We start from the raw sequence: 72,089 nt of genomic DNA, 5'->3' as shown, positions 1-72,089 counted from the left end.
CCGACAGCAATAAGAACTGACAAGCCTTCTAATCCCTCTCTACTCTATGCAAAACTAAAAAAAAGAAATAAACTCCTGTGTGTATGAGGTTTTAGACTTGCGATGAGTATCTCATGACTATGGAATGAGTCAATAAACTGCCAGAGACTTCACCTGTTCCCTCTGAAGTTGAAAAACCTGATCTGCTCATATTTTTTTCCTCTGGGGTATGTGACTTTGGTAGTATCTGTCTGTATCTCTCTTTTGCCTCCGTGAAAGCCATTTAGTGTCTATGGCACCTAAGCTAGTGTTAGTGCTGCTGTCAGTCTTCACTTTTGTGTTGACAATCCCATGTACATAAATGACTGCATGCTATGAATATGAATATGTTTAGGGTCTCACAGTGCAAGCAGATGTCTTTTTTTAAACACAAGTGAACAAACTCAAACACTTGTAAATATATAAAATACCTTCTACCCTATCCACCTTTAAAGGGTGATCCTTTAAAACTACGTTATTCAGAGAAGCCTACCCCACCTTCACCTAAAAAGTGTACTTTGGCCAACACCATCAGATCATCCCCCGCAGCTATAACATTTTGTACCACCTCCCCCATCCCTTTAGATTTTAGGCTCCATGAGCAGGGCCCTTCTGTTCCTTCTGTATTGAAATGTATTGTAATTGTACGGTCTCCCTTTATATATACAGGCTCTCCTCACGTAACGACCAGGTTCCGTTCCAGCAACCAGGTTGTTAAACTAATTGGTTGTTAAACAAGGAGCCACAAGTAATCAATATTTTAATATTTTAAGAATTCTTAATTACTGTACTTTACTGTATTGTGAAAAAAAAAGTCTAAACACAAAACTCCAACTAAGGCCCCTTTCACACTAGTGCGACTTGTCCCGCTATTTTGGACCGCAAAATCGCATGACAAGTAATTTTCCATTATTTTCAATGAGCCCCATTCATATCAGTGCGACTTCAAAGTAGTTCCTGCACTACTTTGCCACAATTTGACTGCGTTTTGAGCCATAGCCATAGCCATTGCTTTCAAAATCGCAGCAAAGTCGCGTCAAAATCGTGGTAAAATAGCGTCGCATAAGTGTGAAAGGGGCCTTAATAACATTGTTTTAATTTGGGTAAGTACAGAAAACAAAAATATAAACAACTAAAATCCTGTACTGTACTGTACAATACAATGATGTACAGTGCCCAAAAAGCTGGTCTTAAGTCTGAGTGGTCATTAAACAGGTAAGTCTTAAACGATGAGTGTCTGTATTGTAAAGTGCTGCGCTAACTGTTGGTGCTATCCTGTAATCCTGTATAATAATAGTAATATTGAATCTAATATGAATGATTTTAATTTTGTTTGGACTGTACCTAAAGTCATATTAGAAATATACCCTATATGCAATGCAATCAATATTTATTCATGCAAAAATAGTGGCTATAGGACGATGGACATTGTATGACAACTTTGATTCCAGTTAGCATTTTTGACTTGATTTAAGATGCGTGTTATAAGAGTATTTTGCCCTAAAAAGTGTAATGTAATCTATGTGCAGCATACAAAGTGCTGTTGCAAAGATCTGAATGCAGTAGCAACATTTTCCCATCTAATTCATAGTTTCTATATCCATATCTCCATATCAAAGATTTTGACCTTGTCATTTCTCAGTACTCCTTTTCATTTTAACTGATTAAAATATCTGAAATAATGAAAATCAATACCATTTGTTATTCAGCAAATGGTGCACGCAGTACAGAGTGGTCTTCTAGACTTAAGCCCTATCTTCATACTACTCGGTTATATTTTTTGCATTAAATTATAATAATTAAAAAAATAATAATAATCATAATTCAATAACAAATATCCAATAATCATACAATATACTATACTGATTTAGCTATCAAAAAAATTAAATTGTAAGCATACCATAAAATTTAGACTAAATGTAGAAAAGAAACCCTGTTCTTCTACCAGTGGTAAACTCTAAGTAAGGATGGCAAAAGGCCAAAAGGCCATTAGGTTCAACTTATCCAAATTTAAATATGGTTCTAATACTCTTACTTTTGATCCACAAGAAAGCAAAAAGCAAAAAAACATCAGTGTGGTAGCTGAAAATGTATTATCATGTTCTTAAATTCTGTTCATGGCAAATTCATTCATTGCAATGATCCCAAGTAGGTATGGGCTGTGTGTTCAAATCGAACGTAAGTTGTACTCAAACATCAGCTGTTTGTGTGTTCGCTAAACACACAAACAAATAGTGTGCTTGGTGGGAAGTTCGCCGACTGATGAGTGCCCCATAATGCATTGCACACTTTCAGTGCATTGATTGCTGATAATTGGCCAAAGCATGCACATGACCTGTATGCTTTGACCAATCACAGCACAATGTTCTACCACAGCCATGATTGGCCAAAGACAGAGTGCCTTTGGCCAATCATGGCTCAGGGGCTAAGTCCACACCCCACACTATATAAGGCTGCTGCAGAGTGCCTTTGGCCAATTTTGGCTCAGGGGCTAAGTCCATGCCCCACAGTATATAAGGCTGCTGCTAGAAAGGGCAGCCATGTATAGTGTGAGACAATAGAGATTAGGCAGTTAGTGGATATTGTCTTCAGTCAGTTTAGTGCAGTCAGTGTAGTGTACAGGCATACTCCACTTTTAAAATGTATTGATATGTTGTAGTCCTGGGTCCCTTCTCAGTGCTCCCCAAGTTTGTTGTCCCTGTCACTTATAGTTCGTGGGCAGTGCCATGTCTAGCTGCCCAAGATTTCTCATAGATGCCAATGATAAAGACAGGGAACAGTGCCATATTAAGCTGACCAACATTTCCCAAAGATGTCAATGTTAAAGACCAGGAGCAGTGCCATGTTAAGCTGACCAAAATTTCCCATAGACTTCCATGAGCACTGAAAGCAGAAAATTGGTCTGGGCAGGAAGGGGGTGAAAGTGCCCTGTATTTAAGTAGGTAAACCCTATGACAGAATTTTTAAAAAAATGACGCTTTGGGTCTGGTATGGTTTTTAAGGGGAACTCCAGGCCAAAATTAAGAAAAAAAAAAAAGGCATGGGGTCCCCCCCTAAAATCCATACCAGGGCCTTTGGGTTCCTTTAAGAGGAACTCCACGCCACATTTTTTTAAAAAAAATGGTGTGGGGTCCCCCAAAATCCATACCAGACCCTTATCCAAGCATGCAGCTGGGCAGGCCAGGAAAGGGGGGTGACAAGCGAGCGTCCCCCCCGAACCATACCAGGCTGCTTGCCCTCAACATGGGGAGGGTGCTTTGGGGACAAGGGCCTCTTCCCGACAACCCTTGGCTGTGGTTGTGGGGGTCTGTGGGTGGGGGGCTTATCGGAATCTAAAAACGCCCCCTTTAACAAGGGGGCCCCCAGATCCCACCTCACCTCCATGTAAATGGATATCGGGTACATCATACTCATACCCATTTACCAAAAAAGTTTAAAAAAGTAAAAACCCCAGGAAAGTTCTTGACAAGTCCTTTCTTAAAAAGAATAAAAAAAACAGTGTCCCTTGATATAAATCTCTCGTCAATCACAACGGCCGCCAACCCGAAAAATTGAAAAAATTTCAAAAAACACTTTGCCTCTTAAGAGGCTACCCGCCATATGCCCTATATTCGGCTTTGACAGTTCTTTTATAGGCAAGGGGCAGGGCCAACTGGCTACATCACCCGGTGGCACTGCCCCTTCTGACGTCACATGATGACACGTGACATCAGAAGGGGGCGGTGCCACCAGGTGACATAGCCGGGTGGCCCCGGTCCCTTGCCTATAAAAGAACTGTCAAAGCCAAAGATCGGGCATATGGCGGGTAGCCTCTTAGGAGGCTAAGCTTTTTTTTCAATTTTTCTATTTTTCGGATTTGCGGGCTTTGTGATTGATGATAAATTTACATCGAAGGACACTTCTTTTAATAAAGCACTTATCAAAAACTGTTGCGTGTTGTTTTTACTTTTTTACACTTTTTTTGGTGAATGGGTACGGGTACAATGTACCCAATACCCATTCACATAGGGAGGGCCCCCTTGTTAAAGGGGGCTTCCAGGTTCTGATAAGCCCCCACCTGCAGACTCTGACAACCACAACCCAGGGTTATTGGGAAGAAGCCCTTGTCCCCATCAAAATAGGGACAAGGTGCTTTTGAGTGGGGGGGGCAGAGCCCCCCGTCCAAAAGCACCTACCCCCATGTTGAGGGTATGTGGCCTGATATGGTTCAAGAGGGGGACGTTCGCTCATCCTACCCCTTTCCTGACCTGCCAGGCTGCATGCCCGGATAAGGGTCTGGTATGGGTTTTTGGGGGCCCCATGCCATTTTTTTTTTTAAACACTTTTTTTTTTTTATCTGTATTGCAGGGAGCTGACAATACATTACAGCCATGAGCAAGTTTAAATTACATTTTTTTCTTTAGAAATGTTAGTATTGCTGCAGCAGGCTCCATACATTTTACAGATGGGCCACTTTACAGGCACATAAGGGGACCCCCCAGGCACGATATTTAAAGGAATTTTTCATTTTTTTTTTTGTTTCACTTTAAGCATCATTAAAATCACTGCTCCTTTAAAAACAATCAGTAGCAGTACCCAGGTTCCCATACACGTTTTATGGTAATAACTTGCATATAAGCCTTTAAAATGAGGACATTTGATTTTTCATATTCATGTCCCATAGACTTTATTAGAGTTTGCAGAACTCTCGAGATGTTCGAGATGTTCTGGTGCAAACCGAACAGGGGGATGTTCGGCCAATCCCTAGTCCCAAGTGTTTCAATCAACTGACTGTAAATACTACTAAATACAACCTAAAGCTTTAGGTTTGGATTAGTAGTTTTAATATACAAGGACAGTTTGTGCCAGGAACTTTTTGTACTGTAACTAGGGGACGAAGATAGTACTTATTTTGCTTCATTATACATCACAGGAAACTTATACATAAGAAATAACTTTATTACAGTATTGAAAATCATATAAGGGTGTAGTACAGGTGTTTGACTTATCTACTTAAAACCTAAAACTTTAATCACCACACCTAATCCTGTTTAGCATCCATCCAAAATGATTGTGTAAACCCTCACTTTGTAAAACAACCCATTCAGATAATAGAAATAAAAGGCAAAGCATTTGTGTATAGATATAAAAAAAAAAGATTATAAATACCTTTTTTCCCTTTTTTATAAGTTAGCGCATTCTCTCTGTTGTCAGCTGCATAAGAGCTGAGGGGAGGAGAATCTTCAGCCCACTGAACTTCCCAGTGAAAGGCTATGCGGGCGGGGGTTGTTAGGACAAGTCTGATCATTGGAGGAGAGCAGGCTGAGTTCCCAGCATACAGTAGCTGTGTTCTCCTGCTTAGTGTGTTAAGTTTTTTATTAGTAAAGCAAATGGACTGGCAGAATCACTAGGAATTTCACATAAAGAAAGCAATACAAAGAGATCATGATTCTTTTCGTACAAGTACATGTTACGGCAGGCACATATCAGGAATCTAAAATGTTGGGTTTACAAATGCTTTAACCACTTGAAGACCAGGCCTATTTCTGACATTTGTTGCTTACAAGTTACAATCAGTATTTCTGCTAGAAAATTACTTAGAAACCCCCAAACATATTTTCAGTATCTCACAAAAGTGAGTACACCCCTCACATTTTTGTAAATATTTTATTATTTCTTTCATTTGACAATACTGAAGAAATGACACTTTGCTACAATGTAAAGTGGTGAGTGTACAGCTTGTATAACAGTGGAAATTTACTGTGCCCTCAAAATAACTCAACACACAGCCATTAATGTCTAAACAGCTGGCAACAAAAGTGAGTACACCCCGAACTGAAAATGTCAAAACTGGGGCCAAAGTGTCAATATTTTGTGTGGCCACCATTTTTTTCCAGCACTGCCTTAACCCTCTTGGGCATGGAGTTCACCAGAGCTTCACAGGTTGCCACTGGAGTCCTCTTCCACTCCTCCATGACGAAATTGCAGATCTGGTGGATGTTAGAGACCTTGCGCTCTTCCACCTTCCTTTGAGGATGCCCCACAGATGCTCAATAGGGTTTAGCTCTGGAGACATGCTTGGCCAGTCCATCACCTTTACCCTCAGCTTTTTTAACAAGGCAGTGGTCATCTTGGAGGTGTGTTTCAGGTCGTTATTATGTTGGAATACTGCCTTGCAGCCCAGTCTCTGAAGGGAGGGGATCATGCTCTGCTTCAGTATGTCACAGTACATGTTGGCATTCATGGTTCCCTCAATGAACTGTAGCTCCCCATGTGTCGGTAGCACTGGTTGCCTCGACACATGCTTGACACCATCTGAACCAAAAAAGTTTATCTTGGTCTCATCAGACCACGGGACATGGTTCCAGTAATCCCTGTCCTTAGTCTACTTGTCTTCAGCAAACTGTTTGCGAGCTTTCTTGTTCATCATCTTTAGAAGAGGCTTCTTTCTGGAATGACAGTCATGCAGACCAAATTAATGCAGTGTGCGGCATATGGTCTGAGCACTGACAGGCTGACCCCCCACCCCTTCAACCTCTGCAGCAATGCTGGCAGCACTCATACATCTATTTCCCAAGAAATCCCAAGATAACCTCTGGATATGACGCTGAGCATGTGCACTTAACTTCTTTGTTCGACCATGGAAAGGCTTGTTCTGAGTGGAACCTGTCCTGTTAAACCGCTGTATGGTCTTGACCACTGTGCTGCAGCTCAGTTTCAGGGTCTTGGCAATCTTCTTATAGCCTAGGCCATCTTTATGTAGTGTGAGGGATTAGCTCGGTGGCGGGTGTGGATGACCCCTTTTTGGGGTTCGTTACACAGGGAGATAGCCGAGAATTGGTTGCAAACAACAGTGTAGGAGTTTTATTCTAGCAATTTTCTTCACACAAGTGCAAGCATCAAAAATATCAAAAAATAAAATAAAACACAAAATAAATCCTTGCCACTGTGGGCGGCTACCTTCTCACACACAGGAACCTACCTAAGGAGTCTGTCTCCAACCTACTGTTGGGCAGACTTTGCTGATCCTACATCATACCATCAATAGTCCATTTTATGTGTCTTCACATAGGAAATGTTCATTGACCTCTTCCCATAGGAAAACATTCCTTTGTTTTTCCCTTCACATGAATATGTTCATTGACCTCTTCACATAGGAAACATTCCTTTGTTTTTCCCTTCACATGAAAAAACAGTCCATGTCCTCACCTTGAGAAGTCTTCAGCCTTTTTTACCCTCCTCAGGCGCACATCGCTCCAGGAGGTATATTCCTCTCCTATGCCCACACAGCGTCAGGAGGTATACATCTGACTGCTCTCCTGTCCCCAGCTCACACAGCTTCAGGAGACAGCTTCTGGAGGCAGCCCTCCATAGACTTTCTCTGGACAAATTATAGAGGCCTTGATTTCCCCATTCTGACAAGCTGAAGGTTTTTCAACTTCCTTAAACCTTCCTGCTGGCTTTGCAGCCGATGCCCTATAGTAATTGGTGAATTGTATCTCCCATCTGTGACAACACTCACAGATTTACCAGACTTCCTGTCACATTTACCTGACGTCCTGTCACAGTAGAGAAACAATTCTTTTTTCAGATCCTCAGAGTTCTTTGCCATTAGGTGCCATGTTGAACTTCTAGTGACCAGTATGAAAGAGTGAAAGTGATAACACCAAATTTAACACACCTGCTCCCCATTCACACCTCAGACCTTGTACCACTAACCAGTCACATGACACCGGGGAGGGAAAATGGCTAATTGGGCCCAATTTGGACATTTTCACTTAGAGGTGTACTGACTTTTGTTGCCAGCGGTTTAGACATTAATGGCTGTGTGTTAAGTTATTTTGAGGGGAAAGCAAATTTACACTGTTATACAAGCTGTACACTCACTAATTTACATTGTAACAAGTGTAATTTCTTCAGTGTTGTCACATGAAAAGAAATGATAAAATATTTACAGAAATGTGCGGAGTGTACTCCCTTTTGTGAGATACTGTGTATACTGTATATATATTTTTTTGCAGAGACTCCAGAGAATAAAATGGCGGCGGCCGTTGTAATCTTTTATGTCCCACTGTATTTGCGCAGCGGTCTTTCAAACTTTTTCAAAAAAATTTCGTCAAAGAAACACATTAATGATTAATAAAAAACAAAACAGTAAAGTTAGACAAATATTTTTGCATAATGTGAAAGATGATGTTGTGCCGAGTAAATAGATACCTAACATGTCATGCTTTAAAACTGTGAAAACTCGTAGAATCGCAACAAACTACAGTACTTAAAAATCTTCCAAGGCGACGCTTAAAAATGTTTATTGGGTATTTTGTGGAATTTCATCAGTTTCACTCTTTAGCCACAGAAAATGTCCTATGAGCTGTTCTCACAATATTGTTTGTTTTTTTGCTGAAATGTACTGAAATTCTTCTTTTTGCATTATTGCTTAACTGTCTGTACACTTTGACTTGTCTTTCTTATAAAACCCAATAAAAATTATTTCGAAAAAAAAAATGTTTATTGGGTACCTGTTTAGAGTTACAGTGGAGGTCTAGGGATAGAATTATTGCTCTTGCTTTAACAATGGCAGTGATACCTCACATGTGTGGTTTAAAAACTGTTTACATTTGCGAGCGTGACTTCCGCGTTCGCTTTGGCGCGTGAGCATGAAGAGTTGGTGACGCTTTACCATTTTTTTTATTTATTTTATTTTTTTTACACTGTCCTCTTAATTTTTTTTTATTATTACTTTTATTGCTGGCACAAGGAATGTACACATCTCTTGTGACAGTATTAGGCAGTGACAAGTACTCTTTATGGATGAATTTGGGGTCTATATAACTCCAAACCCCTCCTCGGCATTTAAAAGTATTCAAAACACTGAGATCAGTGTTTTTGAATACTTTAGATTTTTGAAAACTGGTGCTTTTGGCTCCAGAATAAACCAGAAGTTACAATGTGATGTCACTTCCTGGTTACTACATCCAAGACCCGATCAAAGCCAATTCCGGCTTTGTTCAGGTGTCTGGCCAGCCAGCGGACATGCCAGCTGGTTGCTCGGGTCTGCCGGTGGGACATGAGAGCCCGAGCCAGAGAAAGGTTATGACTAAGCAGATCCTATCCGTGAAACGCGTTAACCATGGTCCTGTCTCTGAATTTATTTGTCTGTTATAGTGACCAATAAATTGCTTATAATTTCAAGTCGGAGTGCAGTCTCCATCGTCTATAAAGACATCATTACCAGGGTTATGGATTTGACGTGCACCCGGCCGCTGATTACTAGACCTCACACACCTGAGCGCCTTTCCTCCTCTGTGAACTTTGAGCAGAGAAAAGCGGCAGAAGAGGGGGGGGGCATTCCCAGCAGAACGCTGCTTGTAATAACAGCCGAGCGGCTGCTTAGCTGCATAGCTTGTTATTACTAGAAAGCCGACCGTCAGCTCTAAAAAACGGTACTGGGGTTATGCCTGCAGCTGCAGTTACAACCACTTGAACCCAATGATGCAGAGGTACATGATTTGACGGCAAGTGGTTAAAGTCCAAACCTTGAGCAGAGTGGGAAAAGCAGGAAGATTTTCCTTCACTTCCTGTACGGTCAATAAGAGTGCTTTTGTGTGGGAATAGGTTAAAATCGTTGTACATTTTTTAGGTCCCTGTTGAGCAGACTTCTCTCATTTCCGTGTGATCACCAAGACAGTAAAAAAGTGTAGATATCACCAATGGGCACATAGACAGTAAAAACCTGACAAAAGTCATACCAGTTTTCCACCCTATTCAAAATTGAAAAAAAAAAAAAAATGCCTGGAGTTGGGCTTTAAACACATAGTGGCATATTAAGGAAGCTGTAAAAACAGTACAATATAAGATTAGCTTCAAACGCTTCTTTATTTTGTTTTACCAGTCCATCATTTTGCAGGAAATGGCTTGTTTCTAAACCATGACACTAGCACACCATGAGTGCACTTCAGTTTTGAACGCCTTGTTCTACAATTCACAAAGCCTTTGAACTTCAGTTTTTAAATGCACTTGCTGAATTGATGAATAATTTTGCCAGGTGTTTGAAACCATGAAAGGTCTACCAGGTCCAGGGCAGATTTATTCTGTATGCATTTCTGTGTTTCAACAATGCTAGATATTTATTAGTATAAGATAAAAGGTCTGGCATGTTCCCATACCTTTAATTTGAACTTGAAAGGAAACAAGTGTTGTAGTCAATAGCTTGGGTATAATGAATAAACATTCTTTTTCATGGTGATTACAAAACTCTATTGAATCACATTTTCAATTTAAATAAATAGCTGCCTTTAGAATTTTATTAAATTCTGAGCAGCTAACTATAAATCTTTATAGAAAAGGAAGCTAAAAATAAACATTTTCCATGTTTACTTGTTAAAAATGTAAACTAGTAGAAGGGAATTTAGGTAATGGTGTCACTTGTGTTTCCTTTTTTTTATTTATCAATTTTAAACGATTAAAATTGACATCAGTGACCATGTCCGAATTCATTAACAATGGTGAAAGGGCAATATCAGGTCCACAGTTTTAGCACATTTATTTAGTAGCTAAGAAATCTTTCAAGTACATTATAAGCATGAGCTCCATATTCCAGCTTTCAAATGACATTAATAGCTCAACTTTTTCACAATTATTAGAAAGGCTCTTCCATTACATTGCTATAGAGCATAATCTGCCAGCACATTTGTTTGACAACATAAAGATGCAATTCATTGCTTAAAAAAAAAAAAAAAAGTAAAAAGAAACAGTTACTGTATATCTTTTTAATGCATTCATTAAAAGCATTAAAGTGATTGTAAAGTCTTTTTTTTTTCTTTTTTAAATACTAAACATGTTATACTTACCTTTTCCATGCAGTTGATTTTGCACAGAGCAGAACAATGGATCCCCCTCTTCTCGGGTCCCTCATTGCTGCTCCTAACCCCTCCCTCCTATCGAGTGCTCCCACAGCAAGCAGTTTTCTATGGGGGCACCTGAGCTGAGCTGCAGCTCCATGTGTCCTGATAGGCTAACTGACTTTGATTGACAGCAGCGGGAGCCAGTGGCGCTACGGCTTTGTCTTAGCCAAACAGGAGGGAGAGTCCCGGACGACTGAGGGGCTCATGGACATCGCTGGATAGAGATGGGGCTCAGGTAAGTATTAGGGGATGCTGGTACACACAGAATGTTTTTTATCTTAATGCATAGAATAAATACATAAAAAACTTCTGCCTTAACAACTCACTTTAATTTATTTTTACATTCAACTAGCATAAATGATTGAATTTGTCTTGATAATCCTTGTACAGTCAGGGTGGAATTTGTTGATAAGTTTAGAGTGCCATAACAAACACTTATAGGCTCACAGAACCAGGCAGGCAAACCTCCCCTCTCCTTTTCCTCCTGAACATTTTTATTTGCATATGCAGAACCCTTATGGCTGCCCTCCCAGAATGCCACACTGTTTTCCATTACTCCCGCTTCCACAATGCCCCACTCCTTACCTGCTATAGAAAGGGGCAGAACCAATGACCTGTACAGGTAGTAATATTGTGTCTCTGAGGATAAGTTTCTGTTTATGTCAGTACAATACTGCTTGTGTCCCTTTGAACACCTTTTTAATTTCAGTCTGGTACTGACTTAAGCCCCGTACACACATACTGATCGTCGGGCCGAACGATCGGCCGTCTTTTGTCCATGGCTGTCGTGTCTGTTGAAAACTGCAAAAGACTGCACACGAATTTTGTCGGCCAACAACAGCCGACTGCAGAAGTGATGTCATGTGATGGTTAACTTTCCTTGTCTTTTTTCTTTTCTGAGCATGCCCAGTCTTGCTAATCTGCTGTCTGTCGGCCGAAATCTGTACTGACTGGCGAACAATCGGCCGTTCTGGTGTTGGCCAACAAAAATTTTAATGCCTGCACGACAGATTCTGTTCGGCCGAAAATGCGCTGTTGGCTGTCGGAAGCACCATACTAACAAGCCTACAATCGGCCAATCGGTCGTCGGCCGAATATTTACGGCCGACAATCGGTACGTGTGTACGGGGCTTTAGTCTTTGAAAACACATTTCTGACTGTATCATTATAGGGCTAATCATGTCTTTATAGATGCATTTCGAGCTGTGTCAGTATTACACTGATTGAATCTTTGTGGACAGGTTTCTGGTTAAGTCAATGTGGTACCAATTGTGCCTCTCTGAACACATTTACTTATAATTATTGATATATTGAAACATTTTCCTATGTGTTTATGTGTCCCTCTATTTGGCCAATTCTATTTCAACATGATTCAGAAATATTCAGTCCAGTGTGTGTATGATTGTAGTCATGTTTATGTGAACAGTGCATGCGCACTGATTCAGCCCTGTATACAGCAGTGCTTCCTGGAAGGGGCAGTAGAGTAGACCAGTAAGAGCTTTAGTGCTTTGCACATTGCTTTCAGTTAGAAGTGAACTTTCATTTGAAGAAAGAACAAAAACGAATTAACCACTTCGGGACCGCCCACCGCATCTATACTGCGGCAGGGCGACCGGCTGGGCAAAATCAGGTACATGTTTATGTGCAGGGGTTTTCAATGTGCACGCCGCTGGAGCTCTGCTTCTGCTGTGATTGGACACAGGGAGAACCAGTCAGTGGGTTCGGCGGTCGTGATGGGCGCTGGGACCCGCCAATCGTTCAGCAGGATGACAGAACGGCGGTCTGACAAGTAAACAAGGCAGACTGCTGTTCTGTCACAAAGGAAGAGAGAGATCTGGGTTTCAGCTAAGCTGAAACCCAGATCTCTCATTTCCTCTAGTAAATCCAGTCCCCCTACAGTTAGCTCCCTAGGAGCACACCTAACCCCCTGATCCCCCCTAGTGTTAACCCCTTCCCTGCCAGTGTCATTTATAAAGTAACACTGCATATTTTTAGCACTGATCACTGTATTGGTGTCACTGGTCCCCAGAAAGTGTCAATTAGTGTCAGATTTGTCCGCCACAATGTCGCAGTCCTGCTAAAAATTGCTGATTGCCACCATTACTAGAAAAAACAATAAAAAAAATAAAAAAGTCCCTAAATGTATTCCTTAGTTTGTAGACGCTATAACTTTTGAGCAAACCGATCAATATACGCTTATTAGGATTTTTTTTTTTTTACCAAAAATATGTAGCAGAATACATATTGCCTAAATTTATGAAAAAAATTGGATTTTTTTAAAAAATGTTTTATAGCAGAAAGTAAAAAATATTGTTTTTTTTTTTTTTTTTTCAAAATTGTGGTTCTTTGTTTATAGCGTAAAAAAAAAAAAAAGAAAAGCGCAAAGGTGATAAAATACCACCAAAAGAAAGCTCAATTTGTGGTGAAAAAAGAATTCAATTTTATTTGGGTAAAGCATCGCACAACCCCGCAATTGTCAGTTAAAGAAACGCAGTGCTGTATCGCAAAAAATGGCCTAGTCTTTAAGGGGATAAAACCTTCTGGAGCTGAAGTGGTTAATCAAAGTGATGTTGATCTTTGAATGCTCCTACAGTATGTTGGAGAAGGTAGAGAACTAAACTGTATTTTTTTATTGCAGTGGATAAACAGGAGGTCACACTCTGGCGTGTCAAAGAGTAGAACTGTGCCACATGTATTTAAACTATGTGGTTAGGTGTTTTCAATTAAAGGCGACCATAGATTGATCAAATCTTGTTCAGTTCAGCAGAAACTGGCGGAGATTCCATCCATCTATGGGCAAGCTGGTTGTACTGAAGTCGATGCATTGTGGATGCGATCACTGCCAGTGGCTATAGCCGCTAACAGTGATTATTGTGCTCTTCCCGCCAGAAAGGCTCCCCACCGGAAAAACACAATAGCGCAGCGGGAGGCATTCACCCATAAACACTGACTGTGTTGATGGGGGAATTCAGCGATTTTGCTTCCTTCCATTCATGGTGGAAGAAAGAAAATTGTATTATCTCTTGCTTGCCCAAGTCATAACTGGAGCAAACCACTATTATTCCTTCATTAATATCATTATTATGATAGATAGATAGATAGATAGATAGATAGATAGATAGATAGATAGATAGATAGATAGATAGATAGATAGATAGATAGATAGATAGATAGATAGATAGATAGATAGATAGATAGATAGATAGATAGATAGATAGATAGATAGATAGATAGATAGATAGATAGATAGATAGATAGATAGATAGATAGATAGATAGATAGATAGATAGATAGATAGATAGATACCGTGTTTCCCCGAAATTAAGACTTAGCCAAAAAAATAATATGTTCTTCAGTTGAAGGTTAAAGAAGCATAGCAAAAGGCATGCCATGAACATAATAGTTTTGAAAAAACGTTAAATCAGAGGTTTAGTTATGTCTAAGAAATTGTTCTTAAAATAACTTGGAAGTGCTAGGAGCCAGCATAATACTTATCTCCTAAGTTGGCCAGCACTTTCACTGTTATCTACCTCATGTACTACACGAGGAAGGAATGTGGCTATAGAAAAAGTTTTGGGCCTTTGCCTAGTCTTTTTCCTTTTGGTGCAAACATCAATCAAAGGGCTATCAGACCATGTCATTATCTTGGTACTAGATTTTAAAGATGCAGAGTATCAGGTAATGTTGTACCCCAGTCAGGTAGTGTTGTACAGAACTGTTTGGTGGTGTCGTGAAGAAATCTTTTGCTACATGTTAAACATTATACACACGCGTGTAGTCCACATTATACACACGCGAGTATTGACATCTTACTTGCCATTGGATTACAATGTAATGATTGTAACAGTATGTGTTGATTTTTAAGCACTGGGCCCATAGCAATGGCTACCTGACATCATCAGATGCCACTTGTACATAAGATGTAAAAAGAAACTCAGAAGTCAGCAAAGGTCAATTTACGTCATTTGTTAGAGCTTAATGCTCGACACTGCATCCACCTCCTTCTATTCTTAAATCTGTGCCTTTCTTAGTTGTTTCATTTAATTATTTATTTGATGCAGCTGCTGGTTTGTACGAATTTGCCTTCGTCTTGTCCCGCTCATACTGAATTCCAGATGCACAGCCGACAAAAGACATTTCTGGGTTAAATGAGCACTGAACAGGTTTAAAATTAGAGCTTATTGTTCAAAAACAGATGCACGCCTCAAACAAATGCAAAACATAAATGTAAATTTAAAAAAAAATAGCTGTGAAAATATCTGCACTGTCATATTCGTTGTAGTATGGAATGGTGATACAGTATGTATCATTTGTCATAGCAATAAACTAAATTATTTGCTTGATAGCATAACATGTGAAAAAAAAAAAAAAATAAGAGCATTTCTAACGACTGAATCTGAGTATCCTGCACAGATGTAGTGGAAGTTCAAATTTTTATCAAACATCATAGATTATCATATTATTTTTACAAAAAAAGTAACCATTTTTTTAGCATTTAATGTTATAATGAAAAAGAGTCATAGGTGCAAGAACTTGGAACTAGTATATTAAAGTGCTCCTATCACCTCCTAGACTCTGATTTAGTAAAAATGCTCAACTACCATTCTGTTAATTCTCAAATGTATTAATTGATGTGATAGTCATATTACAGATTCTGATCTATTCCTATGTTAAGGGTTGCACCCCAGGTCCAGGTTCAGCTTGTGTGTTTATCTGATCCTCAATTTTGTTGGGTGCAAAAACACACTTCATTTTAATGTACCCCCTGATACAAACTTATTTTTGTATTCTAATGAATTACCACTGAAAATGTATTTGACTGTCAACTTGACTTTGTCTGTTTGAGACAGTAAGGCTGTCATCTTGACTTAATGCTAATTTAATATAAATATATATAATGGAAGCACGCTACTGCCCTTTAGTAAGTAGTAGGGCTAGAGCTCACCAGGAAGATGGCCACTTGCAGGATAGAGACAATAATGCGGCAGGCCAGGGGAGATGACGCAGCCACTCTGTTGGTCCATATCAGAGGAAGGGAAGGGACCAGGGGGGGGGGTCTCTCCAATCAGATAATGCATTTCAAAGCTCCCAGCTTCTTTGTCAAATCTCTGGCTGTGTCATCTCCCATGGCCTGCCACATTATTGTCTCCATCGTGCGAGTAGCCATCTACCTGGTGGGCTCCAGTCTTACTACACACCACACTGAAGTGTGCCTTCCCCACTGGACTCCAGCAGCTGGTCCCAACAATCCTTTATGTGCCTTCCGGCTGGTATGTGAACCTTGAGCATGTTTCTATTACAAGTGCTGGGCCCTCCATTTAGTGTTTGAAGCTGGAGGATTTGGCCACAGCATGGATCGATTTCAATCAGCGTGTGGCCGTCCCTGCTTGACAGAAGTCGAATGTTTGTTGCTGCCGCCACTGATCAATGTATTCTGACACTACTGGGTGGGTGCAGCTGTCAGAATACAATATAACTGCAAGGGGGATTCCTCCATCCACACAATGGATGAATATGTTAGATTTCTTTTTTTGTTGTTCAGCCCACTGGCTAAATGAAAAAACCAAGTGTGTGGACAGCTTAACTCTAGTTTATTGTTTAACTGTTCCTTGTTAAAGTTCCTTTTATGGGCTGCGATAAATATAAAATATTAATATTTATTTGAAGGGTCGCTCTTATTGATTTGTTTTTAATACTATTTTTTTCTGGCTTCAATGCTTTCTGAGTCTCTGTGTGTAGACTAGAGGTCACACTGAAGTTAGAATCCTGACCTGCATGCTTATTTCATTTCAGTCCCTCAGAAACAATGAGATACAATGGAAAAAACAAGAAAAGTGCCTCTAATTGCAGCAGTTTTAATAGGTAAAACACTAGGACAAGTGCAAACTCACATAAGCAAAGGCAATAAAGGCTCATCTGGATGCTGAAAGCTCGATGGCAGACTTATTGCTGGAGACGCCCAGGGTCCACGGTTTGTCGGCGGTGATGGCTGCAGGAGACAGGGATGGCTGCGGGAGACAGGGAGAGTGCCGGTTTGCCTGCCTCCTCTGGGTGTGGCTTCATAGAGGATCAGCAATATGGCATCTTGGGCATATATATACTATATATAAGATCCATATTATATACAGTATTATGCTGTGAGTGACAGATTATAAGCAACCTTAGATGTGGTGGCTGCATTTGTTTATTTTTAGGGTTTTTTCCTCTGTTTTCACCTGCTGATCTGGCCAGTAACACACTTCTGTATTAGAAAGTTCCCATTCTGGATCAATGAGCACAGAGGCACCTTTGGCAGTGGCATTGTCAGTCTGCAATGACACAGAGGACATCCATTACCCTGGGGGAACAGGGTGCAAGGAGATCTCTGCTGTTCAGTTACCTTCCAAACTCTACACTTCATGTCCACAGGTACAATTACTACTTCCCTCATTCAACCCCACCACCATAGACGAGGTTGCAAAACTACTTGCTAACGTCCATTTAACCACCTATGCATGGGAAGAATATAGACAAATGGACTTTATTGGCACTAACACTCGGACACTAATGTCATAAAAAAGAATATTTTATTTTGAAGTAATTAAAAAACATGTATATATAGTGTATGTGTCACCACAAGTGTAAAACAAAGAGACATGAACAAAAAATCAAATATAAAACATACAATTCAAAAGGCACATATATTCCAAAATGCCGAAACCTCTAACACCGCCTTGTGGGCAAGGATTACCATACTTAAGCTTGTATAGATTAAAGATGCTAGAATGGCCCTCTGGCTATTTCTAATGTAAAGAATTAAAGCTCTTTAAGCGAATCCATCGGCGGTGAGGATGAAGGGGCTCGGTATTGAATACTGTGTTCCAGTCACGGACAAACTCTACATGTTTCGCGCTATTGGCGCTTCTTCGGGAGTTTAAATAGGGGCTGAAACAGTTCTACAAAAATATATAAAAAAGAAGCATTTAGGATTTATACATATCAAGATATATATAAATGTACATGTGTGTGTACCTTCCTGAGACCCATGGAAGGAGAACAGAACATAAAAAATATATCAATATCACATCAATATTATCAATAGCATAACCCATCTGATTGAGTTTAGCCATGTTTTTATTGTTATCTTACCAGAGTAGCAATGTTAATAGCACAGTGTATAGAGACACTGTTCTCTATTGCAAGGATGCCGATGCCTATGGTCATGGAGTAGACACGAGGGCGAAGATCCAAAATTACGTGCCAGAAGACCCACCCCAAGGAAGAGAAGGGGGTGTGTCAAGATAGGAGGTGGGGGGATATTTAGGATAACAATCCTTAATCTAATAAGAGAAAATATATATACATATAATGAGCAAAAATAGAAAGAGTATCATACAATAAATATATGTTACTGAAAATTTCAATATTAGATCTCTTACCCATTAATACTTAGAAAATAATGATATTAATAGAGGTGAGGTCACGGAAAGTATAGCTGACTGTCGTAGTACAAATAGACATTAGAAAACTGAATGCCAGGAGGGTAATTCCATATTCCCTGTAAGCAGAGACAGGGGATATTAGAATTGATAGGAAACAGATAGAAAAAGCACCCAGATAAAAATGTGAACGGGAACCAACCTTGATGTATATAGTAATGGCTCAAACCATCCGGAAAGAACCAAAAAGCCTGTGAAAAAAGGCTTGCTAGGGGGCAGACGGCTTCTACTAGATGATGATACCGAACATCCTATAGACCCAAATAAACATAATATGGGGTATAAGGATGTAGTTTGAAAGAAAATTTCGCCATTACAGAACGCTTAATAATAATACTAAGCCTCTATTAGCATCATGCAGATAAATATGCATAGTGTATACCTTAGTATGGTGGGTCAAACCATCCGGGGGATGTCCAAAAAATAGTCTGTAGCAAAAAACTTTTGCTGTCGGGCAGGCAGCCTCTACTAATTGGTTAGACACAGTCTCCTGTGAATCCAATAGACAATATAGAGAGGGTATAAGGACATTATTTTAGAGAAGCAGATATTGGCGCCATGCCATTCAGGGTGCAGAGTACTAACCTGAAGATATCAAAAGGTAAAAAATATGATGCCGGCTGGACGGCCGTGACCTCCCACGAAAGCTCCAGACCGAAGGCTCCCTTCGGTCTGGACTAAATAGCCCCCGACTGTGAGAGTCAGCACGCCGGATTGGCGTGTGACGTCAGCACAGCCCGGCATAGAATCCGCCCCCTGCTCCGGATAGGGCGGATATTGATGGAATAATCCAATCCCATGGTGCGGTGCAGTGAGGGCGGGTCCGAGAAGCGAGAACGGTGTCAGCCTCTCGGAAAGCGCCGCCCACTACCAGAAAGACTACGGTGATAGGGAGGGGCGGAAAACCGCCCACTCACAGTCCCGGGCTGAACCCGACCTCGGGGCCGTGCTAGATGAAAACAGCCATGGAGGGAGATCCTGACAACGGCAGCGGGAGGGGGAAGCAAAGCTCCTGTGAGGTGACGGCGCTACCAGCCGCACCTCCAGGCACTGTAAAAGGGGACAACGCCGATCATGGCTCTCTCCACAGACAAAGGCATCGGCATCATAGGCAGATGTAACAAAAAACCTAAAATAGAGAAAAAAGAAACTATTAAAAACATATTGCCAACATGACAATTATATGTGTTGCACAGAAATAGAGACATGGATGTACTAACAACACAAATAGCAAAAGGAAAAGAAAGAAAGAGCCTAGTCTGATAGGAATGAAGTGTATAGTGATCAGGGGGGGGGGGGGGAAAGTTTTTAGGGGAAAGAAAAAAGAGGGGGGGGGGGGGGTTTTGAAAAAAAGGGGGGTTTTTTGGTAATGGGGGGAGGGGGGGGGGAGGTTTTGTAAAATCCTGGAACATGATCTAGGTTTGCATTGAAAAGGACAATCCCTGATAGGACTATTTACAGGAAGGGTCTATATGATAAAACTTCATTTAGGCCCGGTGGTGATGTTGCGTTTAAACGCTCTATCCAAAGAACTTCTCTTTGTAGTATTCTTTTATCCCAGTTACCCCCTCTGGGGTCTGGGGGTATGGTTTCTAACACGATAAAGGATATACAGGATGTGTCATATTTATGGTAAAGACCAATATGCCGACTAATTGGGGTGATCATTTTACCCTTTCCTGAATAATATATGTGATCGTTAATTCTTTGTTTGAGCATTCTGATGGTCTTGCCGATGTAGAACACTCCACATCGGCAAGACGCCAGATAGACCACCCCCTGTGTTGAGCAATTTGCAAAAAACTTTGGAACAAACGTGTCACCATTGGGTAAGAGAAAATGCTGGCCCTGCCTAATCCAGGGACAAAAGTCACATTTGTTGCATTTATAGATTCCACAAGGATTTTGCCGACACGTTTTTTCTGGATTGTAGTGCGAGGACACTAATTTGTCACGGATGGAAGAGGCTTTTCTGAAGACAACCTCGGGGTAAGTATTGGTATATCTCGCCAGTATGTTGTCCTGTCTAAGAATGTGCCAGTTCCTAGACAGGATTTCACGTAGCTGTTGAGACTGCGAAGAAAATTTAGTGATAAGTTTAACTGTTTGAGGGTTTGTATTGCGATTCTTAGGACAGAAGAGTAGAGTTCTTCTATCTTTCTGTAATGCTTGATTATAGGCTTTACGTAATAAAGATCTGCTGTATCCCCTTTCCAGTAATCTATATTGAAGTTGTTGAGCTTGTTTTTTGTAATCTTCAATGTATGTACAATTTCTTCGCAGTCTAACATATTGTGCATATGGGATGCTTTTTACGAGAGCAGATGGATGGGAGCTATTTGCATGGAGCAGTGTATTGCCAGCGGACTCCTTGCGGTATAGATCGGTGGCAATACACCGGTCCATGTCTATAAAAATCTGTAGGTCCAGGAAAGCCACAGATCTTGTGTCAAATCCAAGAGTAAACTTTAAATTATAGTTATTAATGTTCAGTTGTTCAACAAAGTTCCTAAGTTTTTCTTCCGTGTCTGTCCAGATGACAAACACATCATCAATATAACGGTGCCAGCAAAGCACCGAATCGATGTACTCTGCAAAGCAATCGTCTGTCCAGAGTTTGCGCTCCCACCCCCCCAGGTACAGATTGGCGTACGATGGGGCACAGCATGTCCCCATCGCAACACCCTGCACCTGGAGGTAGTGGGAGCCAGCAAACGTAAACCAGTTATGGGTGAGGATGTATTGTAAAAGCTCAATGATGAAATCATTGAATTCCCATTTCTCTCTGTCTTCCTCCCTAAGGAACATTTTAATTGTCTCCAAACCCTTGTTGTGGGGAATGCTAGAATAGAGGGACTCCACGTCCAGGGTGACCAGGAGGGCTCCCTGTGGGACGTGGAGGCCCTCTATCTGTTTCAAAAGATCCAAAGTATCCTTCACGAAGGACGGTAGTCCCGTTACATGCGAAGTCAAAAAGAAATCTACGAATTTACTCGCATTTTCAGTCACAGCACCAATTCCAGATATAATTGGCCTTCCCGGTGGTCTAGTGGCATTTTTGTGTATCTTTGGGAGGGCATAGAAGGTGGCTTCTCTTGGATATTGAATGTTCAGGAATTCATAAGTACTCTGATCGATGAGGCCTTGGTGATAGGCCCCACCGATCATTTCCTTGAATTCCTGAATATAACGGGTGGTTCTGCTAAGGGGAATCTTAGTATACCATTCTTTATTATTTAAGATATCCATACACATGGTTTCATAATAGTCCTGCGTCAGAACCACCACGTTTCCTCCCTTATCTGCTTGTTTAATGACAATCCCTGGATGTTTTCTTAATGTGGATAATGCTTGTGATTGTGATTTAGTGAGGTTTGAAATTCCTCTATTAAAGCGGGTAGCTTTAATATCACTAACACTAGCCACTAGGAAGGCCCAGATGTTGGGATTTGTGGTGAGATCGGGGAATTTTGAAGACTTATTTTTGAATTTTTTCATAGTTTCTTGTTCTGTCATTTGTGTCGTAGGGAGCAAAGAAGGGGCGGGCAAGGGGGAGGGGGGAGGGGAAAGTAAGGGATCTTCAGTCGATCTTTTACGTTTGGTTTCATTTTCTTCCAAAAGAAATATGAGATCTTTGAGGGCCTTAAACTCTTTCATTTTAAAGTGTTTTATACGTTCTGAGATCTCTCTATCCTTAGCCAGTCGAGACCGCTCCTCGTCGAACATATATTTATAGGTTAGATTTCTAGCGAAGATATAAAGATCCTTAATGGTTTCATATTTATCGATGTCCGAAGAGGGACAGAAACTAAGTCCCAGCCTAAGTACTGATATTTCGTCAGGTGTCAAGGGTATCGACGTGAGATTGATAACGTCAATGCCCTTCTTGTTTACAGGTATAGTACCATTTCCAGTTAACCCTCCTAAGGCCCCATGCGGGTGACAAAGGGGTACATCGTACCCTGTTTTGTCCCCCCCATGGGGAGATTCGGAAAAGGGCCTCCCTGAGTGGATATACCGCATGCTCCCAGGCTTTCATCTGGGTGGGGAGGGGTTATCTCCAGATTGGGATCTGGTAGTAATCCCATCGCTTGTCTGTTAGGATTTAATGTCAATAAATCAATTGCCTGGGAGGCTATGATGCCCAAATGGGTAGTGGGTATCTGCTGAGTATCAATTTCAATAGATGGAAGAGAGTTACTGGACTGATTATTGGTAACATTACTGGTGACTAACGTTTCTGAGTTCGACTGGGATTTAAAGAGTCTAGAGTTATCAGGACGTTTTTTGTGAGTTTGTGACATATCAGTCCCACCACCAAGATTCCTCTTACGTGCCATAGAATGGAAACCACCACGTGCATTAGACAGTCCTCGAGGAGTATGCTGTAAAAGAGAAGAGGCAGATGAGTCAGACTCTGTGCTATCATCGGGTGATCGCCCATTTCGAAAAGTATTAGGCTTGCCTTCTCTCTGGGTCCGGTTACCAGGCCTAGGATTAGACCAGTGGTAAGCGAAGCCTTCGAGGAAAGCAAGTCTATCCTTAGCCATTTTGTTCTGTTTTTTTGCAATAATATCCTTATTGACTTTCGTTATATACTCTTTTAACTCTTTAATCTTTTTATTATACACCACTTGATTTTTGATCTCAAAAGCATTGTTTAGTGTAGTGATGTCAAGATCAAGTTGTGTCATGTCTTCTTTTTTGTACTGATCCACCAAAAGGCTCATAAGCCCTAGGCTGCACTGGGTCAATTTACGTTCCCAGGCATTTTTTAGTTCTTGTGAAGCATTGTTAATTGTTGGAAAGAGTTGTATTCGTAGGCCAATGGGGCTCACCTCCTCCCGAATATATTGGATGAAAAATTCGGTGTGCCAGTACAAATTTGATTTCTTTTTCAATAGACGTTTCAATTTTGAAAAATACAAGTCTATATTGTCAGATTCTCTATTACTGCCATTGCATTCGGTGTGTATCTCCTTCATGTAGCCTGTCCAGGCCGTGCCAACAAAGTCCATTATCGATCAATTGAATCAATAGAGACTATAAAACCTACAGAAAAAAGAAGGGGAGGGGGGAGGGGGGAAAGAAGAAAAAAGAAAAAAAGGGGGAGGGGGAGGGGAGAAAAAAGTCTCTATATAAGCAAGCAAAAAGAATATAAATAAAAATTATTACAAACTACCAGTATCTGTCATCGATTTAAAGGTGTCTTCCACCTGTTTTGGATATTGTCAAAAGGGAGAGAAAAAAGTGTCAGCACAGGATGACACTGTGGACACTTAAATAAGCATGTGCCACGTCCTAAACAAAATATGCATGGGAAGAATATAGACAAATGGACTTTATTGGCACTAACACTCGGACACTAATGTCATAAAAAAGAATATTTTATTTTGAAGTAATTAAAAAACATGTATATATAGTGTATGTGTCACCACAAGTGTAAAACAAAGAGACATGAACAAAAAATCAAATATAAAACATACAATTCAAAAGGCACATATATTCCAAAATGCCGAAACCTCTAACACCGCCTTGTGGGCAAGGATTACCATACTTAAGCTTGTATAGATAAAAGATGCTAGAATGGCCCTCTGGCTATTTCTAATGTAAAGAATTAAAGCTCTTTAAGCGAATCCATCGGCGGTGAGGATGAAGGGGCTCGGTATTGAATACTGTGTTCCAGTCACGGACAAACTCTACATGTTTCGCGCTATTGGCGCTTCTTCGGGAGTTTAAATAGGGGCTGAAACAGTTCTACAAAAATATATAAAAAAGAAGCATTTAGGATTTATACATATCAAGATATATATAAATGTACATGTGTGTGTACCTTCCTGAGACCCATGGAAGGAGAACAGAACATAAAAAAGAAGAACTCTACTCTTCTGTCCTAAGAATCGCAATACAAACCCTCAAACAGTTAAACTTATCACTAAATTTTCTTCGCAGGCTCAACAGCTACGTGAAATCCTGTCTAGGAACTGGCACATTCTTAGACAGGACAACATACTGGCGAGATATACCAATACTTACCCCGAGGTTGTCTTCAGAAAAGCCTCTTCCATCCGTGACAAATTAGTGTCCTCGCACTACAATCCAGAAAAAACGTGTCGGCAAAATCCTTGTGGAATCTATAAATGTAACAAATGTGACTTTTGTCCCTGGATTAGGCAGGGCCAGCATTTTCTCTTACCCAATGGTGACACGTTTGTTCCAAAGTTTTTTGCAAATTGCTCAACACAGGGGGTGGTCTATCTGGCGTCTTGCCGATGTGGAGTGTTCTACATCGGCAAGACCATCAGAATGCTCAAACAAAGAATTAACGATCACATATATTATTCAGGAAAGGGTAAAATGATCACCCCAATTAGTCGGCATATTGGTCTTTACCATAAATATGACACATCCTGTATATCCTTTATCGTGTTAGAAACCATACCCCCAGACCCCAGAGGGGGTAACTGGGATAAAAGAATACTACAAAGAGAAGTTCTTTGGATAGAGCGTTTAAACGCAACATCACCACCGGGCCTAAATGAAGTTTTATCATATAGACCCTTCCTGTAAATAGTCCTATCAGGGATTGTCCTTTTCAATGCAAACCTAGATCATGTTCCAGGATTTTACAAAACCTCCCCCCCCCCCCCTCCCCCCATTACCAAAAAACCCCCCTTTTTTTCAAAACCCCCCCCCCCCCTCTTTTTTCTTTCCCCTAAAAACTTTCCCCCCCCCCCCCCCTGATCACTATACACTTCATTCCTATCAGACTAGGCTCTTTCTTTCTTTTCCTTTTGCTATTTGTGTTGTTAGTACATCCATGTCTCTATTTCTGTGCAACACATATAATTGTCATGTTGGCAATATGTTTTTAATAGTTTCTTTTTTCTCTATTTTAGGTTTTTTGTTACATCTGCCTATGATGCCGATGCCTTTGTCTGTGGAGAGAGCCATGATCGGCGTTGTCCCCTTTTACAGTGCCTGGAGGTGCGGCTGGTAGCGCCGTCACCTCACAGGAGCTTTGCTTCCCCCTCCCGCTGCCGTTGTCAGGATCTCCCTCCATGGCTGTTTTCATCTAGCACGGCCCCGAGGTCGGGTTCAGCCCGGGACTGTGAGTGGGCGGTTTTCCGCCCCTCCCTATCACCGTAGTCTTTCTGGTAGTGGGCGGCGCTTTCCGAGAGGCTGACACCGTTCTCGCTTCTCGGACCCGCCCTCACTGCACCGCACCATGGGATTGGATTATTCCATCAATATCCGCCCTATCCGGAGCAGGGGGCGGATTCTATGCCGGGCTGTGCTGACGTCACACGCCAATCCGGCGTGCTGACTCTCACAGTCGGGGGCTATTTAGTCCAGACCGAAGGGAGCCTTCGGTCTGGAGCTTTCGTGGGAGGTCACGGCCGTCCAGCCGGCATCATATTTTTTACCTTTTGATATCTTCAGGTTAGTACTCTGCACCCTGAATGGCATGGCGCCAATATCTGCTTCTCTAAAATAATGTCCTTATACCCTCTCTATATTGTCTATTGGATTCACAGGAGACTGTGTCTAACCAATTAGTAGAGGCTGCCTGCCCGACAGCAAAAGTTTTTTGCTACAGACTATTTTTTGGACATCCCCCGGATGGTTTGACCCACCATACTAAGGTATACACTATGCATATTTATCTGCATGATGCTAATAGAGGCTTAGTATTATTATTAAGCGTTCTGTAATGGCGAAATTTTCTTTCAAACTACATCCTTATACCCCATATTATGTTTATTTGGGTCTATAGGATGTTCGGTATCATCATCTAGTAGAAGCCGTCTGCCCCCTAGCAAGCCTTTTTTCACAGGCTTTTTGGTTCTTTCCGGATGGTTTGAGCCATTACTATATACATCAAGGTTGGTTCCCGTTCACATTTTTATCTGGGTGCTTTTTCTATCTGTTTCCTATCAATTCTAATATCCCCTGTCTCTGCTTACAGGGAATATGGAATTACCCTCCTGGCATTCAGTTTTCTAATGTCTATTTGTACTACGACAGTCAGCTATACTTTCCGTGACCTCACCTCTATTAATATCATTATTTTCTAAGTATTAATGGGTAAGAGATCTAATATTGAAATTTTCAGTAACATATATTTATTGTATGATACTCTTTCTATTTTTGCTCATTATATGTATATATATTTTCTCTTATTAGATTAAGGATTGTTATCCTAAATATCCCCCCACCTCCTATCTTGACACACCCCCTTCTCTTCCTTGGGGTGGGTCTTCTGGCACGTAATTTTGGATCTTCGCCCTCGTGTCTACTCCATGACCATAGGCATCGGCATCCTTGCAATAGAGAACAGTGTCTCTATACACTGTGCTATTAACATTGCTACTCTGGTAAGATAACAATAAAAACATGGCTAAACTCAATCAGATGGGTTATGCTATTGATAATATTGATGTGATATTGATATATTTTTTATGTTCTGTTCTCCTTCCATGGGTCTCAGGAAGGTACACACACATGTACATTTATATATATCTTGATATGTATAAATCCTAAATGCTTCTTTTTTATATATTTTTGTAGAACTGTTTCAGCCCCTATTTAAACTCCCGAAGAAGCGCCAATAGCGCGAAACATGTAGAGTTTGTCCGTGACTGGAACACAGTATTCAATACCGAGCCCCTTCATCCTCACCGCCGATGGATTCGCTTAAAGAGCTTTAATTCTTTACATTAGAAATAGCCAGAGGGCCATTCTAGCATCTTTAATCTATACAAGCTTAAGTATGGTAATCCTTGCCCACAAGGCGGTGTTAGAGGTTTCGGCATTTTGGAATATATGTGCCTTTTGAATTGTATGTTTTATATTTGATTTTTTGTTCATGTCTCTTTGTTTTACACTTGTGGTGACACATACACTATATATACATGTTTTTTAATTACTTCAAAATAAAATATTCTTTTTTATGACATTAGTGTCCGAGTGTTAGTGCCAATAAAGTCCATTTGTCTATATTCTTCCCATGCATATTTTGTTTAGGACGTGGCACATGCTTATTTAAGTGTCCACAGTGTCATCCTGTGCTGACACTTTTTTCTCTCCCATTTAACCACCTACCCTGTGGATCATGTAACCTCCGAAATGCTACGTTCACCCTCTGGCTCTATTCTACACTCTCTAACCCACATCTTCAATCTCTCCCTCTCTTCTGGCATCTTCCCCAACGCTCTAAAATATGCACTGGTCAACCCAATACTTAACCACTTCCCCCTGGGCGGACGTCATATGACGTCCAAAACTTTGCGGGGGTATACCGGGATGATGCCTCTAGCTAGAGGCATCATCCCGGTATCGTTGTTTAGAGCCGACGGTTGGCTTTCTCGGGAGCCGCGCGATCATTAACCAGGGGGGCGGGAGGGGACGTCCCCCCCCTTCCGCCGCCTTCCGCGGCTTTTACCGGGGCTCCCGTCCCACCTGGAGCCCCGAGCCACCTAGAGCGCGTCCGCCGGCTGGATGGAGTCCCGATGAATGCCGGAAACGGCATCGATCGGGTCTCCGATGACGTAACCCGGAGGCGGCGTCCATGACGTCACTTCCGGGTTAGTGTGCTGCAAAACGGCGGCAAATTTGAAAAACGGCTGTATGCAAAAACGCCGTTTTCGGCGTTTTGCATACAGGGAAGTGTAGTGGAGGGGTCTAGGGTCTTTTAGACCCTCGATCCCTCCATAAAGTGTACCTGTCACTACATATTGCTGTCACAAGGGATTTTTACATTGCTTGTGACAGCAATAAATGTGATCAGATTTTTTTTTTTTTAAAAACTGTAATAAAGTTAAAAAAATAAATAAAATAAATGGGAAAAAAAAAAAAATTTAGCCGCCCCGCGCACAAAAAAAAAACGTATACGAAAGTCGAGCCGCGAATGAAATCGCTGTTCAAACCACACATGTGAGGTATCGCCGCGATTGCCAGAATGTGAGCAATAATTTAAAAAAAAGAGCTACACTCTAACTCTAAACTGGTAACCGTTAAATAAATTTAAAGTGTCGCCTATTGAGATCTCTATTGACCGTAGTTTGTCGCCATCCCACGGGGGGGCGCAATTTTAAACCGTAACATGTTGGGTATCTATTTACTCGGCGTGACATCATCTTTCACAATATATAAAAAAAATGGGCTAACTTTACTGTTTAGTATTTTTTAAATGCAGTGAAATGTAATTTTTCCCCAAAAAATGGCGTTTTAAAGACCGCTGCGCAAATACCGTGTGACAAAAAATATTGCAATGACCGCCATTTTATTCTCCAGAGTCTTTGCTAAACAAATATATATAATGTTTGGGGGTTCTAAGTAGTTTTCTAGGAAAAAATACTGATTTTAACTTGTAAACAAAAAGTGTCCGAAATAGGCCTAGTGGTGAAGTGGTTAAAAAGCCCTCACTGGACCCAACCAATCTTAAAAATCTACGCCCTATTTCCTTGCTCTCCTTTTTATCCAAACTCCTTGAACGTCTGGTCTACAACAGACTGGGCAACCACCTTGATGAGAATAGTCTTCTTGATTCACTTCAGTCTGGATTTCGGCCTCAACACTCCACAGAAACTGCTCTCCTGAAGCCAACAAATGATCTACTGATGGCCAAAATCAATGGACACTAGTCTTTACTCCTACTCCTAGACCTTTCTGCTGCCTTTGCTACGGTTGACCATCCTCTCCTCCTCAAAAAACTCCATGCTTTTGGTCTCCGTGACTGTACTCTTCGTTGGTTTTCTTCTTACTTATCCAACCGCACCTTTAGCCTTACTTACAATTCTACTTCCTCCTCTCCTGTTCCTTTCTCTGTTGGGGTCCCCCAAGGTTCCATCCTATTTTCAGTATACACCTCCTCTCTGGGTCACCTGATAGCCTCCCATGGCTTCCAATACCATCTCTATGCTGACGATACCCAAATCTACTTATCCACCCCTCAGCTCACTCCCTCAGTTGCCTCTCGTATTACTAATTTACTAGCAGATATATCAGTATGGATTACAAACCACTTCCTCAAACTCAATCTATCCAAAACAAAACTTACAATTTTTCCTCCACCACGTGCCCCTTCCCCTGATCTCTCTGTCATAATCAATGGCACTACTATCAGCCCAACCCCGCAAGCCAAGGTCCTAGATGTTGTCCTGGACTCTGAACTCTCCTTCAAGCCCCACATCCAAGCACTATCCAAATCTTGCCGCCTCAACCTCCGCAACATCTCCAAAATACGCCCCTTTCTAACCAATGACACAACAAAGCTCCTAATTCACTCACTGGTTATCTCGCGCCTTGACTACTGCAATTCCCTCATCGCTGGTTTACCACTACACAGACTAGCCCCCCTTCAATCCATCATGAATGCTGCTGCCAGACTCATCCACGTTACCAATCGCTCAGTGTCTGCTATTCCGCTCTGTCAATCCCTCCACTGGCTCCTGCTCACCCAATGAATTAAATTCAAAATCATTATAACAACTTACAAAGCCATCCATAATTTAGCCTCCAGTTATATCACTAACCTGGTCTCATTATACAAACCTAATCTCTCTGTTGCTTCCTCTCAAAACCTCCTTCTCTCTAGCTCCCTCATCACCACCTCCCATGCTCGCCTCCAGGACTTTTCCAGAGCCTCTCCAATCCTATGGAACTCCTTACCCCAATCTGTTTGACTATCTTCTACTCTATTAGCTTTTAGACGATCTCTGAAGACCCTCCTCTTCAGAGAAGCCTATCCTAGCTGCACCTAACACTCTACTCCCTTTTCTCCATCAGCTCATCCACTACAGTTATTGCCTTTGGTTTCACTTGACCCTCCCTTCTATATTGTAAGCTCTAAGGAGCAGGGCCTTCTAAGTCCTCCTGTATTGAATTGTCTTGTAAATGTATTGTCTTCCCTCATATTGTAAAGCACTGCGCAAACTGTTGGCGCTATATAAATCCTGTATAATAATATAATAATAATAACTGAAAGGAAGTTCCACCAGAAACAAGTTACTACATTTTCCTTTCCATCTGCTGTGCAAGCAGTGTTCTAGATTGTCTCTCATCAGGCTTTCATCATCCAGATGAGCCTTTATTGCCTTTGCTTTTAGTTTGCACTTGTCGTAGTGTTTTACCTTTTAAAACTACTGCACTTAGAGGCGCTTTACTTGTTTTTTCCTTGTTTTTTCCTTTGTACCTCACTCACAGAGATGACTTCACTCTGCAGAAGAGCCTACTTGCCCTCAGTGCTTGTTATTGAATCTCCTGCTAATCATGTTTATCCACAACCCAATTTAGTCATATGATTCACAGCATAGTAGTAAGTCAGCTTTTTGAACTGAAAAGTACTATGTTATGGGTTATAAAAATAGCATATAATTAAATCTATATAGCAGCCTTTCTCAGCCTTTTTTTCCCAAAATAACCCTTGAAATTGTTTTCAGGTCTTGTGGAACCCCTACTAACACCAATTCATTAGGGGTCAGTGGAAAGTATACCACTTACAGTGGTGGTCAGAATGCCACCCTTAGAGATAGTTAAAAAAGATAATGGGGTCATGCCACTGATTCTTTCAAGTGATGTTGGTCCTGGAACTATGCAGGCATCATCAGAGGGGAGATCAATTAGCCACAGCCGAAGAAACCTCTAGCAACCTCTGGAGGAACCTTAGGATTTCAGGGAACCCTGGTTTAGAAGGGCTAATTTATAGGATATAGTGTACATAGTCAATACAAAAGAAATCTTTGTATGCAGCATATTACAACTATCCAGCATATAGCATCTATTCACATTAATATCAACATAAGTTTGTGTCAATGTATATTTTTGTGTAATATTAGTATTACTTTTATGAGACGACAGGCAGAAACATTTTATGATAATTGTGATCTTAAAAAAAAAAAAACGTTTTTTTCTCAAGCTGAAATAAAGGATTGGGTATGTTTTACAATTAACTGAAACAAAGAAATATATTTTTTATGCTAGGTTTCAGATGGGGGAGGGGATATTTTATAGATTGCTACATAAAAATATAGCAAATGCATGCATATCTCCTTTCTAATTACCAAAGAATCCGTGACAGACAGTCCATTCAAGGTATCTTTTAAGAACCCCGTAGGCTTTTACAACAAGAAATATTTTTTGTTATGCCAGGTTTCAGATGGGGAGGGGATATTTTTTAGACTGCTACATAAAAATATAGCAAATGTATCCATATCTACTTTGTAATTACCAAAGGATCCGTGACAGACAGTCCATTCAAGGTATCTTTTAGGAAACCCGTAAGGCTTCTTGGACTACTTTCTATAAGCTTTTAATCCCTAGACGTGAAAGCATTTGTCAGATATATGCCCTATACATTTAGCAGAAAATGTTCTGTTATAAACAGTATCTTGATGGTCATGTTTGGTAAGTGCTGTAACCTAAAGCCTTAACTAAAAGGCATGCTAAAATTACTTTGAGTCATTTTTTTTTGTTTATAGGTTTTTAAATTGATGTTTTATGTTTGATTATTTACTACCCACAGTGGCAGAAATGCAATGAGAGCTTGAGAAAAAGCATTTTTTTTTTTTTTTTGGGTTCAAAGATTTTATTAATGAATATAAGTACAAAAATACATAAAGAACAATATGATAGCATTACATGGTTGTAGTAAAGAAATTCAGGCGATCAGGAAGAAGAAAGACATAGGTCTTGCTTAGAAGAGTCCTAATGGCAGTCAAAGAAAGTTGTGTGAGGGGGATATTCCACAATACTGTTAGGAGTGAAAAGAAAGGGGAAGTACAGGAAAGAAGCAAGGTCAAGAGAAGTGAGAGGGGACCCCTAGAGGAGGCATAAGACGTGATGATGAGGAAAAGCTGAGAAGTTGCTGATCATGGGAGCAAATCGCTATACATTCATTTTCTGCAACTGATCCGGTTCAGTCTTCAGCAGCAAATGCTATGTGCAGGAGACAGCTGACAATGGCTGGGAAGTGACGTCACCCATAGACTTACTTTGGGGCTTCTGTTGTTAGCTGCCTCTCCTGCACATTCCCACACATTGACGGCTGATAGCTCAGAGTGGGACTGGACTGGAGTAGCTTCGGAAAAGGTATTTGTAGTGATGTTTTCTTTCTAGGGTTAGATAGGTTAGTGTTAGAATGTGGCTGCCAGTAGATTTAGAGATTTTAGTTTTAACCTGAACTTCTACTTTAAATATGTAAATTACATTTTTTTAAATTTATTTTTTGCAAGAAAAAGGTCAAAAAAAGATGCAGATTTATTACCAAATACAAATGATTACAGTAAGATTTACAGTAAATTTCTATGCTGTATCCTAGATATTCTGTAAACATATTTGGAATTGTTGACAGCATACTGTTGACGACAAATTGTTAACAATAGACAAATATTATAAATATTATATATTATGTTAAAATAAATATATTTAAAAAAAAATATTCTTAAATATCCTACAAATAAATGTCATATATTTTATATATTTCATTACTAGGGGCAAGCCTCTGAAAAGTACCAATTGAGGGTACCATCGTCCATGTGACATTCTATAGAATTGGAAAGGAGACAGTTCCTCTTAACAGTCTCCAGAAGAGGGAAAGTTGGACTTTCTCTGTACCTCAGACACATACACATAGAGTAGAAATAAAGCCTATTTTATTTATACAAAAAGATTAAATACAACATATCCAAACATGTCAAAAGAAAACTTGTGGATTTAAAATTATAGTAGAGGTGTTGTAAATTAGTCTAGCTATACAGTAATTCCACTAATACTTAGTGCACTCCAATTGGGAAACAAGAGGTTTAGTGGATCCTCTACATGTTTCGCGGTTGGATACCGCTTCTTCAGGAGGAACACATTAGATAGTATCTGTAATATAGTGGTAAATACAAATGATATACAGAAAACAATGTGCAAAAAACATATACAGATGTCCACAAATACAAATAATACATGGGGGAGGGGGGCACTGGTACTTACTATGCAAGGCCAATATACTAGACTAGAATGGAACCGTGGCTCCGCCAACATTCCCCAACGGAAGACAATTACGGGTGGATGCATACATGCTGCGTAGCAACTATAGTAAACTATAAATATATACACCGTAAGTCTTTATCTATGTGTAGTGGACCCCCCAGAACCCCCTAGGGCCTAGTGATGACCTTCAGTGGCAGAGAGGGGCTACATACCTCCTGTGGGTGTGGATTGTCAGGCATGGTGGGTAGTGATGCTGCGTAGCAACTATAGTAAACTATAAATATATACACCGTAAGTCTTTATCTATGTATACAGGATATGTGTGTACATACAGAGGATAAAAGGGAAAAGGAGGAGAAGGGAGGGGGGAAGAGATAAGAAAGGAAATATAGGGGGAAAGAATGGTGGGAGGGAGAAAAAGAAGAATTGGGAAAAGGGGGGGGAGAGGTAAGGAAAAGAGACTTGGGGGGGAGAAAAAATAGGATGGAAGGGGAAAGGGAGGGGCGAGTGGTAGGCGGGGGAAAGGGAAAAATGGAGGGTAAGGGGAATGGAATGGGAAAGGGGGGGAACACTGAAAAAAAGGAGGAAGGAGGGGAAGTGAAAGAAAGGGAGAGAGGGAAAGAAAAGGGGGGGATGGCTAACAAATAATCAAACTCCCATAAACATTGGTATAAAACAAACCTGGGTGCACCAAGCAAATCACTAACAGCCAGGGGGGTTAAGAGAATATTTTTCCAGAGGTTTTTCAAAAGGTACAAGGGGGATTGTATTATACCCACAGATTATTCCACAAGGAGAGGGTTAACCAAAAGCAGCTCATGATGTTAAGGCATATACTGCTCCTTATCCCCCTGGGGAACTAAAAGAGATAGAACCTCATCAGGCTAAGGTAAAGTAGCATCCAACTTCATACACATGATGGTCAACAGGTCTTATATTTATAGGGAAAAAAGAAAGACCGTGAGCCACAGCTTACCTCTATCTTCAATCTTACTGGTGTCCCTCCTGGCTAACATCCACAACATTCTCAAGCAGGGTGATGCCTGCTTAAGTAGTCCACAACCTAGTGACTGTGTTCCATGCCGACCGACTGCACATGCGCGAGAACTGTGCATGAGCACTCTGATTGTGGTCAGGTGTCAGAAAGACACAAACCGCAACCCACGTAAGCAGGGGGAGGTCCCGAGAATACCTTGAGTACCTCCCCCCTTCCTGGAGTACAACGCGCCTGCCGGAAAGGGGAAAAAAGGCTTAGCCAGCGGCATGGATCCAACAGCGGAAGCAGTGTTCCCATAGAAATATTAGTAATAGATTTGCTGTATATAACATAATAAATCATGTTGATTAAATACAATCAAGGGGTTTTGAATAGTAAATAGGTCATCAACATACTACAGACAATCATATAAGAATTATCCCCTATTCATCTACAACACATACATATACAGAACAAAGTTTGGACAAAATCAATGTCAAAAAGAGGGGGGGGGGGTGATCGGGAGGTGAGGAAGAACAAAGGGGAGAACACAGGAAACTGCTGCTGTGGGACAGTTATGGATTACAGAAATGGTTTATATGATAAAACCTCATTGAGGCCTAGTTCTATACCAAGTTTATGGGAGTTTGATTATGTGTTATCCGCCCCCCCCCCCTTTCTTCCCTTTTCTTCCTTTCTTTCACTCCCAAACACCCCCCCCCCCCCACACAGACACACTTTTTTTTTCTCCCCTTTCCTCCCATTCTATTTCCCTTCCCCTCCTTTTTGCCCTTTCGCTATATACACAGTGTTCTGCATGAATGAGTACACCCCTTTTGAAAAGAAAGATTTTATTGAATATCTCAATGAACAATTTCCAAAATTTTGACAAAACTGAGTTTTATAGAACATTTGTTTAGCTCCATTACATGAAAGTAAGGTTAATAATATAATTTACACTACAAAATCTTCAGTTTTACTTAACCACTTGCCTTCTGTGCACTTAAACACCCTTCCCATCCAGGCCAATTTTCAGCTTTCAGCGCTGTCACACTTTGAATGACAATTGCGCGGTCATGCTATACTGTACCCATTTGAAATTTCTATCATTTTTTTCACACAAATAGAGCTTTCTTTTGGTGGTATTTAATCATCTCTGGGTTTTTTATTTTTTACAAAAAAAAAAGAATAAAGACAAAAAATTTTGAAAAAAAAAAAACGTTTTTCTTATTTTCTGCGAGTAAATTTTGAAAATAAATTTTTCTCCTTCACTGATGTGCGCTGATGAGGCGGCACTGATGGGCACTGATAGGCTGCACTGATGGGCACTGATGAGGTGGCACTTATGGGCACTGATGAGGTGGCACTTATGGGCACTGATGAGGAGGTACTAATATGCAGCACTGATGAGCACTGATAGGCGGCACTGAGAGGCGGCACTGATAGGCGGCACTGCTGGGCACTGATAGGCGGCACTGCTGGGCACTGAGAGGTGGCACTGCTGGGCACTGAGAGGTGGCACTGCTGGGCACTGAGAGGCGGCACTGAGAGGCGGCACTGATGGGCACTGATAGGCACTGATAGGCGGCACTGATGGGCACTGGCGGATGGCACTGGACACTGACGGGTGGCACTGATGAGCAGCACTGATGGGCAGCACCATCAGTGCCCACACTCAGTGCCCATAGTGCTGCCAGTCAGTGCTCATCAGTGCCTAGATGAGCAGGCACTGATGGGCACTGACTAGCAGCACTATGGGCACTGATTGTGGGCATTGATGGGGGGCACTGATGGCCGGCACTGTGGGCACTGATGGGGGGGCACTGTGTGTGTGTGTTTTTACCTTGTGTAATCAGGGCACTGGTGATCGGTGCCCTGATTACATTCTCCTGTGTCCCCGGCGCTGTGAGGCTCCCCCTCCTTCCTCACACTGCAGGCTCCGTGTGAGGAAGGAGCGCCAGCGATGAGAGATGATCTCATATGTTTACATATGAGATCATCGCTCATTGGACGGCCAGATCACAGCGGCCATTCACCACGATCTGTGATCGGCCGTCCAAGGGACACGGCCGACACAGATTTTCCCCGCAGCGCGCTCGCGGGAGCGCGCTGGGGGCGTGTCACTGGGAGGCAGTTTAAAAACGGCCTCCCGAAAATTCGAGTCCGCGCTGCAGCCGTATATAGGCTGTAGCGCGGATGGGGGGTGGTTAAATCAGTTGATGCAAAAATCAATATACCCCACTACATCTAGTATTTTCTATGACCTCAATGATGTTGTAAGGACAGCACTAACTCTTTAACAGGTTGCCGACATATTGCAACATCTATCTTTTTCCATTATACATAAACAACCTCTTTTAGCACCAGGATGCTGGATGGGGAGTGATGCTCTCAGAATTCCCCATAGGTGTTCAATTGGGTTTAGATCAGGAGACATACTTGGCAATTTAATCACTTTCACCCTGTTCTTCTTCAGGAATGCAGCAGTGGCCTTAGATGTGTGTTTTGGATCATTGTCATGTTGGAAAAGTGTATGAGGATCAAGGGCACGGAGTGATGGTAGCATCTTCTCTTTCAAAATGAAGCAGTACATCTGTGAATTCATTTTTGTATCAATGAAATGCAGCTCCCCAACACCAGCAGCACTCATGCCGCTGCACAGAAGGACATTGCCACCACCATGTTTCACTGTAGGCACCATGCAATTTCCTTTGTACTCACTTTAGCGATGCCATCCAGTTTTTAAGTCATCAGTTCCAAAAACAGTTATCTTGGTCTCATCACTCCAGGGTACAGAGTCCTAGTAGTCTTCTTCTTTTTCAGCATTGGCCCTGGCAAATTCTAGGTGGGCTTTTTTGTGCATGGGCTGTAGGAGAGGCTTTCTTCATGGATGACATCCATGCATGTCATTCCAATGCAGTGTATGCCGTATTGTGTCACAGGGGAACAATCACCCCAGATTGACTTTCAACTTTAGCTAACTGCAGTGCACTTGCATGGCAATTTTCCTCAACCCTTCTCATCAGAAGACACTCCTGTAGTGATGTTAACTTCTGTGGACAGCCTGGACATCTCTGTGAGATGGCTGCAATTCCATCTTTGTTAAATTTTGTATCACTTTTGTTATAGTATTCCAATAGATGAGTAAAGCTTTGCTGATCTTCTTGTAGCCTTCACCTTTCTTGTGTAAATAAATTATTTTCTATTTCAGGCCTTGTGACATTTCTCTTCCAAGTGGTGCCATTGCTGACAGCATGAAATGGGAAGGGGTTTTCTTTGTTAAGTTTTAGGTTTCTTTGTTTAAGGTTTAATTATTAGACTTAGTTACAGTTGATTTTTTGTTAATTATGTTTTTGTTGTCTAAAGTTTAGCTTTGTTCCAAGAACTTTCACTGGGGTATATTCATTTTTGCTTCATTGGTCCTAAATTAATTTGTTAGGAAAAATACTTTTTTTGTGTGTGCAAATTAACAAATCTTGGTTGCAATCAATGGCCTGCGTTTGTGGGAATATTTTGTAGTATAGTGGCCCATAGAAAATGTTGATTCTGAAAGGAAAGGTTTTTTGACTAATCTGTTGGGGTGTACTCATTTATGCACAGCACTGTTTATACATATATTTTTATGTGTGTGAATAAGTATTGTGGGGATTTGCGCTTGTAGGTAGGATTTGCGGGTGCAGTATAGAGGCAAAACAGATGATTCTTCAAGTAAATCAGGAGTGTTTTATTTACACTTCAGGAACACAAAAGTAACAGTCTTTCTTGGTGTTAACTCACACCCAACAAAAAGGAAAACGACAGTCTTTTAAGGCAGGTTTAAACACAGCAACAAGTCCATTCACCTGTGTCTCTTTGGTGCTGTTCACACACAGCAACGGATCAGTTCACCTGCTTGTAACTTTTCCAGCCTCAGCACTCACTTCCACAGCCTTCTGGTGCATGGAGATAATTCTCCATCACCTGTTAGGCTGTCTGCCTTATAAACCCCAGGCAAGACCTGGCCTGGAGCGTGGGGAGCAGCCACCCACCCATACCTTAACTGCTCCCAATAAGAGCCGGCACGGATTCGGCTTTGCAGCCACACTAAAATAGAAAAATGTCAAACAGCACTAGCTGCTGCTGACACAGAATTACCGGCTCTTATCTCACCGAGGCCAGGAACCTCGGTGACACGTATCTTTCGTCGACCACGGATCCATGTGCCCTGCCACAGTATATAAATATATATAAAGTTATAAAACAATAAATATGTTTGGGGGGCATTAAAATAGCATTTTAAAAGTGATGCAAAATGTAAAATTGAACCACAGCCGAAACATTTGGTTTTTATTTCCCCCCCTTTGGGGATATTTTCCTTCACTATGTAATCTGAACCTAAATCAGGAAGTTTTAGGAAGGTCTCTCTAATAGGGACAATAAAGCTGATTTAATTAAAAAAAAGTCTTCAATTCTGTGAACATTCACTTCAATTATCCAATCATACTGTCATGGTCTTACCTTCTTGCTGTTCTCCTTCGTTTGACATGTGCTGGCGGCCATCTTGGTTTCTGGGTTTCTTGTAGCCTCCCACCCTGCGGCTCCTCCTTCCCACTGGGAGGAGCTGGATGCCTAGCTCATATATATAGGAGGTCTGTGGCTTCAGTTCCCTGCTTGGTCCTCCTGTGTTCACATGCTACTAAGACTGCTGCTACTTCTGGTTCCTGTTCCTGGCTTCGTCTGACTACCCTGTTGGTTCCTGATCCTGGCTTCGTCTGACTACCCTGTTGGTTCCTGATCCTGGCTTCGTCTGACTACCCTGCTGGTTCCTGACCCCTGGCTTCGCAAAGACTCTGCATCGGTTTCGCCATCTGTTTGGACTTTTGCTTTATAGCTTGTTTTTCAATAAAGCTGTCTTATTTTCACTTATCTGTTGTTGTACGTCTGGTTCATGGTTCCGTGACATTAGGACCAAGCCATGAATTCTGACGGTACAGGGCCATCCTCGCTACCCACGCTGGTTGCCAGACTTGATCAGCAGGATCACCTGTTGGGTCGGTTCGCCGTGGCGTTGCAAACCCTGCTTGAACGCACGGTACCACAGGCCACGAATTCTGACGGTACAGGGCCATCCTCACTACCCACGCTGGTTGCCAGACTTGATCAGCAGGATCACCTGTTGGGTCAGTTCGCCGTGGCGTTGCAAACCCTGCTTGAACGCACGGTTCATTTCGCTCCCGTTGCCGATGGGTCGGTTGTCGCTCCTGGGTCCGCTCCTACTGCCGCTCCGGTTGTTGCGCCAGAGTCTACCCTGACACCTGTTGTTGCGCCCGCGGTGTTTCGGGGTATGTCCGGTTCTGCCCCCCTTCCACAGCGCTTTGGGGGAGAGCCAACTCAGTGCCGAGGTTTCCTTAACCAGGTGGGCATTTATTTCGAGTTGCTGCCACATGCCTTTCCTACTGAGAGATCAAAGGTGGGCTTCTTAATCTCGCTGCTCTCAGACAAGGCCTTGGCCTGGGCCAGCCCTTTCTGGGAGAACAACAATCCGGTGGTTGCCGAGTTTTCCGGTTTTGTTGCTTCTCTTCGGAAGGTATTCGAGGTGCCGGCTCGTGCTGCCTCTGCTGCGAAGCTCCTTATGTCCATCAGACAGGGTTCACGATCCGTAGCTGAATACGCCATTGAGTTTCGTACCCTGGCAGCAGAGGTGGGCTGGAATAATGAGGCTCTGGTCGCTGCTTTCTCTCATGGTCTCTCGGATGCCTTGAAGGATGAGGTTGCAGCTAAGGACCTACCAGTGGAGCTCGAGTCTCTTATTTCTTTCCTGATTTTGATTGACACCAGACTCAGGGAGAGACCTTCCTTTAAGGAGAGTCTGCGGAGGCCTCCTAACAGATTGGCGCCTACCTTTGTTGTCCCACCCGTGCCTCCCTCTCCTCCCACGCCTCCTGGGGATGACTTGTCTGGGGGTGAACCCATGCAGCTGGGGTTTGCTCGCATGTCCGAGGGGGAGAGGGTACTCCGGAGACGCGAGGGCCGATGCATGTACTGTGGTCTCGGTGGGCATTTTCGGTTGGCATGTCCGAACCGTCCAGGGAAACGCTCGCACCTGAGATCCTGTCGGGGGCAGATCTTGGGTGGAGTCTCCTCGTCCCCGGTTTCCCGTGTTGACAAACCACTGATCACTGTTGTCCTTTCCTGGGTCGGGGGCTCGGTGACGACCCAGGCGTTGGTGGACTCTGGTGCTGGTGGTTTGTTCATTGATAGTGTGTTCGCTGCCGCCAATTCTATTCCTCTGCAGGCTCGAGGTTCTCCTCTGGCTCTTGAGGCGATAGACGGCAGACCCCTTCTGCCGCCACATGTGACTCATGAGACCCTTCCAGTGGGGTTAGCCATTGGTGCCGTCCACAGAGAGTCGGTCTGCTTCCAGGTTATTTCGTCTCCACACTACTCGGTGGTCTTGGGGTACCCCTGGCTCCAGAAGCATAATCCGATTTTCGATTGGAGATCGGCCGAGATCCTCTCGTGGTCACCGCAGTGTGGGACTAGTTGCATCCATGGGCCTGTCAAGTTGCTGTGTACTTCCTCGGACTCTCTGTTGCCCCCTGAATACGAGGAGTACCGGGATGTATTCGATAAGGTGCGTGCGGTTGCCCTACCTCCGCACCGCCCATACGATTGTGCCATCGAGTTACAATCTGGTGCCGTTCCTCCTCGTGGCAAAGTCTATCCACTGTCGGTAGCGGAGAATGAGGCCATGGAGGAGTACGTGAGGGAGGCGCTTTCACGTGGACACATTCGCAAATCCTCGTCCCCGGCAGGGGCTGGATTTTTCTTTGTGAAAAAGAAGGGCGGTGAGTTGAGGCCTTGCATCGATTACAGGGGTCTCAATCGCATCACGATCAAGAACGCTTACCCGATTCCCTTGATTTCCGAGCTGTTCGATCGCCTTAAAGGGGCCACGGTCTTTACCAAACTCGACCTGAGGGCGGCATATAACCTCGTAAGGATCAAGGCGGGCGATGAGTGGAAGACCACGTTTAACACCAGAACCGGTCATTATGAATCCTTGGTTATGCCCTTTGGGCTGTGCAATGCGCCCGCAGTCTTTCAGGAATTCATCAACGATGTTTTCCGTGACCTGTTGCAGCAGTGTGTGGTGGTCTACCTGGATGACATCTTGGTATATTCTGAGTCCATGGAGACCCACATTCTGGATGTCAAACGAGTGTTGCAACGGTTACGAGAGAACAAGCTGTTCGGTAAGCTTGAGAAATGCGAATTTCACCGATCCCAGGTAACCTTCTTAGGTTACATCATTTCCGCTGAGGGGTTCTCCATGGATCCTGAGAAGGTTTCGGCTGTCTTACAGTGGCCCCAGCCCAGTGGTCTTCGCTCCCTGCAGCGCTTTTTGGGCTTCGCCAATTATTATCGGAAGTTCATCAGGGACTTTTCCATGCTAGCCAAGCCTCTCACGGATCTGACCAGGAAGGGCAGTAATTCCCAGGTCTGGCCGCCCGAGGCCATCCGAGCTTTTGAGGCTCTAAAGTCCGCCTTTGTGTCGGCTCCGATTCTGTCGCATCCCAACCCTGGGTTGCCCTTTGTCCTCGAGGTGGACGCGTCTGAGACGGGAGTAGGCGCCCTTCTGTCTCAGCGTAGAACACCAGAGGGTCCTCTGCTTCCTTGTGGGTTTTACTCCCGGAAACTGTCTTCCGCGGAGTGCAACTACCAGATTGGTGACAGGGAGTTATTGGCCATCGTGCAGGCTCTTAAAGAATGGAGGCACTTGCTCGAGGGTTCGGTGGTTCCGGTCCTCATCCTGACGGACCACAAGAATCTGACCTACCTCTCTGAGGCCAAGAGATTGACACCACGTCAGGCCAGATGGGCTCTGTTCTTGTCACGTTTTAATTACGTGGTCTCCTACCTACCCGGTTCCAAGAACATCAGGGCTGATGCCTTATCACGGCAGTACTCCGACCTGTCCAGGGAGGAGTCGATTCCGACTTCGGTCATACCTCCGAATCAGATCCTGGCTGCCATTCGCACCAGCCTGACCTCTCCCCTGGGTGAGCAGATTTTGGCGGCTCAATCTGGTGCTCCCTCTGGGAGACCCAACGGCAGATGTTTTGTGCCTGAGGAGTTGCGCACTCGGTTGTTGCGAACCTACCATAACTCCAAGACCGCGGGGCATCCTGGAAAGAATCAGCTGTCCTGGGCTGTTTCACGTCTGTTCTGGTGGCCTTCCCTACGTTCCGACATCGCCGCATATGTAGCGGCATGCTCCGTTTGTGCCCAGAGTAAGTCCCCTCGGCACCTTCCGTTGGGCCTTCTGCAACCCTTAGCCACCGGGGAGCGCCCATGGTCACACCTGGGGATGGATTTCATTGTGGACCTCCCTGCATCCCGAGGCCATACGGTCATTCTCATGATTGTGGATCGGTTTTCCAAAATGTGTCACTGTGTTCCTCTCAAGAAGTTACCCTCTGCACAGGAGTTGGCCACGATTTTTGCCAGGAAGGTCTTCCGGTTGCACGGTTTGCCCAAGGAGATTGTGTCGGATCGGGGGAGTCAGTTTGTGTCCAGGTTCTGGCGCGCCTTTTGCTCCCAGTTGGGGATTCATCTCTCCTTCTCCTCGGCCTACCACCCTCAGTCCAATGGGGCCGCAGAACGATCCAATCAGGCCTTGGAGCAATTCCTTCGTTGCTATGTCTCCGATCACCAAGACAATTGGGTTGACCTCCTGCCTTGGGCTGAGTTTGCCAGGAACACGGCGGTGAACTCTTCCTCTGGGACGTCTCCCTTCATGGCCAACTATGGGTTCCAACCTGCCGTGTTACCGGAGGTATTCTCTCCCCAGGATATTCCGGCTGTGGAGGATCACCTTTCCGTACTACGTGCTTCTTGGGTACAGATCCAGAAGTCCCTTGAGGTCTCTGCGCAGCGCCAGAGACTCCAGGCTGATCGCAGACGAGCGCCTGCTCCTTCCTACCAGGCCGGAGACCGTGTATGGTTGTCCACCCGCAACCTCAACCTTCGAGTGCCCACTCCCAAGCTGGCGCCTCGCTTTGTTGGTCCCTTCCGAGTGCTTCGCAGGGTAAACCCGGTAGCCTATGCCCTTGCGCTTCCTCCTGGCATGCGGATCTCCAACGTGTTTCATGTCTCCCTGTTGAAGCCTCTGGTGTGTAATCGTTTCACTTCCTCGGTTCCTCGGCCTCGTCCGGTCCGAGTGGGCAATCGTGAGGAGTATGAGGTGAGCAATATCCTGGACTCACGCCTGGTCCGCGGTCGGGTGCAGTTTTTGGTTCATTGGCGTGGTTATGGTCCAGAGGAGCGTTCCTGGGTTCCCTCCGCAGATGTCCATGCTCCTGCCTTGCTCCGAGCCTTCCACGCACGCTTCCCTCAGAAACCGTTCTTTACTCCGCGGAGGAGGGGCCCTTGAGGGGGAGGTACTGTCATGGTCTTACCTTCTTGCTGTTCTCCTTCGTTTGACATGTGCTGGCGGCCATCTTGGTTTCTGGGTTTCTTGTAGCCTCCCACCCTGCGGCTCCTCCTTCCCACTGGGAGGAGCTGGATGCCTAGCTCATATATATAGGAGGTCTGTGGCTTCAGTTCCCTGCTTGGTCCTCCTGTGTTCACATGCTACTAAGACTGCTGCTACTTCTGGTTCCTGTTCCTGGCTTCGTCTGACTACCCTGTTGGTTCCTGATCCTGGCTTCGTCTGACTACCCTGTTGGTTCCTGATCCTGGCTTCGTCTGACTACCCTGCTGGTTCCTGACCCCTGGCTTCGCAAAGACTCTGCATCGGTTTCGCCATCTGTTTGGACTTTTGCTTTATAGCTTGTTTTTCAATAAAGCTGTCTTATTTTCACTTATCTGTTGTTGTACGTCTGGTTCATGGTTCCGTGACACATACAAAATGCATCTGCACATGATTGGGTATTCAAAGTAAACAGGAATTCGCTTTTTACATGATTGGGTATATTGAAGTAAATATTCACACAGCCTTCACCAATCACTGTAATTTTCTCCTTGGGCTACTTCCAGGTGCCAGGTTTTTGTGGTTTTTCTATTTGGCCATTGGAGGATGGACGAGTTATAGGTAGTAATTTTGGCACAGCCAGAGAATGTTGGGAATTCATGCTTAGCTGTACATGTGCAGCTAAGTATAACTTCACTTTGAAGACTGTGTGAAGGTAGGTAAGTGTGAAGTGTGTCCTTCTACTGAAGAGACATAGCATGTCTATTCTGAAATAAAGAGCTGCCTGCCAGTGTTCAGAATGTCGTTAAATGATAGGTTTAATTATTCTTTAGGCCTCATCCACACAGGGCTATAGAATAAGCTGCAAAGCCACTACCAACGCCAGGAAAAAGCAGCTTTAAAATCTTGCTTTTAGTAGCTTTTTCCATTGGCCTTAATACACATTTACTGGAGTCCAAAACAGACAAGCCGCTCAGGTGAGACTGCTGATCAGGTGCGAGTCAGATCCGTAATCCAGGCAGCACTTCAAGCACAACAATAGTGACTGCACTCTGATGTAGATAGAAACATTGAAGTTTCATTCATCGCCACGAAATTCCATACAAGACTTGACACATCACGGACAGGTACATTAGGTTGACGCGTTTTTACGACACTACGTTCGCTTACTCATAACCATGCGCGTTTAGCCGTGTTAGCTTTTAGCAGTGTTTCTGTGCCTCTATTCAAAGACAATGTTTGTCTATAAGAGCTGTCTTTGACCCGTCTTTCAGCCCATTGATTTGAATAGAAGTTGCATCCAAGTTTGATCACAATGATCGGATTTGTGGTGATCTTGAAGGGGAACTCCACACCAAAATGGAAAAAAATGGTGTGGGGCCCTCCCAAGTTCCATACCAGGCCCTGTGAGTCTGGTATGAATCTTGAAAGGAAACCCCACGGCAAAATGAAAAAATAAATGGCTTGGGGTTTCCACCAAAGACTATACCAGACTAAAGATTTTAAGAGGATAAGGGTCTGGTAAGGATTTTAGGTGGGGTCCCCACTCCGTTTTTTTTTATTGGCGTGAGGTCCCCACCCAAAATCCATACCAGACCCTTATCCAAGCATGCAGCCCACCAGGTTAGGAAAGGGGAGGGGATAAGCGAGCACACACCCCCCTCTTCTGGACCATACCAGGCCATACCAGGCCACCCGCCCACTAACATGGGGGGGGTGGGTGCTCCAAAGCACCTTGTCCCCATGTTGATGAGATCAAGGGCCACTTTCCGACAACCCTGTGTGGAGGAAGATTGAAGGAAGAAGACCTGAGGGAGAAGATCAGAAGGAGAAGACCTGAGGTGGAAGATCGGAGGGAAAAGGCCTGAGGCAGAAGATCGGAGGGAGAAGACTGAAGGGAGAGGACCTGAGACAGAATATTGGAGGGAGAAGACCTGAGGGAGAAAATCAGAGGAAGATTTTTAATAAAGGACTTCTCAAAACCTTATCTTGTCATTTACAATACACTGCCTTTTTTGGGGTGAATGGGTAGGGGTACAATGTACCCCATAATCATTCACATGGGGGGCAGAATCTTGGGGGCCCCTTGTTAAAAGGGGCTTCCAGATTCCGATAAGCCCCCTGCCTGCAGACCCCCACAACCACAGCCTAGGTTTGTCAGGAAGAGCCCCTTGTCCCCATCAACAGGGGTACATGGTGCTTTGGGGGGGTTCAGAGCCCCCCTGTCCCAAAGCACCAACCCCTTAAATGTTGAGGGTGTGTGGCCATGTTGAGGGCATGTGGCCTAGTATCGTCAAGGAGGGGGCCTGCCAGGCTGCATGCTCAGGTAGGGGTCTGGTATGGATTTTAGGGGGGACCCTATGCCTTTTTTTTTTTCTTTTTTTGGCGTGGGGTTTCCCCTAAAAATTAATTCCAGACTGAAGGGCCTGGTATGGTATTTGGGAGGGATGACCCCACGCCATTTTTTTTTCAGTTTGGCTTGGGGTTCCCTTTCAAGATCCATACCAGACTCAAAAGGCCTGGTATGGAACTTGGGGGGGACCCCATGCCATTTTTGTTTCCATTTCGGCATGGAGTTCCCCTTAAAGATCCTCAGAGCACAAGTAGTACCACAAGTCAGATCATCATGATCTGACTTGGATGCGACTTCCTTTGAAATCAATAGGTTCTCATAGTAAACCATTGATTTTGACATGTCAAAATGAAAAATGCCTGATGCTGCTTAATGCTGTATGTGGCGTTAACCCTCCTCTTGTGTTAGGGTCAAAACTGACCCGTTTTCAGGTTTTGAATGTCTATAAGTATCACATAAATTTGTTTATTGCATCAAGATTTTTTTACTTTGTCAGGAACCTCTATTTAAACAATGTAATAGAAAAATAATCCTTTTCACTAAATTATAAAATACTGTGGTGAAAATTAAGACGTTCATGGTGTTAGGGTCAATTCTGACCCAGTTATAATATAGGATTTTAGGACACTAATAAGTGCCAAAACTGAAATCATAAACACTCTCTCTGCTTAGTAACAGTGACAGCCAATCCCCTCTCAACCCTGTTAGCTGTAGTTAGGGAGGAGCCTATCTCTTTTCCTGCTTGTCTGCTTCTCTAAATAAAGTGAAGAAACATAGGACAAATTCATTTCAGAGTTGCTGACTTTATTTTACCATTTTTTAAATTTGACAATGAGAGGTATGCTATCAAAAGAAAGGTCTAGGGGTCACACCAAAAATATTAAAACCAATCTTTTCAAGGATAAAGAAGCCTAACAAGGTAACCAAGAGGTAAGAAACAAATTTGATGATAAATAATTATTCAGAGGGTATTTTATGGCTGATTTAAAACACGGGTCAAAACTGACCCTAACATCATGGATAGTAACGGAATTCTAACATAAGAGGAGGGTTAAGCTGTTTTTAGCAGCCTTTAGCAGTGTCACACATTTTTACAGCTGTAACTCCGGTCCTCAGAATGCGCTTGAAAGCACCTATGCCACTTACAGCTTCAAAATGTCTGCGTGTGCATGAGGTCATAGAATAACATGGAGGGGCATTTTTAAACTGCAAAAAAAAAAACAAAAAACGTCTGACGCTCCTAAAAGCAGCTATAAAAACGCCCTGTGTGCATTAGGCCTTAAATTATCCATAATTCATAAATGATCCAAAATATATCCATATAAAAAAACAGACTTTTTTTTAAACACATGCCCATGTACAGTCCTGGTCTGTAAATACCCCTTTTTGAAAACTTTGGGATTCAAAGTTTTTGATCATCAACAAGTATGCCGAAATGTGTATGTGTGCAACAGTCAGTGCCATCTTTAACACAGGGAAAAAGGGGCAGCTGCCTTGGGCCAAGTCATTGTTGTGGGGCCCTTAGCAGCTGCCTCTTAAGCTGGGACTGCCTGCAAATAATTGATAAGTGTATTTGGGAGGGCCCAATAAAATATTTGCCCAGGGTCCAATCAGTATTAAAGATGGCCCTGGCAACAGTGACACTTATACCAGGAATTTACACTTATGACTGCAGTCTTAGGCCCTATTCACACCTGAGCATTTTTCGGCTCGTAAAACACTCATCTCTAAAGTCTCAAAACACCCAACAAGCAAAATCCCAATCATTTCAATGGCCCCTGTTCACATATGAGCATTTTGTCGCAAGAAGCTAAAAAAAAAGTGATAGAGCTTCTTTTTTTGCAGATTACAAGCGTTTTTGTTAGATGTCAATGCCTGCCTCCAAACACCTGCAAAAAAAAAAAACGCCTGAAAACGATACGCTCAGGTGAATGGAGCCTTAGAAATGACTTATTTCTATGCTGTCATAGTCAAGGATTGTGTTTGGAACAATAAATACATATGCAAGTCCTTTAATTCCCTATGAATGAAATAGGAAATGAAAAAAGCCACATATCACACTAAAGATCAAGGGTAGGGCAGTAAGATAACAAAGCTGTTAGCTGTAACATAGAGGAGTTGCTATGGAAATAAGTGCATGTAAACTGTAAGTGCATCTAGGAGGTACACAGCCCTATATTCTGTGAACCCTGCATGGTATTCAGAAATTAAATGCTGAATAATGTCACCCTAAATTAAACTGATGTTTATAATAAAAATTGGCAGAGCCATAAAATGGTTAGCATGTTTCATAACCTGTTATTTCTAATTCACATTAATTGTTTTTGGTATACCTGTAACACATGCCAATACATATAATATATGACACATATTATATTTATTTAATTTTTTTTAATAAAACATTAAAATTATATACTTTATTCCATTTAGGTACTCATACACATGAGATGCTTGATGGCTGATTGGAATGATTTTGGCCAGATACCTATACACCTATACACAATATCTATAGAAATCAACACAGACATAGGAAAGTGCGTAGACTCTTGTTTGCTTCCCAAATTAGTTTCTGCCTATAATCAATGGGAGTGCAAATCAATGGGAATGCAAAGGCAGATTGAAGCAGGTTGATACAGCTTAGGAGGTCAACTGTAGATCAGAAGGAGATCAACTAGAGATCAAATGTTCCCATTAAGGCACTCAGATGGAACTCAAGCATCTCAAACTGATCTCAAATGCAGGTTAAATCTGGCCATATATGGATCAAACATTGGCCAGTTCAGAAGGGACTGGCTGTTTTTCAATCCATATTTAGCCATTGTGGTTGAACAGAAGTCGATCTACCGATCAACTTCTGTTCAACTACCCTGTCAGTATATTTTTGCTCAAGGAGCACTGCAGTGCTGAACTGTGTATTCTGACAGAGGGGGAGTCTCCCTGCTGTAAGAATACAATAGCATACCAGGGAGAATTCCCGCATCCATGTGGAATGTGTAGGTGGGGGAATCAAGTCCTTTTTTTTCATTCAACCTGAAAAAAAAAATGACCCGTGTATGGCCAGCTTAAAGGCTCCCAAAAGCTCACAACAGTTACCCACATGACCCACCAATACAAACCCTAACATTAATTAGCCATCTTGTAAGTATTTGGCCTAAAACTAATTTTCCCAGAAAAATTTGTAGTATTTGGCTGGGTGGTAGTTATCCCAGTTTTTGATTTGCATAGTTGTGCACTGGGTTTCTTCTTAAGCTCGGTAGGTTTATTATCTATCATTGTTGTCAGTAGGTTTCACTGGTGCCACTGACTATGAGGTTCCCCTGCCAGGCTGAGTTATGAATATTTATATTTCAACCCCGCCATCCAAGTAGGAAGTTCAGGCCACTGGGACATGATGGTAGAGGGTATAAATATTTGGGGGAGGCCATGTGCTAACTCTCTTGCTTCAGACTAAGGCCTGAGGACCTGTTGTTGGACTGTTCATGCTGCTAAGCCCAGAAGCTTTACTGGGCCTAGTCTGCTTTTTGGAGCTTTTTGGAGCACAAGCTTACACATCTAGCCTAGAAGATTCACTAGCTTGGATAGCTGCACCTCTGAAAGTTTTGCCTCTTGTTCATTTGCATTTCATCGGGATCCTGGCTGTGGTAGAGCTTAAGAGCCTTACCCGAAACTACAGAAACACCCCTTGGACTTCACCCTTTAAGGATCTTGTCTACTATCACCTCACTAGAAGGCATCTGAAAGCTATGTCTGGGCAGCTAACCCTTGGCCTTGTGAGTTTGCCGATCTGTGTGACGTTTGTTGCTGAAAGGAGATAAGAGCCAGTATAGTGTTATTGGGTAAAGAATGCTCAGCAAGATGCCCTATATTTTCAGGGCAGTGACGTTAATAGCCTCTTGCTATGGAAAGCAAGGGTCACTGTACTATAATGTGCTCAGGCTCACAGGCTCATAATTGGATTGCCTATTATCCACTGCCACTCAGCTTTCACACCAGAGAAAGTAATATTCCTGTCTTCTGGGAAAGAGGGGGTATTTAAATCTGTTCCCTTCCACCTACAATGAAGTATTGGTTGCCTAAGTGGTTAAATGTTGGGCTCTAGTACTGTCACGTGCGTGCAGGAAGAGAGGAAATCACCTATTGAAAGTTTAGGTAAGAATGAATTAATTTATTACACAGAGCTTTTACATTAAGCTCCAGTATGTGAACTGAGCAGTTGGGGGATGAAAAGGTGACCATACTGTATGTTGGAGATTGGAAAGTAGTAAGTAACCATGTTGTTTTTCTCTGCATGATCAAACACATGATCATTTTAAAATAGCCACATACAAAGAATGATCATCACCTGATCTGGTCAACAATGGTTGCATACAGTATCTGTTACTGAATCCCACCTATGCAGATATCCCCAGACCAAGTCAATTGGTCATTCTTATTGTCAGCTATGGTAGTGACATAAACACACACCCACACAGGTTAAACTGGATGGACCGGTGTCTTTATTCAATCTTCCAACTATTTAATTGTGTCATACCCTTACTAGATTTATAATAAAGTAAACTGATCATGTGGTTAATAAAATTACAATTGAAGTACTCCATGAAACAAACAATTTTATGCTTACTTGTCTGGCACCCTATTTGTTTCCATCTGTAGCAGACCTCCTGCCACTGATCCTATTCGAAACCCTGAGCTGGTCAAATAGAGTTTTCTCCTGTTGGCCACTTTGGTTCCTTTTGCTGACCCTTAGCTATTTCAGGAAACAATAGTAATATTTGGTTTGAATGAAGGAACCACAGAGCCTAGGGTTTTCCATGCACTTGTAAGAGTAGAGAAAGATTAGTGTAGGAAGCTCTACTCTATAGCAAAGGTATTAGCAAACACGCCGCCTGACAGGCTAGTATCAAGCTGCTTTCTTCACCAGGTACTTTAATTGTAAATGTGTTAAGCCCTTGAATGTCTTTTTAAGGAGGTTGTAAACCTCAGAATTTAAAAAAAAAAAAAAGTAAGAAAAACACATAATGAGCTAGTATGCATCGCATACTAGCTCATTATGAAATACTTAGTGTAGAATGAAACTCCGCAGTGCCGTTCGCTCACCTCCCTCACGGGCGACATGTTCGGTCGCTCTTCTTCCGGGTTTGCGGAATCGGCCATCTGATTGGCTGGAGCCGCGGTGACGTCACCGACTTTCACGACACTGGGCTCTGAAGGAACGGCATGAGCGGCCATTCCTTCAGAGCGCATGCGCCAGTGATGTCTAAATATCTCCTAAACGGTGCATGTTTAGGAGATATTTACAGTACCTATAGGTAAGCCTTATCATAGGCTTACCTATAGGTACAAGTTGCAGAGGAGGGTTTTACTTCCTCTTTAAGATGAACTAAAATATGAAAACAAGATTATAGGGTTAAATTAATTTGTTTATGGTAGAAAATTGTAAGGGGGGATGGGTGCGCTGATAGTGCGTTGAAGCTGCTCCCGGTATTCAGTGCTTTTGAATATAGATAAATGTATATGTGGTGTGGGGTGCGCTAAACAACAAATAAATAATGAATATATAACATATATCTATGTGTGAACCAAATCAACAAAAGTAAATATATATAACATATATCAATCTGTGAAGCCAATTAATAATGCAAATCCATTGGTGCATAAACATAAAAGTTCATAAGTGTCCATAAATATTTTGCAGGTGAGTAGAATTGTATTCTATCAGAATAATACGTGTATCCACCACCGAGTGAAATTCATCCTTACCAAACAGAAATAAATAAGGTGCAACTATATTTTCTTGTGCTGAAAAAATATCCAATCTCCTTGTGAACAAACACCACGTGTAAATCACCAAGAATTAGCCTCTTACCAGATGGTAATAGGTATGCACTTGTTCAGTGAAACCACCGCCTTGCTTCCTCTTTAAAATCCTGAAGTGGGATGTAGAACCGCTCTACCTTTCTTTCTCCACTAGATGGCAACGAGTACCAGCAAGAAACACAGCCTCATCCTTCTTTACAAGCTCACAAAACCACCGTGTATTAAAGGAAAAAAGAGGGCTAATAGTGTATTACCCTTGAGATTTATTCAAAAAACAGTTGATAATGCACTTACAATTAGATGTCTTGTATTCAGCATAAACATAGGCATACGAATTCCTGCAAAGGCTTGCGGCCGGCTGCAGCACGGACCGCAAGTTGTGTGTGACGTGTGCGCCTCCTAATCTGACCGGTTTCTTCCCATAGGACTTCTACTGAGACAGGAGTACTGGCGCATCGTCACTTCCGCTTTATTTATACAGGTGGAAGCAGATTGTCTAACTTCCGGTGTCTGCAGAGCAGGTAGTATAAAACATCGATCCATAGCACATCCTGGTGACACAGGAAGTAAACACTTCACTTCCTGTCTGCACAGTAAGCAAACACTTTACTTCCTGTCTGCAGAGCAAGTGTCTGCAGAGCAGGTATGCTTTGGAACTTCTGGCTGATAGCAATTTAAGGCAAATTACTTAAATATGGGTATTTTTCCTTGTGTTAAAAGGAATGTATAAAAGCATACTTTTTTATTTGTTAAAAACAAATGTATAAAAACATCGATCTATGGCACATCCTGGTGACACTGGAAGTAAACACTTTCCTTCCTGTCCTACAACACACTGCTTTAGGAGCGTAGTGGGAAAGGGGTGACACCGGAAATATGTGTATAATAAAATGTATTGAACTATATTAAACCATATGCTCCAATACAAATTTAAAATAAATGTTAAAAGATAACTAAAATATAAAACCTGCCAAAATATATGTGGGGATCAACAGTTATTAATGTGTGCGTTTATGTCCCACTCTATGTTGAGTCCCTGGGGTCTGGAGCAGCCGAGCTCATATATCCAGAAGGTTTCCCTCCTGGATATAGACCTCCTCAGATTGCTCCCCCTCCAGTGTGGTGTATATTTCTCAATAACGATGATTTTTAACCTCTTGGGATTTTTTCTATGACATTGGGCGAAGTGTTGGGATACACTATGCCCAGGAAAAGCTTTGTGTATGTTGGTCAGATGTTCTCCAATACGTATGGCGGCAGTACTTATGGTTCTTCCAACATACTGGTAATTGCACTCACACTGTAAAAGGTATACAACCCCTTTCGTATGGCAGGAAATAAAATTTCTAATGGTAGAAAAGCCAACATGTGAATAAAAAAATAAAAAATACATGTACACTGGAAATAATTTTACACATCATGGTACGGTTGAAGAAAAAAAAAAACTAATATGATCATTTAGGAGTTTTTTTTTGACTTAATGGTGGCTATTCACACAACAATTTTCAGACAACATCAACCATTTTCAACTGAACAGTTGAAAGCAACATACCGCCAACAGTTTCTATCAAGACTTTGTAATAATTTAACCTGTTGGAAGTTATTTGCCTTAATTCATTCCATTTTCTTTCCTACCACACTGCTTCATGCTGGTGTCAATGATCATGTAATTGTTCCCTCTCCCCCTATGCAACAGCATTGGGTGTCTCCTTATTGGCCTGGTGAAGTCACATAGACTGTACCATGAGTTCAAAATCTTGTATGAGCTCCAACAAGTTGCTTTGAAACTTAGACAGGCACTCAGGAGTGAAAAACAGTGACTATACCTGCTGGGGAACCAAGCCTTTTACTTTTCCCAAATGGACATAGTGTCAAGGCCTGGATTTGAACCCAGAACATCTGCGGTGTCAGGCAATGGCTCATCTTGCTGAGCCACCTGTAATGCTGGTCAGTTCCATGGTCAGTCCTTGAACAATTCATTTAATGATCGTGCCTCAAACATTGCTTGTCTTGAACCTTGAACTCTTTGCTCCTCCCATGAACTTCCTGATCAAAGCCAAGTCTCTGCACTTCCTGTTTGCCAGATTATTGTGCTCTCCCCAGCAAGTATCTCACTTTTGTCCTTCCTGCTGACGTCCATATTGCTACTACTCATTACTGACCCTTGGCTTTGACAATGCTGCAGCTTAATCCCAGACTGCAACTACTTGTTACTGACCCTTGGCTTGTTTACTGACTACTGACTTCTGTTTGAGCCTTACCTGCTTATCAGCTACTGTACTGTTTCCTTACTCGGGATTCCTCTGTCATGGAAGTCTTTTTTTTTTTTTAAACTGGATTGCTATCAATATGGGTTTTCACTCATACCCCCTCAATATTTGTTTCCTATTCATCCATGTTTATCCTTTTTTGTCTCAAGCACTTTAATCAGTTGGATATATTCAGTAATTTCACTTGGGCACTTACTCTTTTTTTTCTTTGCACTTCCTTTATTATACGACACGTGCAAACAATTGCTACTTTTAGTTTTACAGCCTTGCTGCCTAGGATGGAGTTTTGGGGAGTACCCTCATCTAAGCCGACTTTTCACCAACACAGGTTGTATTATTTACCTTCTTGCCTATGTTAAATCACTTATTCACTCTCCCAGTATGTATGACATCATTTCTGAGTTCTATCTGTCTCCTTACCATAATGGGTTTGACCCTCCTTTGGTGTCTGGCCCTAGGTCCACCCTATACCTTCAGCTCCTGGTTTGAACCATCCCTATGCATTTTGCTCCATAACATTGGGATACTGCTGCCTACACATTTAGATTATTTCATCTACATTATTTTTATCTATGATTTTGCCAATATTGATGTGAGTATATAGTACATTATCGTTTCATATAGAATTTGGAACGTCATCTCTCCAATGGAGGTGTTTTCTTCATTGAAATGCACCCATTTTTAATTTTTATTTATGGTTGTTTATGACATAGTTTTTCCTGCAGATTTACTCATTTAAAAAAATCATATCTGGACCTACTCCTGAAGAAGTGGGCATTGCCCCATGAAACACGTAGAGAGCTTGAAAACGTTACAACTTCATGAATGGTGCTTTGTTTTAGTTTAAATAATCATGATCGCTACATTTGTGCTTACATATCTAATATGTGGATATTGAGGACATGACTATGAGCTATATCAATATTACATAATTTTTGTTAGTCTGTTTTGGTATGTTTTAATAAATTTTGTACTTTTTTATATACGCTGGTGAATTTTTCTCATGCACCACTTATAAAATTCCCATGGGCTATGTTCTTTTTGTTTTTTTTTACCATAATGGGGACTGGGTGTTGCTAGAGTTTAAATGTAGACTGCCTTCCTCTATATGTATATCAGCTACTGTACCCCAGCTTGCTCACCTCCTAGTGGGGAGATTCTGAGGACCGCAACCTGGCACTAACATGCAGCTAAAAAGGGTAGGCTAACCATGTCAGCAAGAAACACATATGCTATAGTAGTAAAAAAGACACAAACTATTTATTAAAGTGGCTGTAAAGGCTGTAGGTAAAACACCTTCTGTGTGCTACTCCCCTTGAAGCCCCCCCCCCAAAAAAAAAAATAACCTGAGCCCCCTCTCAATTCAGTGATGTGCATGGGAGAATCAGTTGTCCCTGGTATCTCTCACCTCATGGTCTGACATACAGCAGGAGGAGCCATTGGCTCCCACTGCTGTCAATCACAGTGTGTGAGCCGAGTGGGGGTGGGGCTAAGCTGTTACTCTATGTGCCTTATGGAGGCATAGAGTGGGGCTCGGGAGGGAGCATGCACAAGTGCCCCCATAGCAAGCGGCTTCCTTTTGGGGCACTGGTCAAGGGGGAGGAGCCAGGAGCACCAGCTTGGGACGCAAAAAGAAGAGGATCAGGGCTGCTATGTGCAAAACCATTCAAGAGAGCAAGTAAGTATGACATGTTTGTTATTTAAAATAAAAAGTATAACCTTTAGAATCACAGAACAATTAAACACCCTATAAACAACCTATAGCTAATCAATGCTTTATCACCTGATATTAACAGCAGCAGGCACATCTCACACTCCCATAGTCTGTGCAAAGTAGTTACAATTCAATCAGTGTGCTGCACTTCTAAACCAACCTTAAGCCCCGTTCACATCGGCGCGATTTAATAGGTCAAATCATATGTCAAATCGCAGCCTATTGCTAGCAATGAGAGAGTCCCAATCAATGCGACGCACTGATTTCCAAAAGTAGTTCCTGCACTACTTTTGGCAACTTCTGAGGCAATTTTAAGACCAAATGTCTTTCAAGTCTCCCCCGAAGTCAGACTGAAATGCGGCTTTGAAATCGTGCGAAGCCTCCTTCAAAAAATATACTATGTTTCACTCTATAATGCACATATAACATAAAATGCTTATGTAATAAATATATGTGTGCAAATAACAAAACAAAAAAAATACAATATATAAAAAATATACACACTAACGTCAACTGCCTATTTCACATTAAATCACAAAAAATCCAAATATCAGTGTTCAGAAATAAAGTGACAAGTGAATATATATGAACCATAAAGTTCTTGTTACATGGTATCCCCTCAAAAGAAAAAAATTGAAAAAGCAATCCAATTTAAATTGTTGTGTGTGTAGTCAACACTCCTTCTGTGCAATCCTTAAAAGTGCTTATCTACTACAAGTGATAAAAAACCCACTCGTGCTCCCCTTCTGGGTGTGCTCTCCCCTCTATGCCAGTGACCTCACAAATAAATTTGGTCAGTGTTCATTTTTCAGGTCACCGGCGGACTAATGAGTGAGGCTGTTCTGTCTCCCTTCAATCGTCTTTGGCTGTGGCAATGTCTCTTACCATAGGATTCATGTATGCAAGAAAAAATATTCCCATAGTGCTTATATCATTTAAAACCAACACTTTATTAAAATGTCAACAAATCACTGCACACATATTCAGGGTGCTTGTAGTGCACCACTCTGACCTCCTTGATAAATCGATGCAGTATGTTGCCTGCGTGACACCAGCCGCTTGTCTGCAATTCCTCCCACTGGGTGCACTCACAGTACCGTCCTCCTTGCCCCTCTCCTATGTGTTACATCACAGGGTCACGTGGCTTCCTCATGGGGAGGAATTACTCCCATTGTGCTTATATCATTTAAAACCAACACTTTATAAAAATGTCAACAAATCACTACTCAATACTTGATGCAGGTATTAGAGCTCTTTGCTTTTGGTCCGGTCTTTCGGAAGTGGATCGATCTACTATACAAAGTTCCTGTGGCAAGTGTTAAGCTGAACGGCAAGTTGTCATCTCATTTTCCAATCCAGAAGGGGATGAGGCAGGGGTGTCCTCTTACCCCTGCCTTGTTAGCGATGGCTATGGAACCATTGGTCGAGGCATTAAGGGCATCCAGTGAGGTAGTTGGGATTCGGGTAGCTTCCATTGTAGACAAAGTAGAGCTTTATGCAGACAATTTGATTCTCTTATTGCGAGACCCCGGCCCATCACTCATGGCAGCATTATGGATCCTAGATAGTTTTGCGGCAATTTCGGGTCTAGATACCAACAGGGGTAAATCCCTCATCTTACCAATTGATCTGGAGGCTAAAAAGTTGACTGTTCCTAATTCCTCTTTGCAATGGGCAATGACTACTAAATTTTTAGGGATTAATATTTCTTCCAACACTAGGTATTCCAGACAACTTAATTTATCCCCAGTTGTTCATAGGTGTAAACAGAGGCTGAAAGCCAGGTCAAACCTCCCCTTATCCCTTATTGGGAGAATGAATCCAATTAAAATGAAAATCCTCCCAGTTCTACTGTACAGCCTTTGGCACTCCCCAGTCTGGCCACCAAAATCCTTCTTTAAACAATTCGATTCACTAGATTTTGCAGGAAGGTTCCATGTCTTGGACACAAGGGGGCTTGGCTTGCCCAGACTTGAATACTTAGTATTTGGCAGCCATGCTCGCCCATGTAAACAATTTGCTTATCCCTGATGACTCAAATGCCTAGTGTTGGAAGCTGCGCATTCGGGATCCTATGAGACCCTCCGTAATCTCTTTTACAGGAGTCAGAGTATCTCTCACCCGCCCCTTACTGCTGCTCTGAGAACAATTATTAAGGCCTGGCATGTTGTCATTATTAAACCCAATATAGTGCAGGGTAAAAGGTCCCCATCAATGCTGCTTTGGTTAATTCCCATGTTACTGGAATTCTATTCCCTACCTGACCCAGGGCTATGGGCTGCTAAAGGAGTTAGATACCTTTCAGATATTTGTGATGGGAGTGCACTCTATATGTTTGACAGGTTAGAAATAAATTTAAACTGCCTAATGCATTCTTTTTCTGATTCCTGCAACTCCTATGTATCCCAGTTTGAATCCTCTCCATTTAGATTGGAGCAGAATGATTTGGAAGTTCTCCTCAAGCATAAAGCTCTCAAAAAACCTCTGTGATCTACAAGTCACTACAGCCCTCTGTTCATGAGGCTCTGGATACCCTGTTTACTGCGTGGCATTCGGAGGAGCAGGACTTGGACAATTAAGACTGAGAAGATCTCTGGGACGGACCATTTCAAGCATTATTATCGACTAAGGACCAGTTGATCCAATTTAAAATAAAGCACAGAATTATTTTCATATCTAACCTAATTCCTCTTCTTGCTGTTGGAGGTGCCCTAGTGACCCGGCAGGAATTGCCCACATCTTTTAGGAATGCCCCAGATTTGTAGTTATTTGCAGGATGTGACCCAGTTTATTGCTACTCTGACTACTATATATGTCCCTGTAAAGGGATTAGTTCACTCTTTGGCTCTTTGGCCGTTAGTAGGGTGATGCGCTCTCTACTGAGTCTCTTAATAATCTATGTCAGGAAGGCGATAGTGCTCAAGTGGAAATCAGCTGTAGCCCCCAATTTACGCTTCTGGAAGCGTCTAATCAATAGGATTGTACCCCTATACAAAGTTACGTATTTTTCTCTGGGTTTTAGGGCAGTCTGAGAGCTAACACAGACTTCTAAACCATTACAGCTGGTAAGACATTCCCAAAAATCACACCTTCCTGTCTGAACTATTCCTAATGTTGGGAATAGTTCAGACAGGAAGGTGTGATTTTTGGGAGTGTCTTACCAGCTGTAATGGTTTAGAAGTCTGTGTTAGCTCTCAGACTGGACTGTTCAGTGTGCAGAGTTGAAAACTGCAGATCTGGCTCTCCTATGTCAGTGCAGAAACACAGCAGTACAGCAGATAAGGTAGCAGTGCATCATCACAGGATTGCTATCTAGGCCTTTCCAGCTTATGAGAGAAGGTATATCGGCCGGATCGGTGTCGTTGGGGTGGAGCCAACCAGACAGCCAGACAGGCTTTTATGAGATCCCCTACACATATGCTCTATTGAATCCTTATTGAGGTGAGCACCCACTCACAAGGGGGTGCACGGTTGCTGCTAAGCTGTGACACTCTGGTCACTCACTTATTGGGGAAGCACCAGACACTCTTAGGTGGCCTGATCACTTATATAGGAGTGTTGTTTTATCATGGGACTATTTTACACTGGACTTTCATATATTTTGCACATTGCATCACTTTGCACTTTTGTATGTATTTGGAATATTATCTCAGTGTTTACCATTTCTTCCACACACTTATATTTATTTATATTGGACTTTTTTAACATTTGCACTTTGCATTATTTATTTGGATTTATTGATTGTCTGTTTTCCCCCTTTTTTCACATACCTATTTATATTTTATTTTAATTTGATCTTTATTTATTCACTGTTTTATAGGAGTGTATATATATATATATATATATATATATATATATATATATATATATATATATATATATATATATATATATATATATTTGTGCAGCACTATTTATTTATTTAGATTCTTCACACTGACATGAGAAGTGGAGTGCTTGCAGCAATTTATCTATTTATTTAGGGAGGTTGCTCGCGGGAATTTTTTGTCAGGAATGTCCTTATAACCAATTAATTCTTGCACTGAATCTATCAAAGATCATCTGAGCGAGGTGTATGGAATGTTGGGGTTATTTCCAGATAGGATATGACAGTTAGTGTTCTGTCTCTAGGACAGAGAGCTAAAACTTCCTGCTCCATAAACTTCAGATACCATATTTCTTTGATCTCAATCTTATTAGAACAAGCCAGGTGAAACTACAAATTGATAAAAATAAACATCAATCAGTACAATATTGCATACAACAAAGAAACAATGATCTATAATGCAGGATGGGATAACAAGAACTCACTATTTAAGATCTCTCAGGGGTGATGGCGAGAGATTGAGAAAAACATGTCTTGCTGCCCTGCTGTATCTTCTCAAAACGATGGCTGATTCACTTCCTGTAGAGATTCTACCCAGAATGCCCTGCTTCCTTACAACTTTATTAAACACATTCAGAGTTTACAATTATGTTATTATGCAGAACAACTGAAGCTATACCAAAAAAGAACAGTAGATGGTGCCTGCGCTCTGCATATAACTAACTTGTGTGAATCAAGAAAACCCAACATGTTATTTTAAACAGCATAAACACAAGTACTCTGAATAGAAGTTTGGTGGACCGAACAGTTAGTAATGTTATATTTTAATGTAATTGTTAGCCAGGGAATGCCCAAAGGCTATGTTTTGTACCTATACATTTTAATTCTTTATTAAAAAGAAATTGAAAAAAAAAGTGTCAGTTAGGTGTCCGATATGTCCGCCACAATATTGCAGTCCTGCTATAGGTTTCTGATTGCCGCTATTACTAGTAAAAAAAAAATAAATAAAAATAAATAAAAATATACCATAGTTTGTAGCCGCTATAACTTTTGGGCAAACCAATCAATATACAAGTATTAGGATTGTTTTACCAAAAATATGCAGTAGATAGTAGAATACATATTTACATATTGGCCGATATTGTTGAAGAGATTCGATTTTTTTTATTGGGAATGTTTTATAGCAGAAAATAAAAACATTTTTTTTTTTTCAAAATTCTTGATCTTTTTTTGTATATAGTGCAAAAAAAAAAAAAAAAACCTGCAGAGGTGATCAAAAACCACCGAAAGAAAGCTTTATTTGTGGGGAAAAAAAGGACATGCATTTTATTTGTGTATAGCGGTGCACCTGTGGGATCCAAACCATCTTACCTAAATCTACTATACTTTGTGTCAGCTCAATTACCACTCAACTTTTTTCCCCATTGTTGTGTATCCATTCTGCTATTCATGTAATATTGATTGCCTAATAGTACTTTAAAATGTTGTTACCACAGGGTGATCCTTGGCCGCCTTTGTGCCCATATGTATTTTAACCAGTTCTGGACCAGAAGGATTTGCCCCCTTAATGACCAGGCCATTTTTTTGCGATTCAGCACTGCGTTACTTTAACGAAAAATTGCGCGTTCGTGCAACGCTGTAGCAAAATAAAATTGACATCCTTTTTAATACAAATAGAGCTTTCTTTTGGTGGTATTTGATCACCTGTGTGATTTTAATTTTTTGCACTATAAACAAAAAAAAGAGCGACAATTCTGAATAAAAAACAATATTTTTCACTTTCTGCTATATAACATTCTAAAAAAAAAATGTAAAAATCTAATTTTTTCATCCTTTTAGGCCAATTTGTATTTTGCTATATACTTTTGGTAAAAAAAAATTGCAATAAGCGTGTTTTGATTGGTTTGCGCAAAAGTTATTGCGTCTACAAACTAGGGGAAAGATTTATGTCATTTTTGTTTATTTATATTTTTTACTAGTAATGGCGGAGATCTGCAATTTTTAGCAGGACTGTGACATTGTGGCAGACAGATCGGACCCCTAACTGACCTTTTGACACTTTTGGGGGGACCAGTGACATTACTACAGTAATCAGTGCTAAAATATGCACTGTTACTGTAATAATGACACTTGCAGGGAATGGGTTAACCTAGTGGGTGAGCAAAGGGTTAAATGTAAGCCTGGGGGAGTGTTTACTAACTGTGGGTGGAGGGGCTTGTGAAATGACCATGGAGATCATATATAGAAGGATCACAGGCGCTCTGTAATAATTTCAGAGAGAATAATGGTCGACTGTGATTACAACAGCTAACCGTTCTTCTCTCTGAGTGGGGAGCGATCGCAGGTAGCCGGTGGCAATCGGTGCCGCCAACCCCGTGCATCAGCATCCCTGCTGCCTAGTGGGGGCAGGAGCATGCCGCCAGTGGTGCGCACTTTTCCCCGAGCACCACGCGCACGACCGACGTAGTTCTACATTAGTTCACACAGGAGGGGCTGCCTGCCGCAGTAAAACTGCGGCGGGCGGTCTGGAACTGGTTAATACGATGGATCACAGTTTCCTGAAATATTCCAGAGGGAGAATGATTGGAAGCATTTAAAATATATATTAACTTAGGCAAGATATACTATATACACTGCTCAAAAAAATTTAAGGAACACTTTTAACACACATCAGATGTCAACTGGGAAAAAGATCATGCTGGATATCTATACTGATATGGATTGGGTAATGTTTTAGGAATGAAAGGATGTCACACCATTTGATGGAAATGAAAATGATCAACCTACAGAGGGCTGAATTCGAAGACACCCCGAAAATCAAAGTGAAAAAATGATCAAGCAGGCTAATCCATTTTGCTGAAATTTTATTGCAGCAATTTAAATGGTACTCAGTAGTTTGTATGGCCACCAAGTGCTTATATGCATGCCTGACAACTTCGCTGCATGCTCCTAATGAGATGACGGATGGTGTCCTGGGGTATTTCCTCCCACATCTGAACCAAGGCATTACTGATCTCCTAAACAGACTGCAACCTGGTGGTGTCGGATGGACCGAAACATAATTTCCCAGAGGTGTTCTATTGGATTTAGGCCAGGCGAGCATGGGGGGCCATTCAATGGTATCAATTCCTTCATCACCCAGGAACTGGCTGAATAATCTCACCACATGAGGCCGGGCATTGTAGTGCACCAGGAGGAACCCAGGACCCACAGCAACAGTGTACGGTCTGACAATGGGTCCAAGGATTTCATCCTGATACCTAATGGCAGTCAGGATGCCATTGTCTAGCCTGTAAAGTTCATAGATATGTCTCCCCAGACCATCACTGACCAACCACCAAACAGGTAATGCTGAATGATGTTACAGGCAGCATAATGTTCTCCACAGCTTCTCCAGACCCTTTCACATCTGTCACATGTGCTCACCTGCTCCCATCTGGGAAAAGCACAGGGCACCATTGGCAGACCTGCCAGTTCTGGTGTTCAATTGCAAACGCCAATCAAGCTCCACAATAATGAGCAGTGAGCACAGGGCCCACTAGAGGACATCAGGCCCTCAGGCCACCCTCATGAAGTCTGTTTCTGATTGTTTGGTCAGAGACATTCACACCAGTGGCTGCTGGAGGTAATTTTGTAGGGCTCTGGCAGGGTTCATCCTGTTCCTCATTGCACAAAGGAGCAAATAACAGTCCTGCTGATGGGTTAAGAACCTTCTATGGCCCTGTCTAGCTCTCCTAGAGTAACTGCCTGTCTTCTGGAATATCTTCCATGCTCTTGAGACCTTCTGGCAATTGCAAGTATTGATGTGCTGGAGGAGTTGGACTGCCTGTGCAATCTCTATAGGGTCCAGGTATTGCCTCATGATACCAGTAGTGACACTGACCCTAGCCAAATGCAAAACTAGGGAAAAGAGTCAGAAAAGATGAGTAGAGAAAAAAATGTCAGTGGCCATCACCTTTACGCCATTCCTGTTTTGGAGGTTGTCTCATTGTTGCCCATCTAGTGCACCTGTTGTATATTTCATAAACACTAAAGCAGCTTAAACTGATTAACAGCCCCCTCTGCTACCTAACTGACCAGATCAATAACCCAGGAGTTGTATTGACTTGATGCTATACTCTGATTAAAAAGTGTTCCTTTATTTTGAGCAGTGTATTTTTACCGCATTTATGTTGCCCAATCATGAGAGGGGTCTGTATCTCAAGGAGTTTAGATTTTCCTTAAACCTATTAAGCATAGGAATATAGTTAGCCTTATACAGGGTCATCAGAGATGTTGTTAATTTACCTGCGATATCTCAGTTCCTCCCTACACCACACAAAAGGGAATTTAGGCTGAATTGCCTGCAGCTCTCTCCTCAGCGTTGTTATATTTAAGATCTCCAACTTAGGTGTAATTTTAAAGTTATGCAGTTTCCCATACCACCGTAATTCCTTTATCACTATCTGTAATATTGTCCTAGGGTTAGAAATATTAAAAAGTACATCATCTGCATACAAAGAAACGTTATACTCCTTGTCCTCAACTCTTACACCCTTGCTGTCTGCATTTTTGCTAATCGCAGACAGCAAGGGTTCCAGGGCCAGTACAAATAGCATCAGGGAGAGGGGGCATCCTTGTCACCTACCATTGAATGGCTCAAAGGAATGAGATAGGCTTCCATTTACTTGTTTGCCGTTTGGTGATAATAAAATGCGGAAAGCCATCGCATCACCCTGCTGCCAATACCTAGGTGTCCTAAGGTCTCAAGCATGAAACACCAGTCCACCCTATCAAAGGCCTTTTCAGAATCTATTGACAGGAGTAGGGCTGGGGCCTCACTTTTTTTTAACTTCATGATTTAAGAATAGTGTCTAAGACAGTTGTCCCTCCCTTTTGTACCGATTACAAATCCTACCTGATCATTATGAATCCACCTTAGCATTAACAGTTTTTTTTTATTCCATAAACAGTTTTAATCTTTCAGCTATTATTTTGTCAAAAATCTTTACGTCCGTGTTTAACAGTGATATCGGCCTATAACTTATAGTAACCATTGGATCTTTCCCTTCCTTTGGAATAAGAGTTATATAAGCCAACAATGACTCCTGCTATGTCTTAGCCCCATCTCCAAGCTCATTCAGATAATCGCATAGCTTGGGGACGAAGAACCTTTGAAACCTTTATAATACATACATAATCGAGAACCCATCAGGTCCTGGACTTTTCCCTAAAGCCATATTTTTTTTATCATTCTTGTCACCGCCTCCTGTGTGATTGGGTTATCTAGATATTCTAACTCATCTTTATATACTGTTGGGAGGTTCAGTTCCTGAAGGTACTGCTGTCTCTATGCACCTACTAACTGATTTTCTGCCAGTAATCTCTTAGTCTTATTTTGCCTTTGTGCTGAGAGACGATGGGAACTCCCAGAAGAATATATCCACAGATCTACACGCATATTAAGGTCTCCTAACACAATCAATTTCCCTTGTTTGAAATGCCATAAGCCTTTTCAAGGTTTTCTTAAAAAATGATTTGGCTCTCTATTGGGTGAATATATATTTGCTGACACGCATTCCATATTGAATAGTCTTCCTTTAATAAATAAGAATTGTCCCTTGGGGTCTGCCAGCTGCTCTTTCAGCACGAATATGGTACACCTATCAAATCCAATGGCGACTCCTCTTGAACGGCTCAAAGTTAGGTTGCCATAGACCCACTTAGCAAAAATTGGCAGGACAATCTTCACCCAGAGGTGTGTGTAATATGTGTCTCTTGTAGGCATAATATATTGTCAGTATAGTGGTACAGTTCTTTATTTACTTTATGTCTTTTGCTAGGAGTCTTCCGACCCCGGACGTAATAATTAACTAAATTTAGTAGATCCATAATTGACCAAAGGAGCAACTACCATTCCCGTTTCCTGTAAAGGATCCTGGGAAAAGAGGAGAAACAAAAGAGAGGAAAAAAAATAGACAAACAAAAAAAACGCCACCAGATCTAGCTTACCACAGAAGTCCCTGAAATCTTCTGGGGAATCTCAGCACTGCAGTATGTCCAACTTTTTACCCTTTAAGGCAGGATGGAAAAAACCCAGCAGTATGAAACATTGGAAAGCTGCATATGTTCTGTCAGTGGCTTAAGAAGTCTTCATCTTGCCAGTGTTTCTGCCACTAAATCTGCATTAATCTGTAGATTTACTCCTTCAAAAGAAATTCCAGGGGAATGCCAGTCTTTTTCCATTATTATCAATTTCTCCCACACTTAATGGAACCTCACTATCACGTCTTTTGGAGTATCTGCTGTTTAACTTCGATAACTCATCACTCTATGCACTCTATCACTTTTTAGTGTTTCTGAGGTCTCTTTTCCCAGCATTGGGTTAAATAGGCTTCTCAATACCACAGGTAGTTCTGTAAGTAGCAGTTAGTGATTAGCCAATCTGCCCTGGGTATGGTTTGAACGGGGTTCAACAAACGTCAAAGAAGTTTGGATACCAAACCAAAATCCTACTAAAATCAACAGAATTGAAATCGATAGAACTGAAAATATTCATTTTTTAGGTAATAGTGAAAGGACTGTCAAAAATAGTACAGGGGGGTGGGCACTGCCCTGGAGAGCATGTACCTACGAGATTACCCCTATGAGGTCCCCCTTCAAATTCATACCAGATCCTTAATATGAGCATGCAGTTTGGCTGCCCAGAAAAAGGGGGGGGGCACAAGCATGTATCTCTCCTCCTGAACCAAGCAGGACAATGTGCCCTCAACATGGGGGTACCATGGCAAAGTACTATGTCCCCAAGTTTACAAGGGCCTTAACCCCCACAACCTGTACCCATTGGTAGCAATGGGGAGAACAAGGGCTTATTGGAATATGTAAGCCCTCTTTAGAAAAATGGGTTGACCCCAGATACCCCCCCCCCCATGTAAATGATCATTGGGTACACAGTCCCCTATTCATTCACAAAAAAAAAAGTTATAACCTAGAAATAAACATTTACACACATATAGATGAGTGAAGGTGCAATGTTAACAATGCTACCTTGTACAATAAGGGACAATACCCATATTCACAAGAGATACAGGAAATTCAGAAGTCACCTATCTTTGTGGTAATGTAACTTATGTAAAATAACAGAGCCAGCACTTTTCTTAGAGATCCCAATCTTCAATGTAGTCCATAAATATATGTCATGCTCTCACCAGAAAAAAAACAGGCCCTTAATCTTACATATTATTCAAATAAAGTCTGATGTGAGCCATCATCCAAATGCTTTTTTTTTTTTTTTTCTCCAAACTTACTTTCTCCTCAGGACATGTGTTGTATCCAAAGATCAAGTAAAACAACAACAAAAACAAGAAATATAGTGTAGTGCATCTCAAAAAAGGTTCTAAATTCAAAAATTATTATTTCCCGTATGTGCTCACATCTGTGATAGAGCTTTGCCTCTCATCCCCTCCATCAGGACCAGTAAATAGCATAAAAAATGGTAACTAGACCCCCAATCTAGTCTCTAATGAGCTTCATACCAAGACCTACATGGTGGGCATGTATGCTGCCATAATTTGGCTTCAGGAAAAGAAAATTACAGTAAGTATTTGATACAATTTTCAGTTTTCCTGACGCCAACATGGCAGCATACCTGTGACAAATAACTAGCTGACAGAGTGTTTACTGCTTGACAAAACCACTTTTATTTAGGATGTGACAGAAGATTGGATAGCTCTTCTTCAAAACCACTGTTGACAAGGAACCCGGGTCTACTCTGTTATTGCCTGAAAACAATATGCTGGGATGGCCATGACACTGCTTTACAGATAGTTTCCATAGATAGTCTCGAATGGGCTGCCCAATAGGCTGCAACCACCCTGGTGGAGTGCACAGTCACTGCTGTAGGAGGCTCACAACCCCTCACTCTATATGCTCTCTGAATGAGTCTAACAATCCTGCTTGCTAGAGTCCTTGCAATAGCCTCTCTCCCTTAATGTTTCCCAGCTGGAATCACAAAAAGCAATCAGATGACCTGAAAGGAGCAGTTGTGGACAGAAATATCCAGTTCATGTACTTTTTCCTGAAATATCTTTTGGAAAGTTGGGCAAAGCCCAGATGTCTGTTAAATAGATAGATGTTTGGGGCGCACAAGTGGAGCTCTCCAAGAGGGCAGCTTTACAGAGAGCTTCGTCCCAGACCAGCAGAGTCTCCGCCACCACAGTGCTCACAGCCCCAAATCGTGCTGCAACTTACTGCGAGTGGTGTATGCCCAGAGGTTTTGATCCCAGAGCCCACTCAGGGCCACTGCCAGGAGATCTGGGACAGGCTGAGAAATCTAAGATGGCGCCAGGTCCTTCTCTCCCCACACGAGGCATGGTGCCTGATGATCAGATGGAGGATTTGGAGGACCCCATGGAGCTGCCTGGCACTCAGGACTCTCTCATGAGTACCCCTCATTGTGGTAGAGATTCTCCCGCTTCCATAGAGTCTCTGGTAGACCACACTATGGAGCACTTAGGACTCTCAAAGCCATTGCCTCACAGCCCAGCCCCCCCCCCCCCCCAGTACTAGCTGCTGATGTCCTAGCTCCTGACTGTGTTGATTCTATTTTCACCAAATTATCAGAAATGTTGGTCACAGGACTGAACAGAACTGTAGATCAGATTACAGCTGATATTAAAACTGATCTTATAGGTTTGGGCTCCTGTGTAGAACATGTGAAAAATAACCTGGAAACCACGGTGACACGAACAAACTAAAAAACTTCCTGTATCCAGTCTCTGCAGGATTAACTTGATGCTGTGATGGCCAAAATTGATTACCTGGGGAACCATTCCATTTCAGGATCAGAGGTCTCTCTGAATACATCAAGGACACTTCTGCTGCAGTTAATGCATTTTTACGGGATCTCTTGCCTAGCATCCCTGAACAACGGTTGAAGGTGGATAGAGCCCACAGGGCTCTGCAGCCACCATGCTCAGATGGTTTGCCCCAGTACATAATTGTGAAGCCGCACTACTACAAAGTGAAGGAAGCTGTGATGAAATGTTCCAGAGACTCTCCTTGTCTGGCTATTGAGGGCCATGAAGTTCAAATTTTTTGCTGATCTGTCTCCTTATACCATTCAACGGTGATGGGCTCTTAAGCCCCTACTGCTGGCACTTAAAAAAAAAAGGGTGAAATACCATTGGGCATTCCTGTTTAGACTGTTGTTCGGAATAAGCCCTATGCCTTCTCGTCTCTTGCAGAGGTAGAATGTCTGCTGCTTCAGCTTGGAGTTATCGCTAGAGAACCTTCTACTTCAATGCCACACTCGGGGAAGAGTTCAGGTAACCAGCCCCTTTCTCCACACCCTATTTCACCTCTGTGGCAAGAAGCTAGATCTTGACGTCCTAGAGACTCTCCACCACCCTGAATTGCCTATCTGACCTTTGAGCAATTTTGATCTGTGCTGATCCACTGTGGGACTCATGCTGTATTCCTTTTTTTTTGTTTATTTTGACCTGGATTGGGAAAATAGATTCTCCCTATTTTGCAATTTTACAGTTTTCAAATGCTTTACTATGTTTCTACGTTTTCCATTGTTCCTCCAGGGATCACGAGGAAGCCATCATTAGGCTTTGGATTGCTTGGGGGCCTATAGACTCGGTCTTCTGTGGCCTCTGGATTTTTTCCAGTCGCAGAGGTCCCAGCCCGCTGGACTTATCAGCTTATCATTTGCATAGTAGTTATAGCTCTATTTTTTGGAATTTTGTTTGCTTAAATTTGGTGGTGGTAAGGCAGGCTTGGGGAGGCTTGTGTAACCACCTGTCCCAATGGAATGCAATTTTGCACATTGGTTCTGGTCGTGGTCCATTGTTTTGTTGGACACGGAATTTTTTTTGCAGGTAGTGGGTATGGGCTGGTCCCTGCTCATTCCTCATATTATTCTTTTAATCTTTTGTGTCTCTCACATTTCCCTGTTTTATTTACCCTTTACTTGTGCTCTTGGGTCTGTTCTGTAATCAGTTCTTCTGTCCATTGCCAGAGATTTTGGAGTTTGGGATGGTTTGTTGGTTGCTATGCTTTGTCCTATTCATAATGGGTTAAGTATTGGTCTATTGGTTGGGCGCCCCTTCCAGCTAATCTGTAATCATGAACCCTGTTAATCCCTTCCAACAAAACAACACTGGGGAGGTGCTACCACGTTATGGGCAGCTCATAAATCCACCATACGGGGGAAAATTATTCAAATATCAATGAGAAGAGATAACATCCACTGGATCTGGTGAGACTAGATTCGGACCTGCAGACCCTTTGTAAGGCACATAAACATAAACCTAATCGTGAGACGCTCGCTTAAACTGAGTCCACCAGGTTAGCACTAAATCTGGCCTTGACCACTATAGCCAAGAAGAGTTTGCGCTGGAGTGGTGTCGGTTTTTATTGTCATTGTGAAAGGATTGGCCCTATGTTGACAAAAAATCATGGAAGAGCTCTGGGCTTTCTACTACCAGCTCTATCAGTCCGACTCTTCGCGGGTCCCAAGGGCTGTGGACTCTTTTTTGACTGACCTCTTCTTGCATAAGCTGACCATAGTGCATTGTGCTCAGTTGGCGGCCCCTAATTTAAAGGGTGAGGTTCTGGGGGTCCGGACATCTTTTCTGCCTGCTATAAGAAGTTTTCTGCCACCCTATCCCCATTTTTTACTAGTTTTTTTAATTCCCTGCCAAAGGGGGGCTTCCTGGATTCGGCCCTAAACATGGCATATATTACAGTTACCCCCAAGCCTGGTAAGGATCCAGGTGAGGTAGGGATTTACAGGCCCATTTCCCTAATTAACAACAATCTAAAACTCCTGAGAAAAATTCTAGTTAACTGATTGGCCCTCTTTCTTTGCCTCTTATGTTTATAAGGATCAGGTGGGCTTCATTCCCAGGAGGCAGGGGCCTGACCAGATTCTCCGAGCTATCAAAATCATCTCTCTGCTTCAGTCCAGATGGGGCGGGGGTCGTCCTCAGTAAGGGTTTTTATTGTCCATAGACTCACAGGAAGCCTTTGATATGGTCTCTTGGCCCTATACATTCAAGGTCTTAGATGTTTGGGGATTTGGGCCCCGGTTTCTTAAAACCCTACAAGCCCTGTATTCTGCCCCACAAGCCCAAGTGCACCTGCAAGGCCAGTTCTCTTCCCCCATCTCTATAGTGTAGGGTACAAGGCAGGGCTGCTCCTTGTCCCATTTAGTTTTTGAAATCGCTATCGAGACTCTGGCAGTGGCCACCCAGACCAATCCAGACATCCTGGGGGTACATTGTGGGGAGCGAGAACATAAATGCACGCTGTTTGAAGATGATTTGTTAATATTTATTATTATTCCTGACCTCCCCCATTTGACTCCTAAGGTATTCAGATTACTTAAGGAATTTGGCAGGGTATCGGGGTTGAAAGTCAATATGGCTAAGTTTGTGGCACTGAATATTTCAGTCCCCGCGGATATGGTTCATCGCCTTAAGAACTATTTCCCTTTCTTTTGGAACCCCAATCATATACTGTATTTAGGGTTACAATTGACGGCTAATATAGACTCTCTATATAAATATAATTATCCTGCTTGATTGCTTTCAGGCAAAGGTGGTAAGATATATATGGTACGATATATATGGAGTAATAGAGTAATGGAGTAATAGAGCTCATCCCGTGCAACTCTCAGTAGTCTTTTCTCGATACATCAAATCAGACTGGGTACATATGGAGAGGAAGGCAACTCCAGCATTCGCGTGTGACTACCTTTTGTGAGGCTCTCCTAAACTCCGTCTTCCTATTATGGAACCTACCTTTTCCCATTCAGTGGTGTTGTGGGATAAGCTCTGCTCCAACAGTGACGTGGTCTCTCCTTTGCGCCCCTTAGCTCATTTGTGTAAAAACCCTGATTACCCTCCAGGGCAGGATATTAAGGCCTTTAAGAGGTGGCTAGACAAGGGGCTATTTAGAGTTGGGCAGTTTATTGCACACAGGGCACCTTTTAGGCTCGTCATTGTACGGAGGTCCTCAACATGCCTCCGTTGGAGCGATTTCGGTTTTCCCAAATTTTGCACTTACGCTTACAATCCTTCTGGCCAGTTAAGCCAGACCACTATCAAGTGACTCCATAAGAAAAAGGGTGCACACAGGATGCAGATCAGCGTGAGGGGATCTCCCTTGTCAATGGCTACTACTGGGCTCTCCTCCTAGACTCCCTTATATGGTATGCTAGGATACTGATTTGGGAGAGGAAAGGGACACAGAGTTATGGCACAGCTATTTCCTGAGATCATGCAAGGATATCTTGAATGTCGTCTTGATAGAGGCGAATTTGAAGGTGCT

Source organism: Pelophylax lessonae (genome assembly GCF_965119305.1).
Source record: "Pelophylax lessonae genome assembly, chromosome: 2".
In the NCBI taxonomy this organism is placed as follows: domain Eukaryota; kingdom Metazoa; phylum Chordata; class Amphibia; order Anura; family Ranidae; genus Pelophylax; species Pelophylax lessonae.
The sequence above is the reverse complement of the archived record's forward strand: the minus strand, read 5'-3'. Positions refer to the sequence as shown.